At 33.0% G+C, this 72,089-nt stretch overlaps 6 protein-coding genes and 1 pseudogene across 14 annotated transcripts; 3 read left to right on the forward strand and 4 right to left on the reverse strand.

The window, feature by feature from the left end:
- Positions 1-6,179: 6,179 nt before the first annotated feature.
- Positions 6,180-6,608, reverse strand: LOC145580881 (uncharacterized). The gene has a single exon (XM_081637965.1). The coding sequence runs from the start codon at positions 6,606-6,608 to the stop codon at positions 6,180-6,182; it is 429 nt and encodes a 142-aa protein (XP_081494091.1).
- Positions 6,609-10,817: 4,209 nt separating this feature from the next.
- LOC145582998 (protein CYTOSOLIC ABA RECEPTOR KINASE 5-like) lies at positions 10,818-15,889 on the reverse strand. Of its 3 annotated transcripts, none has more exons than XM_081640091.1 (8): positions 15,703-15,889; positions 14,599-14,773; positions 12,572-12,828; positions 12,346-12,472; positions 11,956-12,229; positions 11,553-11,685; positions 11,340-11,423; positions 10,818-11,250 (listed from the first exon to the last, which is right to left on the reverse strand). In XM_081640091.1, the coding sequence occupies exons 2-8, from the start codon at positions 14,687-14,689 to the stop codon at positions 11,116-11,118; spliced, it is 1,101 nt and encodes a 366-aa protein (XP_081496217.1). In that variant the 5' UTR covers positions 14,690-14,773; positions 15,703-15,889; the 3' UTR covers positions 10,818-11,115. The 3 variants fall into 3 exon arrangements, with proteins under 3 accessions (XP_081496217.1, XP_081496216.1, XP_081496215.1); XM_081640090.1 differs by having other exon boundaries at positions 15,698-15,888; XM_081640089.1 differs by lacking the exon at positions 15,703-15,889 and adding an exon at positions 15,213-15,406.
- A 10,955-nt stretch (positions 15,890-26,844) lies between these two features.
- On the forward strand, positions 26,845-35,249 carry LOC145582999 (uncharacterized). 7 transcript variants are annotated; one of them, XM_081640094.1, is made up of 10 exons: positions 26,845-27,487; positions 27,675-27,826; positions 27,949-28,074; positions 28,669-28,722; positions 29,979-30,166; positions 30,270-30,314; positions 31,611-31,788; positions 31,876-31,995; positions 34,244-34,432; positions 34,513-35,249. In XM_081640094.1, the coding sequence occupies exons 9-10, from the start codon at positions 34,319-34,321 to the stop codon at positions 35,104-35,106; spliced, it is 708 nt and encodes a 235-aa protein (XP_081496220.1). In that variant the 5' UTR covers positions 26,845-27,487; positions 27,675-27,826; positions 27,949-28,074; positions 28,669-28,722; positions 29,979-30,166; positions 30,270-30,314; positions 31,611-31,788; positions 31,876-31,995; positions 34,244-34,318; the 3' UTR covers positions 35,107-35,249. The 7 variants fall into 7 exon arrangements, with proteins under 7 accessions (XP_081496220.1, XP_081496222.1, XP_081496219.1 ...); XM_081640096.1 differs by lacking the exons at positions 31,611-31,788; positions 31,876-31,995 and having other exon boundaries at positions 28,666-28,722; positions 29,929-30,166; XM_081640093.1 differs by lacking the exons at positions 31,611-31,788; positions 31,876-31,995 and having other exon boundaries at positions 28,666-28,722.
- Positions 35,250-47,007: 11,758 nt separating this feature from the next.
- Positions 47,008-53,463, forward strand: LOC145581985 (L-gulonolactone oxidase 2-like; annotated as a pseudogene).
- Positions 53,464-54,262: 799 nt separating this feature from the next.
- On the forward strand, positions 54,263-58,526 carry LOC145580882 (L-gulonolactone oxidase 5-like). The gene is made up of 5 exons (XM_081637966.1): positions 54,263-54,539; positions 56,344-56,766; positions 57,000-57,255; positions 57,427-57,528; positions 57,790-58,526. Exons 1-5 carry the CDS (start codon positions 54,279-54,281, stop codon positions 58,524-58,526), a joined length of 1,779 nt encoding a protein of 592 aa, XP_081494092.1. The 5' UTR covers positions 54,263-54,278.
- Positions 58,527-59,387: 861 nt separating this feature from the next.
- Positions 59,388-62,634, reverse strand: LOC145581986 (uncharacterized). Its single transcript, XM_081639022.1, has 2 exons — positions 60,285-62,634; positions 59,388-60,038 (listed from the first exon to the last, which is right to left on the reverse strand). Exons 1-2 carry the CDS (start codon positions 62,331-62,333, stop codon positions 59,613-59,615), a joined length of 2,475 nt encoding a protein of 824 aa, XP_081495148.1. The 5' UTR covers positions 62,334-62,634; the 3' UTR covers positions 59,388-59,612.
- Positions 62,635-66,368: 3,734 nt separating this feature from the next.
- On the reverse strand, positions 66,369-71,575 carry LOC145581987 (guanylate kinase 3, chloroplastic-like). The gene is made up of 2 exons (XM_081639023.1): positions 70,484-71,575; positions 66,369-66,661 (listed from the first exon to the last, which is right to left on the reverse strand). Exon 1 carries the CDS (start codon positions 71,428-71,430, stop codon positions 70,519-70,521), a length of 912 nt encoding a protein of 303 aa, XP_081495149.1. The 5' UTR covers positions 71,431-71,575; the 3' UTR covers positions 66,369-66,661; positions 70,484-70,518.
- Between the last annotated feature and the right edge of the window lie 514 nt (positions 71,576-72,089).

Here is a 72,089-nt window from a genome sequence, read left to right on the forward strand (position 1 = left end):
TTGTTATAAATTGAATTTGTTCGTTATAGTATGAATTTTATTCAAAAATTATATTTCGCATATTTCTATCTATGATATACTCGGTCCGAGAGATTGATCGATACCCCATAATTATTTCATATAATTAGGAGGTTTTTTTTTTAATAAAAAAAATAAAAATAATTAGGAGTATGCGCTCTGGTTTATATTTATTTATTTATTCAATTATTATTAAAAAAAAAAAAAAAAAAAAAAAAAAAAAAAAAAAAAAAAAAAAAAAACTTAAGTGTTTCATTTTACATGTTCAAAAATATTTCTATTTACATGCAACTATTTTTTGGAAAAATTGCCATCATTAATCCCAACTTTGTCTCGCCCACCAATATTAATCCCAATTTTCGTTTATTCACTATTACTCCCAACTTTGTACCCCATTAATTTCTATTGCACCCAACCGGTCATCTAACTTGGTGTAGCAGGTTACCTAGACATGTGTTCACACGTGATAGGTCCAAACAAAATTTAATAAAAAAATTAAAAAATAATAAAAAATAAAAAAACCCTACCAAACCCAGCCCCCACCCCTATCTCGGAAAACACCACACCCCCACCCCCATCCCGCCGGAAAACCGGCCCCATCCCCAAAAAACCCTCCCCCGCTGCCGAAAAACGGCAGGCAGCCCTCCCCCTCCCTCGAAACCTACCCCTTCCCTTCCCCCACCCTCGAAAACCCCTCCCCCGCCCTCGAAACCCATCCCTTTCCCTTTCCCTTCCCCCACCCCCGAAAACCCCTCCCCCGCTGCCGGAAAACGACGCCCACCCCTTCCCCACCCTCGAAACCCACCATTTTCCCTTCCCCCACCCTCGATTTCACCCCCTTCCCCGACAATTAGCCACGAAAACCGGCTGTGTGGGTGGTTTTGAGGGTCGGGGATGGGTGGTGGAGGACGGTCGATGGTTTTTGGTGGAAGTCGAAGGTTGGCTGACTGTTTGCCGGTGGAATTGAGTGTTGGAGTTAGGGTTCCGGCAAGATTGAGGGTGGTGGTGGTGGTGGAAGTGGCTGTGGGTTTTTTTTTAATTATTTGTTTTTTTTTTAATTTTAACCTATCATGATGTGACACGTGTGCAAGTAATCACAAGTCAGCAAAATTTACCTCTTCAGCCGATTCTAAGTCATTTGGGTGCAATAGAAATTAATCCCATACAAAGTTGGGAGTGATGATGAATAAATGATAGTAGGGATTATTATTGGCGAACGAGGCAAAGTTGGGATTAAAGGTGGTAATTTTTCCCTATTTTTTTACCGCGGAAATTACTCGGTTAAATTTTTGGAGGTCATTTTAGCCTTTAAGGACAAAAAAAAAAAAAAAATGATGATCAAAAGTCAAAAGATGTACATTCTCAAATGAGAATATTTTTTTAGAAACAATTTAAAGGGCCTTTAAAAAAGATAGAAAAGAGGAAGTCAATACGAGTTAAAAGTCCAATTTTTACCCTAATAAGACTCTCCTTGACTCCTTGTACAGCTAGGAGAGTCTTATATATTATATATTAAGTTCTTTTGATCAAAACTATTAATTTTCACTTTCCAGAAAATAAAAGAACAGCTGATCAAGATCGAAACCTTCAAGAAAAAAAAAAGAAAGAATGACAATAAACAACAGTAATGGTAATCATCATTATTATCGTAATGATTTCAGCTACTCTAATCAAACATACAACGAAAGCTACGGCAGTGGCGATGTTTCGAATCATCCGTTTTCGAGAAGTGATTCGGAGTTTTTAAACCAGAATTTGGTTAATCCTGTTGTTTCTCCTGCTGCGAATAATACTGCATTTACTTCTGATCAGGTACTTTTTTTTTTAATGGTGATATTTTTTTTTTCTTGTTTTTTTGGAGTTATTGTAATGGCGATTATTGTGAAAAGAAAAACCCATGAAATATAACGTAATCGTGATTAAAAAAAAAAAAAAAAAAAAAAAAAAAAAAAAGAAAAGATAAAAGAAAAGTCTAGGAGAAAATCTCGTTAGGAATATGTTTCATGTTTAATTGTGTTTTTAAAACTTTTTTTTTCCCTCTATTTTTTTTTTTATGAACTTTATCAAAAAACAAAGATTGAATCGTCATGATGATTGCCATAGTTCATGCTAAACTTGTTATGAATACGTTTCTTGTTTAATTACTCGTATGTTTCTAATCTGTAATCGAAAATTACTCTATAAGTCTTTAAACAATAATCACAATTATTATATTTTTAAAGATAAAAGTGGATTTTTTTTTTTACAGTTAAATTAGGTTATAGTTAATTAGGTTTTACAGTTAAATTTTGATACTTCATCTGTTCCTAAATAACTGACAAATTTGACTTTTTTACACTATTCATATACTGTATTAAATTAAATCCTGTCAAAAGATATATATATATATATATATATATATCATAAATATTTAATAACATCCGGTTTACACTAAATTAGTGTAAATCGGGCTGAAACACCCACCGCCAAACCACCAATCCTGTCGCCACTCCCTTAGCTTCTCCTAAGAATCCGGCGTCCCCCTCCGATTTCGACCTTGCTGACCACCCCAATCCCCCGATTCCAGCGCCGCTAACCTCCCCCCATCCCCCGATTTGTCGAGTTTGAAGTCTAGGATTACAACAACTCCGAATACCTCAACCCCAATTGCATATATACCTTATTGTGGGTATCTATCATTTCACCTCATCTACTTTGATGGTGGCAAACATGGCGGCGGAGGAGGTGGCGATGACTATGGCGACAGAGGTGACGATGACGACAGCGTTGAAGGGAAAAATATGAGGACTTGCAGTTGGTAACGAAGAGGGAGAAGGAGGTTGAGGGTTTGATGGAGGAGAGAGAATTTGAAGGTTTGTTAATGGTGAAAATGTTTAGTTTTGAGGAGAGATAAAGATACGGGATGAAAGTAGAGCCATTGGGTTAACTTTTGCATTTTGTGTTTATTTTATTTATTTTGATACTATGTTTTTATGAGAAATAAAAGGGTCACTTTCGTGAAAAAAAAAAGTCACTTTTGTGAAAAAAAAAGGTCACTTTTGTGAAAAAAAGGGTCACTTTTGTAAGAAAAAAAGGATCACTTTTGTGAAAATATGGGTCCCTTTTGTAATAAAAAAGGTCACTTTTCGCAAAAATGTTCGATGTACAATAAAATTATTGTAAAGTGGGGGCATGCAAAAGTATATATATATATATATATATATATATATATATATATATATATATATATATATATATATATATATATATATATATATATATATATATATATATATATAATTAAACCTCTTAAGTAACCCTAGATCGAGTAACCTTTCGAGTAAACCTTGACCGGGTACGTAAGCCCTTCAAGTAACCCTAATTGGGTAACCCCTCGATCCACGGACCGAACCCCTCATGTAACTCCGGCCCTAACTAGATGAACCTCTCAAGTAACCCTGACCGAGTGATTTGAATAACCTTTGTCACACGGGTATGGCCAGCCACATACAAAAATTTATAATTATTTTATCATAATGCTATCGACTTTTTATATTTTAAATTATTATTGATTAGTATACACGGTTTTTTTTCCTTGATTTGTAGCAAATAACTTCCCGATAAAAACACACCAATTTAGGGACGAAGAGAGTATATTTTATTAAGTATTCATGGTCAAAATTTTGACTCTTTGACTTAAAATTCCTAATAAGGTTATCTTTTAGATTAGAAAAGATAAAATACAAGTAGTTAACATTAATCTGTTTAGAATCGATAGTCATAATTTAAGTATCTCCATTTCAATAGTTGCATATTCCTCTATTATATTTAATTACTAATATGTAATAATGATTATTATAATATTATTTGTTTATAGATTAATATCAATATAATTATTAAATTATTAATTAAATGTTTAGATTATTATTTTGACATATTACACCTTGTGAAATAAAACAGTTATGATTACCCATGCATGTAGCCATGCCCTATACTTCATAATATGCTTAATTGTAGTGCAAAGTATAAGAATCCTACCTATTTATAATTTTTTGTAAGACCCTCCCTATTTATTACAATATGTTATGCCTTTGTGTGGCTCATTCGGACTAGAAAACATTATACGCTTTTCTCCCTTGGTGTAGGAAACCGATCATCTGGCCTTTTGGAGGAGATTTAGGGGTACTAAAGAGCTTGATCTAACTCTTACTATTGATGATCGATTGTTGGATTTGGTGAATCCATCTCCACCCAATGTAACCTCTTCTAACTCGTTATTTAGCTTCAAAGCTATGTCTCTTCAAATTGGAACTTGGAAGGTAATTCTTATTATCAGCTTTTCTATTTCATTCTCTCAATTTCATCTTTTCTAATCTCGAACCTCATAGTTATACTTTCACTTATCAACTGTTAATACTATATATATTACATTGCATCAGTTTATCATTATTAATTGTTACTCCTCTCTTGTATTTCATGATAAAACTAAATGTGACACCTACTTTTTTTTCTTTTTTGGTACATATATTTCTCATAATACAGAAAATAATAATAGATGGTTCAGAGACTATAAAATGCAAAGGTTTCCCCAAAGGATCATATTTCGCTTGGGAATTGGAAGAATTAATTGACAATAAGCGGCTGAAAAAACGAATCAAGTTCAACTGGTCAGATATTATAGATATGAAGGTTCATATCCCGTTCAATGGCGAATTAGGATGTCTTGCTTTCGAGGTATGTTAATTATTGTGGAACAAATTGTAGATCCACGCTTAACTATATTTACGTTACTTATATGGATGTTTTTCATACTTATATGACCCTTTTTTTTTTAATAGCTGAAGAACAGACCCTTACTTTTCGTCGAAAATGATTCACCGTCACATGACTCACATCATCGTAAACATACAGTTTGGAAGAAGGCACCTTACGATTTCACAGACAACCAAGCTTCCTCCTTAGGGTATACAAAATATATGTTCATCTTTTGCATATAAATTTATGTTAACTTTACAAACAAATACATTAGTATAGTATACCATATATGATCGATCTTGTTTAATTATTTTCTTGCAGTCTGCACGTTTTAAAATTCAAACCAGGTACTTTGGAGAAGCATTATCACTATATAATGAAAGCTCATCCCGATCCGAACTACTACCGTCATTTGTTCTCGCTCCAAGATGTTAGCTCGAGACTTCGAGACATACATAACTACCTTCGTTGTGATGATACTCAAGTGCAAACTCCATGTGAAGGTGCAACATGTACATATCTTAACTCATCTTTTTTTGTAAACAAAAAAAAATACGTGTTTCGTGCATGCTTTTTGACGTTTCCTAATTATTAATCATCTCTTTTTTTTTTTTTTGGTCAATTTACAGATAATGATACAAATAATGAGTATAATCAAAATGATGAGATGCGGTACCTTAATGTCGTCCCAAATGTTTCAAGGGGGATTGACTACGATAGTACTAAACAACTGCCTTCGAGCTCTATGAATGAGGCTTTGTATAGTGGTGTTCAACGTTCATGGGGAACCAATGACCATCAAAATGATGAGATGCGCCACCTTATCCGCGTCCTAGATTTTTCAAGGGGGATTGACTACGATAATACTCAACAACTGCCTTCGAGCTCTATCAATGAGGCTTCGTATAGTGGTGTTCAACGTTCATGGGGAACCAATGACCATCAAAATGATGAGATGCGCCACCTTATTGCCGGTCCAGATGTTTCAAGGATGATTGACTACAATAGTGTTCAACAACTGCCTTCGGGTTCTATGAATGAGGCTTCGTCTAGTGGTGTTCAACGTTCATGGGGAACCAATGACTTTTTTCCAATGGCTCGTTAGGAGATATCTTGAGGAGATATTGTTAGAAGTCGCATAACGAAACGAAGATAATCCACACTCTTTTTAGCTCAAGCTGTTTGAAATTAGTTGTCATGGAGAGCTTGAGTCAGTTATTCCATTGTACTCTGTACAGCATAATTTTCCTCCAGAGGATTAGAACTTAGAACAGTTGGAACTTAGAAGTGCCAAATTGAACTGTATCTAGTGTGCAGTCGTGCAGTTGCAAAATTGTCGCAAAACAGAGAATTCTTACATCTAATTAGCAATATCTGTCCTAATTTTACTGAAATCATACACTATATGAATCCGAAAAATCTTACATCTAGTCATCACCATAAGCTCGAAAGCTATAACGCTCCTGGTAAAAGTCATTGAACCACAGATCAGCCTCGAACCACTTGGGATAGCGCACAAGGTCACCAGCCTTAAAACTCATATATTTTTTGCTCCCTTCCGGAACAACTCTAACCTCTCCCTCTTCGATATAGACAAGCTGGTCCACATGCCAGTCCCAGGGCAATTTGCATTTTCCGGTCTTCCATACTGACCATCTTGATACACCAAGCTCATCTAATCTCTTGGGAGATACTTTTCTTTCTACCCTTATCTGATAAAGTTCTTCCAAAGACTTCTCTACTCTCATTGCCTTTACACAACAAACTCTGCCAAGATTATGATCACGCCTTTTAACTTTTGTGCTGGTTCGGATAGTTGAGCTGTGAAATGTTGGTGAAAACAGAACACTGGCCATCACTGAACACGGCTCCTAGCTTGTTTCTGCCAATTTTCCTGCAGCAAAATTTTGGAAGACCAAACTTAGAAATTAAGAGCCCTACAGCATTACTGTAAATACTACGAGCTAGCACCTAAATGGCTAACAGTCGAAATAGGGCTGCTGAAGAAACAGGGGCCTATTGTTTAGAGGGTACAATAGATGACAAGAAAATCAATAATCTTCATAACTTTTAACTGTTGTATTTAGTTTGAAAATTCTTGGTCTCATTTCTCTAATATTTTCTGTACAGAATTAACCCAAAAGACTTCACTGATTCCACACACCCCACAGATTTCCGATTCCCCCAGATTTCTCTACATCCTCTCACCTCTTCCATTACCACCAATCCACCAGCTAAATCTTGTAAAGACCAAACAAGTATAAGAGCCCCAACACATTATGCAGCAATTAAAACAGATTTTCTGTAGAACCAGAGCTGAAAAAACGGCTACAAGATAATGTTGAAAGCACAAAACATAAGTATTAACCGGTGTGGATTACAATCAACATTCCAAACCGAATGTGAAAAATACACAATATAATCCACAGATTATTGGCAAACAATAGCAGCATACAGCTCGACAAAATGGTATGCATCAATTACATCCAAAATCAAGCCTTTTCATTACTAGAGAGTTCAGCTTGAAATTCTGATATACTACTCTGAACACTGAAACAGATACAGTATAAGGGTACTTAACTAACTTTTTCCATATTACAATTCCTCCACCTTATATTATCGGGAATACTACTTAACTAACTTTTTTCATATTATCGGGACTACTTAACTATCATCTACAAGTATTACTTCACTATCATCACACCCCACAGGAATTTCGATACCCCCAGATTTCTCTACACCCTCACCTCTTCCATTACCACCAATCCACCAGCTAAATCTTGTAAAGATTAAACAAGTATAAGAGCCCCAACACATTATAAGGGTACGAGATTATGGTAAACACGCAAAACATAAGTATTTGACTACTTAGGATTTATTAGCATTTACATGTGGACAAAAGCAGTGTGAGATATGATCAACATTCCATGCCGAACATGGAAAATTCACAATTTAACCCATACATTGTTATTGGCAAACAACAACAAGCATCTCGACGAAATGGTCTACACCAATTACATTCAGAACCAAGCATTTTCATCACTAGAGAGCTGAGCTCAACTTGAAATTCAAATACACTGCTCCAAACACTGAAAGATAAACAAACAGTATAAGGAGATTAATCCCTCCCCTTTACATAATCGGATTACTACTTAACTAACTATTTTCATTATCCATCACACCCAAGGAATTGGATTCACCCGAAGCATTGGATCAACAATCACTGTTTATAATATAAATCAATGCATAATACTGGGAATTTCCCTAATCTTAAATCAACCATCTAGCAAAATTCCTTCCAAGAAATTGATGCATTAAATTACAATTTTACCCTCTTTCTCTTTCTCCTTATCTGTAAAACTGTAGACCTCATAACCACCACTAACAACACTGCCAAAGCTAAATTACCACCATATTTCTCAAGAACACCCAGAATTATACTAGATTAAACAAATAACATACCAGAGTGAACATACTAGATTAAAATTTCAGAGTGAAATTTAACTAAAATAACATAGAGTTGAAATTGAAATAAGCATGAAAATTAAAAAAAAAAAAAAGTAAGTAAAATAAAGGAGTGTAGAATAGAAACATACCAGAGCCTTAAATGGCGAGTGAGAGCTGAAAGGGGGTTATCAGTTTACTGGAGATTGGTGTAATTGATTTACCAAAGTTGTTCAATTTGCCTTTTTTTTTATTACATCTTGTTTATTTGGGTGGGCTGGATTACCCCTATAAATGCTACTGTATTATGGCCCATTTTCAGGCCAGGTTTGAGGATTTTCTTTTTCTTTTTTTTCTTTTTTTATAAACACTTTCACAAAAAATTTCATTTGTAATTTTTTTTTTTTTACAGGAAGTAATAATATCATTAAATAATAGTCATACGGCATCTACAATAATAAAGATCTGTAAACCATAGATTTAGAGAAAATATCATAACTTTTACAATCAAAATCATAACTAATTTGCATATTTGGCATATCTCATACTCCACCACTTCAAACTTGACGCAAGCAATGATTTTCGATGTCTTTGCATCTTTCCAACTTGAGACCTCCGCTATCTGCGCTGATGTTTTGGGGCCTGTTCACATTTACTTAATTTCAGTTCAGTTCAGTTAAGCTTCAATCAGTTCAGTTCAGCTCCAATCAGTTCAGTTCAGTTCAGCTCCAATCAGTTCAGTTCAGCTCCTAATTTCCATCTCTCATAAAATATTCAGTTCAGTTCAGCTCCAATCAGTTCAGTTCAGTTCAACTCCAATCAGTTCAGTTCAGCTCATTTCAGTAAATGTGAATAGGCCCTTGATCGACCAGTTGATGACAAATCCCAGACCCATAGGAATCCAAATCACCTTCCCAATTATTATAAGAACCCTAAAAATAAAATTCCCATCAATGGATGAGAATCAAAATCCAAAAAAAAAATATATATATATATATATATATATATATATATATATATATATATTTGGAAAAAACCCAGAAAATTGGGACAGACTTTCACAGATGGAGAGGACAAAACAAACAAACCAAAACGTAAAACAAAATAAAAAAAAAAAAAAAATTGAATTAAAGAAAAAGGGTGGGAAAGGAAATTAGACTATTTTCGGCCTAAACGGCCAAGAAAACGAAAACCCTGAATAAGAGAGGAGTGAGAAAAGAAAAAAAGAAAAAAGGAGCGGCTCTAAATTTCATTTGTATTTAAATTAATGTTTTGTATACTTCCTTTGGTTTTTCTTTATAAAAAATCCAACGTTCAAAATTTATCCATGTCAATGCACATTTTATAACTTTAATATACTTTTGCATTTACAAATCATTAAAGAAGATCAAATATGTGTATAAAAATTTTCAAACGTTGTGATTAAAAAAACGAAGGAAATACTTTTTTTTACCTGTTTAGTGGAAGACTATTCAATGGTTATATTAAAATTGTAGCCACTATATTCTTTTTAATCTAGACCCTTTATTTTTAGAGGAGATCTATCCGTTCAATTATTTAACCATAATTATTTTTTTTAATTCCCAAAAAAAAAAAAAAAAAAAAAAACTGCTTTTACCAATTAATTAAAAAAATCAATAAACTTCATCAATTTATTTAATGATGGCATAACCGTATAACTGTTCCTCCATTGATAGAAGATTGAGAATTAATTTCCACACATAAACTCATATAATATAAACATTAAGAATTCAAATTATATGATGAAACAACATTATTAGATTGAATAACATAAACATTAGATTACAGAAAATGGAAGACAAGGTATATAGAAGAGATGAGCAATGGTGAAACTTTGTCAGATATATTATTTTAATTTCTACTATGTACGGATACCTATGAAAACAATGAATTCATGGTAAGCAATGGAGTAATTTAATAATGTAATCTAGAAAGCAAGGGGATAATGCAGTTTTAATTTTTAGTTTAAAGGTTTATTTTTTTATTTTTTTTCAAGTCAACTAACTGCCTCAACTCAACACGGAGGACAAATGTACGACCATGATTTAAAAGTTGTAGTGGCCACAAAATTATTGTAGCCATTGCAAAATTATCCCCTATGTATAAAATTCTTAAGTAATTCATACGGAGTATATGCTTAAAATTGTACATCAAGGAATCCTACCAAGTCCATATCAAGACAAATCTAAAACTTTTTCAAAAAATTTATTCCATCAAATTCACGTGGTCAATTTTATACATTAAAAATGCATACCTTCAAACAATGCAAATTCTTAGCAATTTGTCTAACAAAATGTTAGAACATTTTAAACCATGCTCCGTAGCTTGCTTATCTTTTACTAAGGCAAAAAGTAATAATTGGTCCAATCAAAGTTGACTAGATTTAACACAGTTAGGAAGCTAGCAGAAGTTGCGGAAATTTGAAGTAGATGACTTTTGCATAACATAGCTAGCAGAAGTTGCGGAAATTTGAAGTAGATGACTTTTGCATAACATATTCTACGCTGTTCCTTAATAATCAAGTAGTCTCAACAACCATTCAAGACTTGACTGAAATAAATACGAGTAATGAGTATACGCCGGGGATTAGGGAAAAATGATACAACAAGAAAGTATACGTCTATTGACGTTTTTGAATTTTGAATTTGATCACATTATCTATTCTTCTCATACAGTCAAGTAATCCGTAAAAGCACAAAAAAGACTCGCAACGGATTTTCGAGACATCAAACTCTTTTTTTAAAATCCAAACAAACTCAGGAACGAATAAAAAAAATCGGGATATATATGCTGATGAACAAAAGCCTGCCAATAGTCCAGAAACAGGAGAAACCAAACAGTCGAAGAATTTTTCTAACACAATCAACGCAATGAATTTGACAGTAATTTTTTTCTTTATTAAGTTGCTTCCGGAGCTGAAACTGGTGCAGGTGCTGGTGGCTTTAGTAACGGCTGGAGTGCTTTGACAACGATGCTCATGTTTGGCCTAAATTCACCTTCATATTGAACACATAGAGCTGCCACAGCAGCCAACTGCAAATGTAGGAAATTCCTCCAATCATGTCAGCAATTAGCAGGTTGAAGAACTGAAAAGGAAATAAGAAGAAAGGTAAGAAACAAACCTTAGCAACTCCTTTTGCAGGGTAATCCTTCAATCTGGGGTCAACACACTGCTTAACTTTATCTTCACTAAGCCTTGGAGTTGCCTGAGCAAAAACAAACATATACTTTAGCTATTAATGGGACAACAAGACACTAAGCATGCCGAGGACAAAACAAGCATCATTTCTCAAATGCTCTTGCACAGGTTCAGTAAAAAGGAATAAAGAGTTTACCCAAGTAACAAGACTTTGCTGACCACGAGGCATGGTATGATCAACTGGTTTACGGCCAGTTAAAAGCTCCAAAAGAACCACACCAAAACTGTACACATCACTCTTTTGCGTCAACTGTCCAGTCATTGCATACCTGAGCAATTATCAACAAAGCAAAGCAAACGGTCAATATCACAAGAAAAATGAAGAAGAATATACATTAGTCAACTTCACAATTTACTACAGTTTCACCACCTATATAGCCTAAAGGGTGCTTTCACAATTGAAATTCAGGATATAAGTAAGTTGTGATCCAGCTATCATAAAGTACTCAGAGAACTAATGTGTTCATACTACACTTTTCCTGCCCCTTCCCCCAATGGTTAGACACCTGACTAAGATTTTTAAGGGGACAAAAAATTACTCTGGTGCATGATATCCGAAGGTGCCCAAAACCCTGGTGGAATGAAGACGGGCAGCCATATCAGGAGCCTGATTTGAAAGATTAAAATCTGCAATCTTGGCTTTGAAATCTTCAAACAAGAGGACATTACTAGATCTAATATCCCTGTGAATAATAGCAGGTTGAATCTTCTCATGAAGGTATTCCAATCCCCTTGCAGCATCAACAGCAATTTTTACTCGCTGCATCCAGTCGAGCACTGGACCAGGTTGCGCACCTTGCACACCTTTCCTGCCTGCAATAAGATGATTCCTATATTACTTTCAAAATCCATTTCACACTATCTTTCAAATTATTTAACAGTCCAATAAGAAAAATTTCAAAACTGTGAATCCAGGTAACTATCCATACCATGCAAAATATCATGCAAGGATCCCATGGTAGCAAACTCGTAAGTTAACACCCGCATGTTTCCCTCTACACAGTAGCCTTGCAACTCAACAATATTTTCATGTTTCAACCTTGATACTCTAGAAACCTACAAGAACCAAAAAACATAACCTGCAGATTAGACCGAAAGCCTAATAGGTATTAAAAGTAAAACTAAATACTAGTAGTTTCCAGCAGTAAATCACACCTGTGTCAAAAACTCAACATTGGACTCTGGTTCTTGGGAAACATCAAGCTTTTTCACAGCCACTGCCTTCCCATTCTCCAAAGTAGCATAATACACTCTTCCATAGGAACCTTCGCCAATTAATGCTTTGGAACCAAAGTTATCAGTTTTTTCCTTTAGCTCATCCAAAGACAAGATAGGCACTTCAATTGGTGGTGGTGCTGACTTCTGCACATCTTCCTTTACAGGTGCTGTTGGCTTTTGGTTCCTTACAGCTCCTATTTTTCACAACAAATGCAGCAAAGTAAGTTTGGGTTCATCAATTCTTTACAAAATTTTTATAAGTAATATTCCAACTCAGATCCATCAAAGTATCAAACACTAAAAAATTCATGATAGCACATTTTATAAGATGAGGTATACTATCTTTAGCCAAGCAACATAATTTACAACACATTTTCCATATCATTGACCATGAACAGATCTGAGGCTTATTCAACCAAGGAGTGTTCTATTAAGTCATTGACCAGAAATTATTACTTCAAATTGATGACATCAAAAGTCCATGTAAAGCATGCACCTAGACAACAAGCAAATAACACTAAAGCCAAGTCTTTTAAAAAATACAAAGAAAGAAGTAAGAAAAGTCTTCTTGAAATCATTAAAATGAATGCAGCTAATGAAATTTGGCCCATTCATATTTTTTAATCACTAATTCAACTTGGCTATATTGGACATAATAGAATCAGCAAAATAATGTTTGAATAAGTCAGTAACACCTCCAAGGTTCCAACAATATATAAATATCAGTTGTACATCTGACAGCAAGAGTCCACCAATGACCAAACAAGGCCACCTCATAAGATGTTAGCTCTGACAGTGTTCAGCAACTAGACTATTAATTCCCTTATATCAGATATTGTCCTGAGGTTCAGCCATCTTACTTTCATGTTCAAATGATTAGTTAAGTAGCTGAGGGGACCACTGATGAGTTGGCAAATTAGTCTTCTGCTTGACCCACCGTGTATAACTGTCCATTTAATACCATTGAATGTTTCTATCCAAGCCATTAAATTACAAGTTAACATCAAGGCAACTAGTTACAACCCTCTCACTTTGATAGTGCTGTTTCACACTCACAGTTCAATATTCAAATGCAATTGCATGCCATCAGAAATTATATTCACTATTACACTGCATATGATAATGCATACTGATCCGGACAGGCCATTATTAAAGAAAATTACTAAAGTTCAATTTTAAGAAGAGGCGCAGAAAATAAATTGTTATTTGCAATATTCGAAGAAAACCAATTCTTCCCTCTGGCTAATCAAGTTTTTCAAAAGGTAGTACATGGCAATATGGCATCAATTTAAAGTTGATTACAAATGCATGCATGAAAAATATATCCTCAAACATGAATACAGGTTTTGAAGTAAGCCATATCTAGTTTACCCAACAAAAATGCATCATCAAAATTCACGATATCCAGCACTAATCATAAATGAGATGGAATCAATACTTTATTTCTCTAACATGATCCGCAAAGCTTAAGAATTCTCAAAAGTGCATCCAAGGCCAAATCACTTCAATTATCTAGCTTCCAATTATGGCGACAATTGCTATAAGGTTTGCTTTTCGCAGAAATGAAAAGTGATAGCAGGCATTTAGTCCAGGTAGATAGCAGCTTTGCCTCAAACTAAGAAATTGAGGACTGACAGCAGAAACTCAAAGTTTATGTAATACTAATCCTACTATTTTAAACATTAAATAGCTTAACCAAAGCTCGAACATCACAATCAAACTATGTAATTACTACATTCACACATAGCGTTACATTATCAAGCATCAAGAACATAATAAGCTAATCACAATTCACAAAGTATTTTACATGCTGAAAATCCTCATGTTTCATACAATAGCTCATTAATTTCAACACATGATCATTCCCTCCTCAACACCCCCACTGCCCTACGCCCCCCAAAAACCGCATAAATCGTTATAACATTCAAAATAACATCACGCAAAACAGATGAAATACGACATACTTTCTGCATTGTTCCTTGGGCTTTTAAGGGGTTCATCATTTGATGGGTAAGACTCTTCGACATGGCAAGTACAACAAAGCCACCGCCGCATTCTCGATGTTGGCCTTCTCAAACTTAAATCGTCTCGAGAATGTCCTTGCAATCGTACAAAGTGGCCAGGGGGCGGTGCATGTGCCTATCAACCATTACAAAAATTTCATCATTTCATGTTATTGTGAATCAAATCACATGGAACCACCAAAATGTGTCAATTAAAAACAAACTTTTACTATAAAATAAGATACACTTATATTATTCAGAACAATATTGAATATAAATTCACACAAAAACATGCAAAATTCCAAAAACCCATTCATTATTCAGTCAAATTGATTCCATATATAGAAATTGCAATCAATTGAAAATCAAGCAATTGAATTATAAACAAATGGATAAACAACATACAAATGAATCAATAACAAATAATCATTATATCAATTAGTTGATCAAAGATTTTATGCCAATAATTAATTAATCTTATAAAAATGCAGCCCCCTGATAAAATTAAAAGAAGCCAAAAAAAAAATATTGAAAAATTAAATAAATTAAATTGAAGGGGATCAACTGATCCTCACCACTAAACCACGTCGGTGAAAGTTTCCGTCCATGAATAAAATTTCCAAAGTTCAAATTGAATTAGGGGAAATAATTCCAAATTTTCAAAAAAAACAAATTAAGAAAATTGAAAATAATTTATAAGAAATTTCACCTTTTAATTAGGTCGAAAGCAAACAATAGAACCCGCAAAATTAATCACAGGAAATGGGAAAATTCCGAAACAGAAAAAAAAACCCAATTAAAGATTTTGCTTCAAAAACCTAAAAAAAAAAAGGAGAAATTTCAAATTCAATTACAATTCAACAACAAAAAAGAGTCAAATTAAAGAAGAACCCCTATATACCCAGAAACCAAAAGGCACAAAATAATAAAGGGGTTGTTAAAAAACCAACAACAACAACCAAAAAATAAAAATAAAAATTAGATCGAAAATTTGCGAAATGGGAAAGTGACATCGAAAATGAGTTGTTTGATCGAACTTTTAGGGAGAAAAGGGCATTACCTTACCTGGGCTTTGGCCAAGGAGAGAGAAAATGGTAAACAATTTGAATTTTAATTTGGAAAATTAATTTTGATTTTTCTGGTTCGCTGTATTTTTGGGTGAGGTGGGAGAAAGAGGAAGAAGAAACAAGAAATAAAGACAGATGTACAAATACAAATTAGAGGATTATATTTGAAGCAAAATATAAATTATTACGAAAAAAAATATACTCCGTATGATTTTTATGAAATTAAATAAAATAAAAATTGGGCGGACCAAAAAGGAAAAAATAAGAATAGGCCGGTGGGTTGGAACCGTGTGAGAGTAGTTTGAGGAATCTTTTTGGTGTGTTTGATTGATTAATTGTATTGTATTGTATTGTATTTTGTTTCTGTATACTTTGTACTAGCCGTTATATTGAAGGAATGTAAGAAGATGAAAATATCTATAGTTAAGAGGTATGGAAGCAAAGATTACACTCATGGTGGAGTATGGTTTAATCTTTGAGATCTATACTTTCTATTAATTTGCGTCTTGATTTGGTTTTGAGGTTTCATGATTTTTTAGTGACTTATTTTGGAGAATCGGATTCAAAATTGGTTGTGAATCGAGGGAGGGGATTAATGGAGTTGGCACTATGTGCTGGGTATTCTACTCAAAGTTTGTGGTTTTTGAAGGTGAATAGGGTATACTTGCCGAGACTTTGGGAAGGGAGATGAGTGTGCAGAAGAGGTAATGGTTTACTGGGCAAGTTTCGGTTTGGTGTTATTTGTGGGTTTTCGATGTGTAGATTCAGAATCATATCTCTTAAAGAGATCACAAAGAATACTTGGGGGGTTGTGACGTTAATTGATTTTTAGTTAGTTTAACCGAAATCTTTAATTATCTATGTCAAAAGGGTTACTTGATTTGGCTTTGAGGTTTCATGATTTTTTATTGGTTGGTATGGGAGGAATGGGTTTGAAGATTGGTTGTATATTATGAGGGAGGGAAGCGTTAATGGATCTAGTTTTTAGTGTTGGATGTTTTACTCGGTGTTTTGCTTTTTGGAAGTGTTATAGGCCTATGGGGTGAACATTTTTGGTGTGACATTTGGGAAGAAGATGAGCGTTGGGAAGAGGTTATGGTTCGGTCAACAAATTTGTGTTGGGTGTAATGTATAAACCTCGAAATGTAAATTTAGAATCATTTGTTCCAAAAGATTGGTTAATATTTAAAAACTATGCGTTGAGAGTCTTGAGACGATCCTAACAAATACCCACATAACTATGTTTAATCGTATGTATACAACACAAATATTAGTCAAAGTGGTGCATATAAATAGTGGTCAAAGACCACATTTGACTTTTAAATAAAAACAGTTGGAGTATGATGCAAGCTAGACTATATTGACGTCTGTCATGATAAATGTGGTACGGAATATATGTGTAGCACAAACATGAATAAGCCTACCTAAATGTCCAATTCTCCAATATCTTTTAATAACCCAAGTATTCCTTTTTTGCCTCAAAGAAAAAAAAATTAAAAAAAAAAAGTATTTGTTTTTGGAAGTTGTAAATTAATTGCAACATTGCTTTCTTATATTTGCTCTCATCATATAAATCATTACAAAGTTTGGCCAGCCACAATATGAGGCTCATTCTGCCAGTCCGTATAACGGATCGGAGTTTTAATATAACAGACTCCGTTATATTAAAAAAAAAAAAATTCAAATTTATTTTTGTTTTCCTTTTCTCATTAAACTTTTAACCGCCATTTCATCTTCCTGTATCTTCCACTCTTTGCACACTATCTGCAAACTGCCTTTCATCTTTGAATTTCTCTTTCTTTTTTGAATTTCTCTCTCTTAATTTGTTTTTCTTGCAATTCTTCTTTCAAATTCTGCAATGACGCACCTTAAAATCGTTTATGGCAAGGGTAGCAAAAGCGAATCATCTAAAAATGGCGACAATTCGGGTTAATTCTATTTTGCCAGTTTTTTTTACTTTTTTCGTTGATTTTTGAGTTTTTTTTTGTATTTCTAGGGTTGTGATTTTCATTTGTAATTTGTTGTTATTTTTTTTAATGCAAATTTTACTTATTTTGAATTTTGATTTCGAAACCCTAGGTTTTGTTTTTTTTTTTTTCAATTTTATATGTTTCTAGGTTTTGATTTCGAAACCCTAGGTTTTGTTTTTTTTTTCAATTTCATATGTTTCTAGGTTTTTGTTTTGAATTTTAGGTTTTCTAGTTTGATTTTTAAAACTTTAGTTGTCTTTGTTGATCATTTTCTTTTGTTTGTTGATTTAGTTCACTTTATTTGTGTTGTAGTTTAGATTTTGGATTAGTTGTACTAAATATAGAGGTTACTAGATTTTATTTGTTTTGTTGTGTTCCTTCTAATTGTCTGACATAATTCATAAATGTTGGAACAAGTTCTACTTTCAATTTATTAATGGGTTATTTTATAAGGGCTATTAGTTCCTCATAACATATTTTAGGGGTTACTAGTTGTGTGCATTTGTTGTTATTATTATAATGTCTACAACCTTAATTGTATATATTATTAGTTGATTTCAGGGTTACTAGGTCTGTTAGAGGTTACTTGGTTAGGGGTTACTAGGTTAGATAGGGGTTACTAGGTCATAGGGGTTACCAGGTCAGACAGGGCTCACAGGTGTTATTAGGTTGGTTAGGGGTTACTGGGTCATAGGGGCAACATTATTTAGGGGTTACTAGTTGTGTGCATATGTTGTTATTACTTATTATAATGTTTATAACCTTAATTGTATATATTATTAGTTGATTTCAGGGTTACTGGGTCTGTTAGGGGTTACATGGTTAGGGGTTACTAGGTTGGATAGGGGTTACTAGGTCATAGGGGTTACTAGGTTGGATAGGGGTTACTAGGTCATAGGGGTTACCAGGTCAGACAGGGCTCACAGGTGTTATTAGGTTGGTTAGGGGTTACTAGGTCATAGGGGTTACCAGGTCAGACAGGGCTCACAGGGGTTACTTTATTTTATTTGTTTTGCTATGTTCCTTCTAATTGTTTGACATAATTCATAAATGTTGGAACAAGTTCTGCTTTCAATATATTAATAGGTTATTTTATAAGGGTTACTAGTTCCTCATAACATTTTTTAGAGGTTACTAGTTCCTCATAACATTATTGAGGGATTCCGAATATCAATCAATACTTCGCACTTTCAAAGTTCAATCACGAATACACCTTGCAAATAACATAACCATAAGGTTATCACAATATAAACTCAAATCTAATGTGCATGGACTATAAAACTCTTTTAAAATAATACTTTAATAGAAAATCATAACTTTGAAACAGGTAGTTGTATTTTAGAAAACTAACCATGAAGAAGATAAAGGAATAGAATTAAAGAGAATTAAATTTCATTGGAAAGAATAGGCAGAACTTGCAGAGGCCATAATTCCTTCAATATAACTCCGAATTGGGTGATTCTTGAGCCTAACCTCAAGGATTTTTTTAAGAGAAACAATCTTTTGTGAAACATCAATACCCCCAAAAACTGACCAGAAGTGCCCGAAAACTTGCTTCAAAGGTATATGGGCGGATTTGTGTAAAAAGAGGAGAAGAAAGTATGAAAAGGTTTAAGGAAAAGAAGAAGAATAAGAGAGAAGAAAAGAATTGAGTTTTGGTGTGAAGAATATGAGAGGTATGAGGGGGTATTTATAGGCTCACGAATGAAAGAATTATGGTAGGAGAATGTAGGAAGAATTATGGTAAAAAGTATTAAGGAAATTACTTGGAGAAGAGAGTTAAAGAATTATGAAAAGTTAAATATTAAGGTGATTAAGAATAATAGAATTAAGGAAAATGTGTTGTCATGAAAAATAATATGGCAAAAGAGATTACTTGGAGAATAATCAAGGATGAAATAAGGTAGGGAAATAAGATGATCAAATCTTTGTGAGATGGAAAATAAAATTAAGGAAAATAAGAGATTTTAAGGAGATAATTAAAAATACAATTTACCAAAATAAATCACCCAGAAATCCATCTTGGTGGCCGAAAATTTGAGCTTTCCTAAGCTCATATTTTCAGACCTCCCTTTAGATATTTAAGGAATTAATTTACTAGTTTTAAGGAAATAATTGTGTAAATAATATATATTATATAAAATAATTAATTAAGAAAATATCAATTATTCACTAAGAAAATCAGATTTTCTACAATTAGAAAATCCGAAAATCATAGCTTATTATTTAGGAAATTCGGACCTCCTAATTAAATAATTAAAATATAATTTTCGCTTAGTTAAAATATCCGAAATATATATAAATAATCTAGGTTTTAAAATAAAATAAATGGATAATAAATCTTATCCAAAATCCAAAAATAATAATTAAGTTTTAAAAAAATTTTGGCGCCAAATTTAAATATCATTTTGGCTCCAAAATTCAAATAGTAAAATAAATTACTGAAATACCCTTTTAAGAGAATACTAATTAATTACTTAATTAGAAAATACGTTTTAAAATTACGGGGTATTACAGGGATTATTTAAGGGGTTACATAGTAGGTTACATTTTATTTAAGGGTTACTAATTAAGGGGGGTTACTTCTCATGCTTCCAGGGATTGTGGTTATTTTATTTTTTATAAAAAAATTTGGTTAGAAAGGTTGGGTTACTTATTTATTTTTTGTTTTTTATTTGGTTATTTATTTTGTTGTATCTTTTTTTTTTGTAGGGGTGATGAGATGACTGTCCGATGTAGACCTACGGGTATGTTGGATTTAATGAAAGTGTTAACTAAAGATCATTTGAAAGTTGTTTATGCTATTGGATTTCAAAGCTTGCGTCACATAAAGTTGAATGAATTTCCAAGGGGGATGCTTCGATGGTTGTGCAAGTGTTTTGATCCTTCTAGTAGAATGTTTGTATTGCTAAGTGGGCATCAATTTCAGTTAACTGCAGCTGATGTACATGATGTTTTTGGAATCCCAATGGGCAAATTAGCTGTTCTAGAGACTGTTGTATATTCAGAGTTGAAGAAGTTTTGGAATATGAAATATGGTGGGGTAAGTCAGAAAGTTACTGTGAAGCAGTTGTCTGAAATGTTGACATCTGATCCACAAATGAAATTAGGAAATGATGATTTTAAAAAATGTTTTGTGATGTATTCAATGATTACATTGCTAACGCCAACTTCTAATAGATTGGCTGGTATGAAGCTTGTTGAAGATTTAGAAAATGTGGACATGATTAGCCAATATAACTGGTGTCAATATGTTCTTGATTATTTGGCTGAAAAAATGAAGAAATATAATGCAAAGCAGAAGTATGTTGTTGGGTGTATTTTGTTGCTGCAAATGTGCTATTTCCATAGGCTGCAATTAAGAGGCAATGCTGACGCTTGTCCCACTTCTCTGCCATTGATTAAACACTGGAGTATTGAAGACTTTAGAAATAGATTGCTTGTTGAAAATGGTAATCATGGTGATGGTATATTCGATAACACAACATATCCAAATACTGAAGTTGGTTCTGTTTCAGAGCTGGAGCCTTTTGTTGATGAGGATCAAGAGGTAGAAGAGGAGAATGGAAAGGAGGAACAGAAGGTTGAGAAGGATCAAGGGGTAAGAGAGGAGGATGGAAAGGAGAAACAGAAGCTTGAGAAAGATCAACAGAAGAAGGGTGAAAAGAAAGAAGAGAACAAGTTATTTTAGAAAAAAAAAGAGAGAGATGAACAAAGGAGTTGCAGTTGAAAAGAAAAAAATTGTTGATGTAAGAAAGAAAAAAGGTGCGAAAGAAGCTTCTAATGTGGAAGGGAAGAATAAAGGAGAGAAAGTATCTCAAAAGAAAAAAAGAGAAGGAAAAATTGCTGATGTTTTAGAACAGAATAAAGAATCAACAGTGCGTGAAGTGGCAGCATTGCCTAAAGTGGCAATGAATCAAGTTGGTTCTAGAAGGTTTGTTACTTTTGAACTTCCTAAAGAAATTCAATCAAATGAAGAAATCAATCAAGTTGCCAAGAATGTAAGTACAATTCTGTTTTGTTGTTCATTGATTTATTTTTCTTGTTTATTTTTGGTTTTTTGTTGTTGAGGTTACTTGTTTTTTTTCTTGGGGTTATTTGTTAATTTTTTCCTGGGGTTACTTGTTTTTTTCTTGGGGTTACTTTTTTTTGTTTTTCACTGGGGTTACTTGCTTCTTTATTAGGGGTTACTTCAATTTATTTTTGTTAGGGTTACCCATTTTTTTCCTAGGGTTACTTGTTTTTTTTTGGGTTACTATTGTTTGTATTCACTAGGGTTACTTGTTTCTTATTAGGGATTACTTGCTTCTTTATTAGGGGTTACTTCAATTTATTTTTTTTGGGGTTACTTATTTTTTTCCTGGGGTTACTTGTTTTTTTCTTGGGGTTGCTATTGTTTGAGTTCACTGGGGTTACTTGTTTCTTACATAGTGGTTACTTCAATTTCTGTATATATTTTATTGGGGTTACATTGTTTGTATTTCTTCCTTTTCTTTTTGTTTGGGTTACTTTTTTTTTTTTTCTGGGGTTACTTGCTTTTGTATTAGGGGTTAGTGTAATCTTTATATATACTCTGTTGGGGTTACTTATTTGTTTGTTGGGTGGGTAGGGTTACTTATTTGTTTGGTGGGTGGGGGTACATAAAGGGTTACTAGAAGAATTAGTAAGGGGTTACTTAAGGGCTTATTAGATGGATTTTTAAAGGGGTTACTGGAAATGTTACTTGGTGCTTCTAGGGGGTAGTTTAATATGTTTATATATGTTAGGGATTATTTTGGGGTTATTTAATTTCTTATTTTTGTTTATTTATATAGAGGTTACTTAATTTCTTGTTTTGGTGTTTCTAAGGGTTACTTTAATATGTTTATATATGTTAGGGGGTATTTTGGGGTTACTTAATTCCTTATTTTTGTTTATTTATATGGGGGTTACTTAATTTATATTGAGTATTTATTTCTTCTTGTTTTTATATTGTTTTATATAGGATGTTGAGGAAAACTACATGTTGCTAAAGAGAGACATGAGATTAATCTGTTATCAATTTGAGCAACGTATTGATTCCATTAAGGTGCAGTCAATAGCTGTAGCAGAAGATTCTAAGCTTCCGATCCTGAAAAAGATAGATCACCAGAGCTTTCTCAGTTGGATCCACTATTCAATGACCAGTCGTTTTGGGCACAGATTAATATGATTGTTAATCAAACTGTTGCAATTAAGAAATTTAAAGAGGAGTTGCCTTCATTTCAGCTTTTTTCAAATAAAACTCCTAAGGTTTCAATTCACACTCCACCAAATGTAAATAAAGATTTTTTTGCTCAAGTGTCTGAGCAAATTCCACCACAAATTGATTCTCCTATTTTAGAAGATTTGGCATGTGGTTTTGTCAATGATGCACTGAGGTTGACAAATGTAGAACAACCTTCTAAAGGAGATGGATCTTCTGGAGTAGTTGTTGAGGGAGATCAACCTTCTGAAGCTGTGGTTGAGGGAGATCGACCTTCTGGAGCTGAAATTCAGGGAGCTCATATTTCTGAAGCTAGGGTTGAAGGAGATCATCCTTTAGAAGCTGGGATTGAGGGTGAAGTTGGAATTGAGGATATTCTGTTTGACAATGCTCGAGATTTTGAAATGGAAGAGGCGCCTGCTGTTGAAAAGCATTTGCCTTATACTGTTGAAAAAGGTTTTCCTTCATTTGACCTTTTTTCATATTCAAATACTAATCTTTCAACTCCAATTTTAACACCTTTAAATCAAAATAATAATCTTTTTGCTCAAGTTTCAGATCAAATTGCACCACAAATTGATTCACAAAATTTTGAAGATTTTTCGTGTGCTGTTATCAATGATGTGGTGAAGGGTATAAATGAAGAGCATTGTTCTAAAGATATGGTTGATGAAGAAACTAGAATTCAGAATGTTCAGACCAATGTTTCTGAAGTTGGAATTGAAAACATTCAGAATGTGAATGTTGATGATTTAATAATGGAAGAGGTTAGTACAAGGATAGAAGAACGGGACACGGTTGTCAGAGGCATGCATTGCTACTGAAAGTTTTAACAATTCACAAATTCCGCTTTCTCAAATTGAGACTGAAAATTATCAAATTAAAGTGGTTCCTGAAATTGTGAACATTGTAGATTCAAAAAGTAAAATAAAGATTCTCATATGGTATCGATTTCTGAGATTGTGAAATCTGTTCATTCTGAGATGGAAGTACAAGTAGTTGAGAATATTGTTGATTCTCAGATGGTAGAAGCTGTGATGGCAGAAGCTACGATGGGTGATTCCTTGTCTCGGCAGCAAATTGAAAACATAAAAGACAGTCAAACAGAGAATGCAGACGGTAGTCAAGTACATGAAGTTTTTAATATAGATGATACTCAAATGGGAGTAGTTCCTGCATTGGCTATTATTCCTGTTGCTGCATCTGCTTCTGCTGTTGATGTTGTTATTGATGCATCTGCCCCTGTCTCTGTTCAGCGTGCTGCTACATGCATTGGTTGTTGTTCCTGTTGCTGCATCTGCTTCTGCTGTTGATGTTACTATTGATGCATTTGCCCCTGTCTCTATTCAGCGTGCTGCTACAGCAAGTAAATCAAAGGAAAAAGTCTCAAAATCTCAAGCGTCTAAAAAAAAGAAATCAACATCAGGTAGTTTTAAAAAAACCAAGGAAGGAAATAATGTACTGTAGTGTGCTTGGTCATACTGAAGAAAAGGCTCTTGAAGTTTTGACAGAAAAGATGAAAGAATTTCCCGATAGTGAGGATGCTCTTCAAAATTTTGATAATAGTGCTTAAAATTCTAATAGTAGTGGGTCTAGCTCAAGTACAACTGGTCTTTTAAGCTGAAGTATTGACTGTGGTGAACCTGGTGGTTATATATTACAGTTGACATCAGAATCTTTAAGGGTTAGGGACTACAAGAAGAAAAAATATATGGAATGAAGGAGTTGAGGCTTAAAGTTGCTGATTATGGCTTTAGAATTATTCTAGAGTCAACGCAACGTAAGTATTCCACTTATGTATTATTTACTTTTTAAAGTTTACTTGGTTCTCTATTTTATATATATTTTATTCCCCATCCCATGGTCATATTTGTGCTTATTTGAGCTCTATAGAGCTATTTTTATTACTAATATACGTATCCTAGTGTTTTTGTAGAGTTGGTATTATTTTGTAGGAATCTGCAGATTTATGACAATTCCCGAGCTTATTGAGCCACTCGAAGACATTGAAGTCGGACCGTATTTTATGACTGTATATTTAAAGCCCAAGACTAAGTTAACGAAATTTTGGTTTGATGATTGAGGGCTCGAATCATTTTGGAGTACTAATTGCGAGTCAAGTACTTGGATATCAAGAAGAAGCGAATTGGGTCAACTTATATTAAACACAAGTTACAAATTCAAGATGGAAAGAAGCCCAACCCCTAAATAAGCCAACTGTTGGGAGCGTGTGAAATGGCGGGCCCGATCGGGCATTCTTCGAGATTGTATATAGCCGGTTATTTTAGTTTTGGGCTTGGATATAATAAAAAGCCCACTAATATGGAGATTGGCAGTAGTACGTGGCTTTTTAGTAGTGGGTTAGAAGTTGACCTTGATTATAACTCCTCTTTATTATATAGAGGGAGGCTAAATTGGCAGTAGGTGGTTTTTGGGAGTTTTAGTCTTAGTTTAGTTTCGTTTATCATTAGTTTTAGATTAGTTTTAAATTATTGTCAGATACCTTGTTTCCTTTTACTTCTTCTCTAATTGCCTTTTTCTAGCTTTTATTATTATTGTTTTCTTATTAGCTTTATTATTATTGCTTTTAACCATGTCTTGTTTAATTGCTTTGATTAGTGTAGATTTAATTATGCGTGAGTAGTTTTCTTTCTAGGGTATATGGGGATCCATAAATAATATGAAGGGGTAATTTATTGTTGTTGATTATCAATGCTAGATTAATTTCCTATTGATTGATTTAATGCTCTGCAACTAGATTAACGCTGGCCTTTTATGTATGAGTTTAGCAATATTAATTCGAGATTCGAGAGATGAGAATTGATATTTAGACTTAGTTTCAATAGGCAGGTTAATTTATAAATGGTTAAGTCGAGATTCGAGATATGAGATTTAATACCGGTAGATTAATTCTGTGATTGTAATGCGTAGCGAAAGCCCTTTGTGATCTGATTAATCGATGCAAGGATGATTGATTATTATATTTTACCCTGGAATATTATTTATTGGTGAACCTATGCCCTAGGTCTTTTATTCCTTGATTTTCCTCTTACTTTTATTCCTTTCCACTTTTACTCCTAGTAGTTTAGTTCTCCTTTATAATAACAAATTGGTTACTTGATAATCTAGATTATATAGATTAATTAGGAATAAATTGACTTGTTTCCCTGTGGTTCGACCCTTCTTCCCTATCTACATAGTTAGTGGATTTAGGTATTAATTTTTATTAGGTGATTACGACTTTAGCCTGTCAGTTCCTCTGTCTATAGGTTACTTTCTTTCTCTCTTTATGTTGAATTTGCTTCACTTATTATATGTAGTTGTGGTTATATATGGGGTACTTGTGTTTTTAGATTAAATTACAATTTTGACAAGGGTTACTAATTTTAATATATTAAGGTTACTTGGTCAAGAATTAGATTAGTCATTTTTAATATATTGGGGTCACTAGATTTAATACATTGGTGTTACTAATTTTAATATAATGGATTTTGATAGAGGTTACTTATTTAATATATTGGGGTTATTTGTCATTTTTACTGGGGTTATTTAGTGAACAATACTAGGGTTACTGGAGTTACTTTTTATTGGGTTTATATAGTCATTTTTAGTTTCTTGGGTTACTGAGTGGGGTTACTGGGTTACTTTTTTATCCACTAGTAGAAAAACTTTCATTTGCGTCGCCTTATTTGCGTCACTCGTAGAAACAAGCGAAGCAAATGATATATTTTAGCTTCATTATAAGTTATTTGCGTCGCTCATTGGCCATGAAGTGACACAAAAGCCTGATATGCTTCAGCTTTATGTTATTTGCGTCGCGTTTATTTATTAGAACGACACAAATAACACTCTTATTTGCGTCACTCCTTTAGGGACAAGTGACGCAAATGAGTTTGTGAGTTATTTGCGTTACTTATTTAATTAATGAGCGATGCAAATAAGTATAGGTTAGTAATTAATTCTAAATTTTCTACCCATCTCGCCATTTGCTGCTGCCTCCAAATTCGATATACCCACAAAAAAATACTCTTGCTACCCCATTTGTTGCTGCCTTCAACAACTAAATTCAACATAGCAATTCGACTAAACCAAAACCCCAGAAAAATAGAAAGATCGAAGCCAAAAATCTCCCATTTTCGAGCACAAAATCGAACCAAAACCCCCAGCAAAATCAAACACTAAAAACCCCATAAAAATCGAGCAAAAACCCCCCAATTTGAGCAGAAGTTCGGTGTATAAACCCCCAGCAAATTCGAACCCTACAAACCCCAAAAAAATCGAACATTTTCCGGCCAAAACCCCCCCAATTCGAGCAGAAATTCCAACCTCAACCCCCAGCAAATTCGAACCCTGCAAAACCCAGAAAAATCGAACATTTTCCAGCCAAAAGCCCCCCAATTCGAGCAGAAATTCCAACCTCAACCCCTAGCAATTTCGAACCCTGAAAACCCTAGAAAAATTGAACATTTTTCGAGCCAAAAACCCCCCAATTCGAGCAGAAATTGGAACCTAAAACCCCAACAAATTTGAACCCTTGTTTTCTTTATGATTTTTGTTGATTTAATGGTTGAATTTTGCCACAATCCCAGGTTTTTTTTGCCCTGATTTTTAGGGTTTTGTGTTATTTTTAATTGGGTGCTCTTCAATTGTTGTTTTCAATGCATTTATTGATTCAATCTTTGAATTTTGCCTCTAATTTAGGGATATGTTCGGCTTTCTAGGGTTATTATGATGTTTTATTATTTCTAATTGTTTGTGTTTTGGAATTGTTATTAGAAAAGCGAAGCTTTACAGATTTGATAAAGAAGGAAATTAATGGAAAGAAAGGGGTACTGGTATAGTGAAGTTTCTAAAGCATAAGGTTTCTGGGAAATTTCGATTGGTTATGCGGCAATCTAAAACTCTTAAGATCTGTGCTAATCATCTGAGTATGTGACTTTATTTCTATCATTTGTTAATTGTTCTGGGTTTTGTTTTTTTTGTATAATTATTGTGTGAAATTGCTTGAATTAATGAGTTTTTTCTATGAATGATCAATTTGTATTTGTAGTTATTGCGGGTATGATGGTTCAAGAGCATGCCGGGAATGAAAAATCTTGTATGTGGGTTGCTAGTGATTATGCTGATGGAGAGTTGAAGGAGGAGATGTTCTGTATCCGATTCGCATCGATTGAGAGTGAGTAAATTTGCTTTGAATTAAATGTTTATTATCTATGTTGCTGGTCCAATATCCTTGTGTTTTTGCAATTTGCCAATTAAACAAATTTTAGGGTTATCTTTGAGTTTGTTGTCCAATTTTTTGATTAATTTGGTTTCCATTGCGAATTGCTAATTGATTTTAATCTCGATATTAATCTCGAATTTTGCTTGAAGAACCCCAAACAATGAATTTGTTGCCCTTTTGCTGAATTTGATCTTAAAATTTGCTTAATTCTTCAAGTCTATTTGTGAATTTCATTTAACCCATACAATTTGCTGAATTTCATTCAACCCATACAATTTGTTGAATTTCCTCATCCTTAAAGAAGGTTTTTCTCATTAATCTTTTAGTTTTGCTAATTTCCCCTTTTAATTTTGCTTAATTTTTATCTACTTTGCTATAATCCATACGATTTAACGAATGTTTTGGGTTTTGTCAATTTCTCATTACTATATGTTTACTTATTTCGTCAATTTCGATTCTGTTTTTCCTTATTAATCTGGTTTTTTCTTTCTATTTAATCAATAATTGAAGCTATAATTCCATTATGTGTTGTCTATATATAAGCAGCACTTGAAGAACTCCCTGTCAAAAAGAAGAGGCCGAGAAAAAGACATTGATTAGGTATGTTTATTGCCTGTTTAATAATTTATGTTGTTTAATATATGAGTCAATGATTAATGTATTTGGCTGTCTATAATGAGTGCTTAATAACATATCCCTTGCTTCTATATATTTCAGATTTTTTTTTAATCTTTTAGTTTTATGCTTTTGATATTCGCTACTTTAAATTACCTTGATGTTATATGGGTAATATCGTTTGATTTTATAATGTTACAATCTTTTTGGTTAGATGTTTAAAGACTTTTGTAGTGCTTCGCATTGAATTGTAAGCAGCTATATACATGTACAAAATCTGTTCATAATAAACTTGTATCCAAGTTCTAAGGCTTAATTGTTGGGGTGGGGGATTTTAGGGGACTGAAAAACTGAATATTATTGATAAATTTAGGCCTTTAAATAGGCTACAACTATGTTAGCAAAACTTAGAAAACAAAGCTAAGAAATTGTATAAAACTTCAAGGAGAACAACCCTTGCAAGCAGAACATGCTTATCAAACTTTCTAGCTGTACCACTTGACAAAAACTGACTTTATTAACTGACTTTTAGATATATCCTTGTATATGAAGTCCTTGGAATTTATGGCTTATCTTTTGTTATCTAGTATAATATTGTAGAACTTTTAAAATCTGAATCTTACAGGGATCTAAGCAATATAATTTACTTCTAAGCAACACAATCTTACTTAGGTAAAACATATTTAATGTATGTAGTTTGTTTTGATGTATGTAGTTTCCTCTGTCTGAAATTTTGTGCTCTACTTAGGTAAAACATATTAAGTTGTAGCAATATAGCATATTTTTGTTCTGCTTTGCTCTTGGTTCTTCCTTGTCCTGGTATAAAAAAACTAATTATCATTGATACCACCATCGATTATTAAGGTGCAAAGTTAGCTAGATGAATGAGTAGCTATTAGATGTCATTTTTTTTTGTAGTATGTAGAATTACATGCTTTATTAACTGCTTTTGTGCAAGGTCACAACTCACATATTTATGTTCTCGCTGCTCTATTGCTGTTAGCTATAATGAATTGATTTCTTAGTCATCATGGTTCCATTGAAAATGTTTAATGTACAATAGTAAGGCAATGCTTGTAAAATTAATTACATTGGTTTGTCAATTGCTTTCCAATCAAGTTTCTGATTGAAACACCCTCTCTGTGCTTGAAATTTTGATGATGTTCACATATTTATTTATATTTTCATTAGGTTTTTGGTATGTATACTTGTATAGAGAACTCAGGTATATGTATTATTAGATTGCCAGTATATGCTCCATGTAGATACCCTTGAGAAAGTGAGAAACATTCCAATGCTGCGTTTGTAGCTGATTGTATGCCTGGTTTTCTATCACAAGAAAGAGAATCTACGTGAGTGTGGCTACTACGTCATGCGTTATATGTACGAAATACTTGAACATCATCATAGCAGTGAGGATCTTATTAAGGTATGAGTTGTCAAATATTTCATTTTTGTTTGATAAACACAATTTGATGTTAGCTACAATCTTAAATTAAAACTTTCCTCTTGTATATTTGTTATGTTGATAGGATTTTTCAAGAACTACACCGTATACTGAGGAGGAGATAAATGAGGTTCGAGATATTTGGGCAGAGTATTTTATATGTATTGTTGAACTTTAGATTTACACTTAGCAAATGTTGGACTCTTGTTTTGATTATAGGCTTGACATGAATGAATTTGGTTAATTGGTGTTGGGATGATGAGTATAATGTCAATGATATTGAGATGTAAACTTATTGGACAGGTTGTTAATAATGCCGTCATTCCCAATTTTATGGGTAGGCCAAAATACAAAGGAAACTCTGCCGAAATTTACATTTGCATTCATTAATATTGCATTTGAATTTCAATTATTGGCGTTAGCATATTACGTTATACCACTACCAAGGGAAACAGGTACTGCAAACATATACAAGCAATTATTATAATTAAAAAAAAAATTCACATCATTTGCGTCACTCATTAAACAAACAAGTGACGCAAATAACTCGCTTTTGTATTGTCTAGTAAGCCATTTGCGTCACTCCTATATAAACAAGTGACGCAAATTAAAAACAAGAAGTTGCTCAGAACAACTATTTGCGTCACTCCTATATAAACAAGTGACGCAAATGAAAGTCATTTGCGTCACTTGTTTATATAGGAGTGACGCAAATAACTCTTATTTGCGTCGCGCCTAGAAGCGACGCAAATGATTTAAAAGTCATTTGCGTCGCGAGCAGTTGCGTCGCTCATAGAAGCGATGCAAATACACTATAAATGAGCGACACAAATGAGCCTTTTTCTACTAGTGATTGGGGTTATATAGTCATTTTAGTTACCTGTGTTACTGAGATATTTTTTTTGGGTTTACTTTGTTATTTTTATTGGGGTTACTTTTTTATTTTTACTGGGGTTAGTTATTTATTATATATGGGTTTAGGTTACTTGGGGTAGTTAGTTTGAATAATACTGGGGTTACTTGGGTTACTTTTTATTAGGGTTGGGTTATTGGGGTTATCGTTTTTAGTTACCTTGGGTTACTGAATTATTTTTACTGGGGTTACTTTCTTATTTTTATTGGGGTCACTTTTTTATTTTTACTAGGGTTACTTTGTTATTTTTATTGGGGTTTCTTCTTTTTTTACTGGTATTACTTAGTCATTTTTACTTACAGGGGTTACTTAGTTATTATATCTGGGTTTGGGTTACTTGGGTTAGTTAATAGTCATTTAATTGGGGTTTTTTTTTTTATTAGGGTTACTTAGTTATTGTATCTAGGCTTGCGTTTACTTTGTTTTGCTTATTTTAAAACATGATTTCTAATTCTATGAAAGTGATTTTGTGCTAGGGTTATTAATGATTTTTTTCTTTGTATATCATAACAGGGGGGATATATTCAGTTATTCTAATTTATATCAATTGTCTCGTGAAGATTTTTAAACATTGATCCCAAGACAGTTAATATCAAGTCATGTGATGCACTATTTTTATATTCTTTTGAATTTAGAGGAGATTTTGGCAGGTTTTACTTATAATAGAGTTTTCTTTGGAGATGAACATATGGTAAGTATGAAGTATTTTTTATTTCTAATAGTTTAACAGAAATTATAGTATCTCATTCACTTATTTTTGTTTTTTTGTTGTATGTAGTGGCTTGTTCTGTAGTGTGTTGTTGCTGGTGATGGTTGTGTTTATGAGAGATATGTATTTGGTTCATGAGATGAATGGTTTATAAATGTCAGATGTACTAATTTTTTGACTGCTATACTGGTATAATACTGATCTCTTGTCAAAATTTTTTGTATTTAAAGCGAATGAATTTAGTATAACAAATTTGTATAAAAGTTTTATCTTTTATTCCTGTATTGAATTTATATAAATTTTTTTGTCTTTTATTCCTGTTTTGCAGATTTTTATGCCTATTTGGTATGACAACCACTACATGTTGCTGTGGTGAACTTTTTTGACAAAAAGATTGATTATCTTGACAACATAAAGTATACAATCTATGATGATGTTTTAAAGAAAAATACAACACAATTTGATGGATTGCATACTGTGTCTAACAGTATTACATATCGTTTGGGAAGGCTTTTAAAACTATTTGGTTACATTATATGGTTTATGATTTAGTTATGGGGTTATTAGGGAGTTACTTAGGGGATTACTTTGTGACATATGTGGGAGTTACTTAAAGGGTTACTCTGGGGGGGTTATTAGGGAGTTACTTAAGGGTTTGCTAAGGGAATTACTTTGTCACATATGTAGGTGTTACTTAGGGGGTTACTTTAAGGGGATACTTGTTACAATTTGATATTGGAGGGGGGGGGGGGGGGGGGAGGGGGTTACTTGGTCATATTTTTATTGTTAGCAAACAGGTTACTTAAAAGGTTACTCTGGGGGTTACAAAGGGTTTACTTAAGGGTTTGCTAAGGGGGTTACTTTGTCACATGTGTAAGTGTTACTTAGGGGGTTACTTTAAGAAGATACTTGTTACAATTTGATATGGGGGGGGGGGGGTTACTTGGTCATATTTTTATTGTTAGCAGATAGGTTATTTAAGGAGTTACTTTTCCTGATATTTTCTTTCTTTTTTTGTTTCCTGTTGGTGTCTAGGAGGGTTATAGGGGGGTTACTTAGGGGATTACTTTGTCACATATGTGAGACTTACTTAAAGGGTTACTCTGGGGGTTACCAGAGGGTTTACTTAAGGGTTTGCTAAGGGGGTTACTTTAACGGGATACTTGTTACAATTTGATAGGATGGGGGGGGAAGGGGTTACTTGGTCATATTTTTATTGTTAGCAGACAGGTTACTTAAAGGGTTACTCTGGGGGGTTATACCAGAGGGTTTACTTAAGGATTTGCTAAGGGGGTTACTTTGTCACATGTGTAAGTGTTACTTAGGGGGTTACTTTAAGAGGATACTTGATACAATTTGATAGGGGGGTTACTTGGTTATATTTTTATTGTTAGCAGACAGGTTATTTAAGGGGTTACTTTTCTTGATATTTTCTTTCTTTTTTTGTTTCTTGTTGGTGTCTAGGAGGGTTACTTAAGGGATTACTTTGTCACATATGTGAGACTTACTTAAAGGGTTACTCTGGGGGGTTACCTGAGGGTTTACTTAAGGGTTTGCTAAGGGGGTTACTTTAATGGGATACTTGTTACAATTTGATAGGAGGGCGGGGGGGGGGGGGGGGGGGAGGGGGTTACTTGGTCATATTTTTATTGTTAGTAGACAGATTACTTAAAGGGTTACTCTAGGTGGTTACCAGAAGGTTTACTTAAGGGTTTGCTAAGAGGGTTACTTTGTCACATGTGTAAGTGTTACTTAGGGGATTACTTTAAGGGGATACTTGTTACAATTTGATATTGGGGGGGGGGGTTACTTGGTCAATTTTTTATTGTTAGCAGATAGGTTATTTAAGGGTTACTTTTCCTGATATTTTCTTTCTTCTTTTCTTTCCTGTTGGTGTCTAGGAGGGTTATTAGGGGGGTTACTTAGGGGATTACTTTGTCACATATGTGAGACTTACTTAAAGGGTTACTTTGGGGGGTTACCAAAAGGTTTACTTAAGAGTTTGCTAAGGCAGTTAATTTGTGACATGTGTAAGTTTTACTTAGGGGGTTACTTTAGGGGCATACTTGTTACAATTTTGATATGGAGGGATTACTTGGTCATATTCTTATTATTAGCATACAGGTTACTTGAGGTCTTGCTAGAGGGGTTACTAGAGAGTTTATTTGTGGTTTTGCTTTGGTTACTTTGTCATATGTGTAATGATTACTTAGTGGGTTACTTTGAGGGGTTACTAGTTACAAGTTTGATATAGGGGGGTTACTTGGTCAAATATATAGGATTTACTTAAGGGGTTACTTTTGCTGTTGTTTTCTTTTGATGTGTTTGGATTTCATAGTTATATTCTTTGGGGTTATTTAAGGGGTTACTTTTTCTTTCGTTTTTTGTTTCCTGTTGGTGTTTTTTTTTATAATTATGTCTACTTTGTTTTATTTAGAGATATCTCATGTCAAGATACATGGCAATTAAAGGCCGTGAAGATGGAGTAGATGTGATGGATTTCCCAATTTGAATGATTAAAGTTGATGGACAAAAAGTTGGTGAAAATGTAGATTGTGGAGTGTTCTGTCTTTATCATTGTGCTTCATATTTTGGCAGACCTTTTAGAAGTTATCGTTTAAATCAGGTATTTTTCAAATGCTTTTATCTTCTAAGATTGCTCTTTTTTTGTTGTTGACTTAAATTTTTTTTTATATGTTTTTGCAGTTGATTGAACGTCGTTGTTATCGAGCTGAAATTTGTGCTTCATTAGGTTTGTCTGATTTGAATAAGATAAGAGAAAATGTGTTGTCTTCTGTTGAAGATTTTTGCACAAACAACGAAGCAATTATGGCTGAAGTTTTAACGAATGAGAAGCTCATTAGAGAGGTTGAAGCTGAAGCTCGTAAGGCAGAGCTACGTGCTGATCTTGAAAGGAGAAGAAAAGCTAAAGCTACTAAAGAAGAAGCTGCTTTGGTGGCCGCTACAATAGCAGCAGAAGTGGCTGTTGTAAAAAGAAAATCAACAAGAAATGCATCTGATGCTTCTATAACAGCTGTTCAAGAAGAAGAAGCTGCTTTGGTGGCTGCTACAATAGCAGCAGAAGAGACAACTTTAAGAAGAAAATCAACACGTAATGTATCAGCAGCAGCAGCAGTACCATCAGCAGCAACCCCATCACTAGCAGCATCAACACTAGTACCAGCAATAGTCTCCAAATCCAAAGCACCAGCAGTTAAGAGTAAAGCACTATTAGCATCAGCAGTAGTACCAACACCAACATCCAAATCCAAAGCACCAACATCTAAAAAGAAGAATTAAAAAACCATTATTCAAAGGAAAGTAAGAACTATATTTTTTCTAGGATTTTAGATTTGGTTGAATTTCACTTGAACTTAATTCATATATTTTGTTTGAATTTCACTCGAACTTAATTCATATAGTTTGTTAAGATTTGATTTTTATATCTCTTTGTTGGATGTTTAGTCAAACTTGATTTTGATATATAGTTTGTCAATATTTGAAATCATTTCTACTAGTTTAAAATTTTGTTCAGTTTTTTTATTCTTTTTTTATTTTTATTTTTATTTTTATTTTTTTTTTTTTTTATTTTTTTATTTTTTTTTTGTGTCCTATGGAAGTTTAAGGGTTAGGGGTTGCTTATTAGTTCTTTGTGTTTAAGTTTTAATTAGTTTGAGTATTACAAAAAGGTTGCGGTTACTTGGGGTTACTTGATGAGAAACTACTTTAATGGGGTTACTTTAAAGGAGGGTTACTTATTAAATTGATTGTTGTGTTTATTATTTTAGGGATTACTGTGGATACTAGAGGTGTTATTAGAGAGGTTTCTTAAGGAGTTGCTTTAATGAGGTTATTAGATTGATTATTAGAAGGGTTACTTCAGCTTCTTTTTGTTGGATTTACTTGTTTTTTTTTACTCTGGGCAGGTTGTTTTTTTTTTTTTTTAACCCTGGGGATACTTGGTTATTTTATGTGTTATCATAGGGGTTACTTAACTTAATGAGTTACTTTAATGAAGTTTAATAGAGGGGTTATTAAAGGGGTTATTTCAGTTTATTTTTGTTGGGGTTACTTCTTTTTTTTTTTTTTTTTTACATTAGGGTTACTTCTTTACTTGGTTTTTTTCCCTGGGGTTACTTTATTTGTTTTTTTTCCCTGGGGTTACTTTAGTTGTTTTTTTCCCTGGGATTACTATTGTTTTTTTACATGCTTCCATTTGTTTATATATGTTAGGGGTTACTTAGGGTTACATGCTTCCTTTAGGGTTACTTGTTTACTTGTTTTTTTTTCCCCGAGGTCACTTTATTTGTTTTTTTTTCCCTGGGGTTACTATTGTTTTTTTACATGCTTCAATTTATTTATATATGTTAGGGGTTACTTTACTTGTTTTTTTTTATCCCTGGGGTTACCTGCTTGTTTATTAAAGGTTACATGGAAACAATATGTATAATCCCTGGGTTACCTGCTTGTTTTTTAAAGGGGTTACTTTACTTGTTTTTTTTCCTTGGGGTTACTATTTTTTTTTTACATGCTTCCATTCGTTTATATATGTTAGGGGTTACTTTACTTGTTTTTTTTCCCTGTGGTTACCTGCTTGTATATTAAAGGTTACATGGAAACAATATGTATAATCCCTGGGGTTACCTGCTTGTTTATTAAAGGTTATTTGGAAACAATATGTATAAATTAAATTATAAATGTCACAGTAAATAATAAATAAATAAATATTATTTTTACATTATTCTGAAAATAAACTATTTTAAAGACATAACTGTAATATTGAAACTAAAAGAGCTTTGGATTCACAACAGGTGTGATTGTTCCAAATTCTCTTGTGTCACCTTTGGCTTGCATTGCTTTTGGTTGTTTTCCTTTTTCAAAGTGTCCCTTGATTCTTTTTCTTCTTCCTTTTGTGTTTGCTCGATCTGGATCGTTCACTATTGGTATTTCTTCTTCATTTTGCCGTTCTTCTGTGGTTTCATTAGATTGATCACCTTCTTCTTGTGCTTGTTGCATTTCTAGCTGTCTTTTTATTTGATCTGCTTCTATGTCAATTTTCCTTAGTTGTAACTCTATAAAGCTCCGTGTCTCTTTGTGATGCTGATATTTCAGTACAAGATTGTACGTCTATCTTGCCATTGTGTGACACCAATTTTCTGCTTCATGATCATCTTTTTTTTCCATACATGAGCTTTAGCTATCTTTGTCCATCTTAATGAGATATAATGTTCAGGAATTTTTGTAACTGAATGCTGATGTAAGATTCGTAAACAATGATAGCAAAGCCATCCTACTTCTTCAAAAATTTTGCATGAGCATGCAATCCTGTTTTGTGAGCCGACAAATGTGACCTTTTGTCTAGATGATATGTCATTTTCAATTTGCACCTCATAAAAGTAATGATCTCCCATTTGACCATGTAGAAATGTTATGCACCCCATTAAATAGCTGAACTCTGACTCAAAATATCTGAAAAATTGTCTGTGTGTATATTTCTGATTAGGGGTGTCCATTATTCGGATTAAAACCGAAATCCAATCTAATCCAAACCGAATTATCAATTCGGATCGGATCCGAAATTTAAATCGGATCGGATCGGATTGAAATTTTTGAAAATTCGGATTTTCGGATTGGATCGGATTGACCCTAATTGGATCCAATCCAAACCGAAAACTTTTGAAGTTTAGCTCAAATACTTACTACTACATGAAATATATTAGGGAGACTTTGTATTAATTAATTAATGACTTGATGTTGAACTATTTATTTTAATAATGATTTTGAAGACTTGTAATTATATTAAAGCTTTATTTTTATATTCATATTAGATGCTAAAAAATATTGTATTATAATTCGGATTTTTAGATCGGATCCAAATAACTGAATTTTAATTCGAATTGGATCGGATTGGATTGGGAGAGAAATTCGGATCGGATCGGATTAGAAAATTGAAAACCGAATTATATTTTGAATTAGATCGGATTTGGGCTAAATCCAAACCGAAAACCAAATGAACACCCCTATTTCTGATGCATGTTTTAACAGTCCATACATAGGTAGATGTGATGTTGGTTCAGAGTTTGAACACTTGAAATCTGCATCGGCTTCATTTTTTCTCCATCTCTTCACAGTTTGCTTGAATATTCTGAAAAAAAAAGTTTGTTAAACTTATGTTCTTGTTTGCTTTGAACCCAACTGCATTATTTGTACTCTCACTTCTCTGTGATGATAAAATACCAGTAGAAAAAAAGTCTTTACTTAGGGCTATGCACCATTTCTCCCTAAGGTTATATAACCTTTTGAACTAGGTATTTTTTTTCAAGTTTGTAAGTTGTAATCATGTTTTCGCAGCAAGCTTGAAATTCTTCTGCTGTCACACAACCACTTAGGCATTTATTAAATGCATCTTTGAAAGATGTATTTCTTTTTAATGCTCCAAATCTTGAAACAACATTTTTTATTATATGCCAAATACACAACCTATGTCTTGAGTGAGAAAATACCTGTAATTTTACAATGGAATCAAAGTAATAAAGATCATCATAGGGATTACATAAGTAGTTTAGAGTTTATGCATTTTTATAGGGGTTACTTATTTTAATCAATGGGGTTACTTAAGATATTTAAGCTATTTTTGTTGGTTTATAGGGGTTCTAGGGTTACTTAATCATTTTACATGGGTTAGGGGTTACTTAGGGGGATAGTGACATGGGTTACTTAAGGGGTTAGGGTTACTAGAGGGGTTACTGAGTGGGTTACTTAATTAGGGGGATAGTGACATGGGTTACTTAGGGGTTACTTAAAGGGTTAGGGTTACTAAAGGGGTCACTGAGTGGGTTACTGAGGGTGTTACTAGACAGGTTACTTTAATAAGGTTATTGGAGGGGTTACTTTAATGGTGTTATATTGGGTTACCTTGTCAACAATAAGAGGATTACTTAATAAGATTACTTAAGTTATTTTTACTGGGGTTACTTAATTAATTTTATAAGGGTTCAGGGGTTACTTTATCATTTTACATGGGTTAAGTGATTACTTAAGGGGCTAGGGTTACTAAAGGGGTTACTGAGTGGGTTACTTACTTAGGGGGATAGTGACATGGGTTACTTAGGGGTTACTTAAGAGGTTAGGGTTACTAAAGGGGTCACTGAGTGGGTTGCTTTAATAGGGTTACTAGAGGGGTTACTTTAATGGTGTTATATTGGGTTACTTGGTCAACAATAAAAGGATTACTTAATAAGCTTACTTAAGTTATTTAGTTATTATTACTGGGGTTACATAATTAATTTTATAGGGGTTTAGGGGTTACTTTATCATTTTACATGGGTTTTTATAGGGGTTCAAGGGTTATTTTATCATTTTACATGGGTTAAGTGGTTACTAATTTTAATATATTTTGTTACTTAATTAACAATAAAGGGGTTACTCACTGGGGTTACTTAAGTTACTTAGTTATTTTTACTGGGTATACTTAATTAAATATACAGGGTTTTAGGGGTTACTTAATCATTTTTACATGTTTTAAAGAGTTACTTAGGGTGATAGGGACAGGTCTTACTTAGGGGGTTACTAAATAAGTAGTAGTGGAGGATATACCTTTTCAATTGCCTTAGACATTGTCATGTCTTGATGTGTGAATATTGTGGCAGGCTCACTTCCTCCCATAGACTTTTTAAAAGTTGACAAAACCCAGTTAAATGTGTTAATCTTCTCATCAGCTATAAATGCACATCCAAACATTACCGTTTGCCAATGATTATTGACTCCTACAATAGGGGTACAAGTGAGATTATATTTGTTAATTCTGTATGTTGTGTCAAAAATGGTTACATCACCATAGATGTGGAAGTCCTCCTTCATTTCTGAGTTTCTCCAGAAGATTCCTGTTAACTTGTTGGTGTTGTCATCACCTTCAAGTTTGAATCTGAAGAAAAAGTCTTCTACTTCTGCTTGTCTTTGATATAGACTGTTTATAACAGTTTGTGCATCCCCTCCTTCAATTTCTTTCATTTTTCTTCTTGAAATGTAGTTTAAATGGTCTCTTAAAGTATGCCCTAGCAATTCTTCACCTCCAGCTTCTTTAGTTATCAGATTGTAAGTTTCAGTTGGCTTTAATCCACTCTCTGCCATAAGATCAATTACTTTTGCTTTGTCTTCAGTGATCTTTTTTTCTGACCTATGTAGATGTTGCTATGCTTTTCTAGTTAACTCATGGTTGTGATTAATGACATGTTCCTCAATTTCAAATTTCCCTTCCTTGTTCTTTTTTGCTCTTATTAATGCTTTGCATCTTGTTCCGGTTATAGGGACTTGTTTTATTTTCTTCCTATTTTCATTTGCTGGAGGAGAAGTTTTTTAACTTTGGGTTTGCATCTAAAGCCTTCTTTAGAACAAACACAATCTTTTCCCTTTATTTGTTTGTTCTCTCCTTGTGTCCATCTGGTGGTTGATTGTCTTACTCCAAATCCCATAATAAATGTATGCTTTTTATATATCTCATAGATTTCATCCAAAGTTTCTGCAGTAAATCCTTTTAGGCTTTCTGTAAAATCAAAATCTTCTTTTTGCTGAGTTTTACTCTGTTATGTTTGCATGTTATCATTTGTGCTTTCTTCTGTTAATGTGCTTAAAGTGTTCTTTGTTGTGTTGTCACTTGTTTCTGATGTATTGTCATTTGTTTCTGCTATCAATGTACAAGAAAAAAATACATTAAAAATTAGTAAAGTTACAGTATCATGCAGAATATTTAATTAGTATAGTTATATAGAGGTTAAAAAAGTGGTTATTGTCATTTGTTTCTGCTATCATGTACAAGAAAAAAGTGCATTAAAAATTAGTATAATGCAGAATATTTAATTAGTATAGTTATATAGAGGTTAAAAAAGTGGTTATTAAAGGGGTTACTATAGGGTTACTAGAGGGGTTACTTTAACGGGGTTACTAGAGGAGTTAGTAGTGGAGTTTCTAGTGGGGTTACTTTAATGGGGTTACTAGACAGGTTACTAGAGGGGTTACTAGTGGGGTTACTTTAATGGCTAGTGGTATTACTTTAATGGGGTTACTAGACATGTTACTAGAGTGGTTACTAGTAGGGTTACTAGTGGAGTTACTTTAATGGGGTTAATAGAGAGGTTACTAGAAGGATTATAGAGGGGTTACTTTAATGGGGTTACTTTAACAGGGTTACTAGAGAAATTACTAGAGGGATTACTAATAGGGTTACTAGTGCGATTACATTAATAGGGTTACTAGATGGGTTATTATTGGGGTTACTAGTGAGATTACTTTAATGAGATCACTAGAGAGATTACTACTGGGGTTACTTTAATGGGGGTTACTAGAGGGGTTAGTGGGGTTACTAGAGGAATTACTTTAATGGCTAGTGGGGTTACTTTAATGGGGTTACTAGAGAGGTTATTAAAAGGGTTACTAGTGGGGTTACTTTAATGGGGTTACTACAGAGGTTACTAGAGGTGTTACTAGTGGGGTTATTTAAGGGGTTACTAGAGGAGTTACTAAGGGGGTTACTAGAGGAGTTACTAAGGGGTTACTATATTGGTTACTAGAGGGATTACTTTTTAATAGTATTACTAGAGGGGTACTTGAGGGGGTTACTAGAGGAGATTACTTAAGGGAATGCCGAAAGGGTTACTGAGGGGGTTACATAAGGGATTACTAAAGTTTATTTAGGAGGTTACTTCTCATATTTTCAAGGATTGAGTAAGGAGTTTCTAGGTTTTTCATACCTGAGATGAAAATTAAAATTTTACTTACCTTGGTGTTCAATGTTTTCTAATATATGTTGCTTGATTTCTCTAATTTTGTTTTCGATCTCCAAATTCATGAATGAACCTTCGATCTCTTCAATTTCCATTGATTCTTGTGAATCTGGAAAATTGTGTTCTTCGTCTACCATGGAATTCTGTAAAAGTGATGAAAAATTGAGGTGAAAAATTGAAGTCTGAAAAGGTGGTGAAAATTTTAGGTGAGAAAGTTAGAAATAAATTCTGGAATAATGTGAAAAGGAATGGCGGCGTGTTTTTAGGTTTTGAGAAGCATGAGTCAGACGCTTTTTGCTGACTTTTTCCAAACTTTTCCAAATTCGCGCGTTTTGGAAAGTTTTGGTGAAACCCGTTATTTTTTATGAATCCCGTTATGCCGTATGGTGTGGCCGGGAGCACCAAAAATGCGCTGATAAATCTTTTTTTTTTCTTCCAAGGATTTCCTGAGGATCTAAAACCTAAATCTTTTTTTGGGGCCAAATACCTCGGATCTCTACTACAATTTGTAGTTCCTGCTGCTATCCACTCATACCATTTTCCCAAGGAAATGGGATTAGGGCATACCTTCTTGTAGCTAATGTTTATCTCTCATCCCTTAAAATATCAGCATATTTCATCCACGTTGTCAAAGGAGAATGAGAATTTCATCTGATTTTATGCAATGGACCTTAAATAATTAAGTGAAAATGGCCACACTAAAATGAGACCAACCAGATATGGGCCTTATACAAGATTAAATGAAGATGAGCCTATGAGATGTATATGTAACATCATGGATATATTGTGTATGGGCCCAAGAAATATACTACTATTATTTATTGAAAGTGGACTCATGAAATAAGCCCCAGCTGAACTCCAGAAAACTAACAATAAGCATGCTGAATATAATGGGATTAAAGCGTGGAAATGAATGTAACTATGTGATTACAAGTTTACAACATGAAAGTATATGGAAATATAATGGGCTTGAAAAACAAGAGACACACAAAAATGAGATTAAACATTCTTATAATATACACCCATTCAAAAAAAATAAATAAATAAAAAATAAAAAATAAAATAATCTACACCCATTCGTTTCATAATAATTGACACACATTGACTTATATTATAATTTAGGCTTTTTTGGTTGCACTTCAATAATGAAGAAAATACAAAACCATTAGAAACGTATTTATGGGTAGTTATTAAAGTTAAAAGTTGACCAATAGTCAATTTATGGGAAATACAATTTCGTTTATGTGAACCAAACATGATTTTAGTATTTCTTAGGAATTGTAACTTCAAAAGCATTGTAAGCATTGTAACTTGTTTTGAGTATTTAATTCCCATATGCAATCAAATAAGATCTTAGTATCATAAAATATGTTTTTAGATAGATATTAATATGAAATTTAAAAATATTATGTTTAATAAATTTTATTTATATTATTTCAACTATATATACTAAGGAATGGTCAAACTCATACGTTGACATGTATGTCAAATTTGATTGTGTCAAATATTATGGAATAAAGGGAGTGTTAAGGTATTTCTAAAAAAGTTTATGTGTTACGTGACACCCTCATTTTAGGGAAAAGCTTCAAAATGCATGTGAAGCTTTCAATTTTAAAAATAAAATAAAATAAACTTTGTTTTTTTTTTTCTTTTTTTTTTTTTTTTTGAATAGATAAAAGAAAACTTTGTTGATGTAAAGGAATTGAACACATAACCAATCAAATGAAAATTGAGAACTTAACCACCATTCCAATGTAACATCAATCAATGTTTTATGTTATAAAATGGTAAAATGAAAGATAATAAATTCTTACAAATGTACTCTTTTTGTCTCAAGATAATTGCCAAATTTGACTTTTTTCACTATTAATATATGAAGTTTGACTATAATTTTTTACTAATATAATAAAAGCATATTTCATGTTGTTAGATAGGTATTGCATAAAGTTTCATATAATATAATTTTTTTATTAATTTATGTTATTATTTAGTTATATAAAAATAAGGTCAAAATAATGCATCGGTATTTTAGCAAAGTTTGACTTTGTCATTTATTCAGAACAAATGGAATAAATTTTTAAAAGAGTTTAACAAGTACCTTGTTAGCTAATATCTCCAACATTTTTAATTGTAATAACAAGCAAGTAGCATAGACATTCAATTACTTCCATTCATGGTCATATAAATTATATCCGTAATTTTTAAAAAGTTTGAGATAACTCTTAAAAATAGTGTTTGAATAATTATATTATTTATACTATTTATACTTATTTGCCCTCATTAATGATAATTGCCCCCTTTTTGTTTAGAAGAAGATATAGGGCTGTATATAAGAAGCTAAAAGTGAAAAAAAAATAGACAATAAATAAACATTTATTACACTGATTTACTCATGAATTGTGGATAAATTTTCATATATGCAGCTCTAAGGGTTGCATATAGCATTACCCTTTTTATTTTAATATTAAAGAAAAATGTGTGGACATTTATACCCTAAATTAATTGGCAATTATTATACTCTAAAATTATTTATTTACTTATTTGCCCTCATCAAGTTAATTGTCTCTTTTTTGTGCGGATATTTATACTCCTAAAAATATTTGTTTATATATTTTTTTTCTCATTAATGTTATCAACAACTTTAATGGTGACTTAATTAAGACCAAACCCGGCCCATAGAGCTCTCTGGACATGACTAGCTATAGTGGAGTCCCCCTAGGCGCATAGGCCCTATTTGTTTGGCTTGCAAATACATAGTAGGCAATATGGGATTTGGTGGTACATTTTTTTCTCTCTTTATCGTACAGTGGTACATTTTGTAATCCTTTAACAATTATACACACTTACTAACTGTAATCGGAAGCATACACCTTTAAAGGATGCAAACTAGGAAAGTAATAAAATTGTACCCTTTAACTAATAAAATTATAAGTTAGTAAATCGGGGGTATAATTGTACCACTTACTTAAAGGATTACTTAATCGGAAGCATACACCTAAATCGGAGGTATTACCGCCACACTCAACAACCTGTCAAGTGTTAAGGCTTACAAAATCCCAACTGTACAACTCATAAACTAGGTGAGCTATTTATACAACTTTACAAACTCGTTATAGCATACTAATCGAAACACTTGAGCTCCTTTAGCTACGATCACTTGATCAACTTGCTTAGAAAATCTTGATTGCTCTCCATTAAGGAAAATTGCAAAATAGATCGTCGCATGGCCAACATAAGAAAAAAAATGGCCGCAAACACAAGTAGCACAACAAAACAATACACACATCAGCAAAAAACTGAGTAATTACCACATATCAGAATACAGAGAATAATAGAATAACTAACACTACTAGCTAAATTAAACAATGTAATTCAAAACTACATTACACATTGTACTCTGGAACAACCTTTGTCAAACCCAACCTCGAATAATAATACAATCCTTCACTCAATTAACTCATAACCAATAAGTGTGTCATTCTCTTTGTTCTATACCTAGCCTTGGACATGAGTAATTCTAATAAATAAACCAGCAAGTATAAAAATTTGAATAATCTCAATAACCAGAAAACACCTTAAACCAGACCACATACGGGTCAAATCCCACTATAGGGGAGCATAGAAAAATAAATAATAAAGATTGTACCTCATTCTTAACTCATGATCATTATCTCATTACCAACATGCCACAAACTAAGATCTATAACACCGAGCCTCAAACCAAAAACAAAATAATAATTCTCAACCTTTTGATCTCATACTTGATCAAAAAGTATTCACATGATAATAAATAATATCTCAATATTGGCACAGGTTCCCAATTCATATAACAATTCGAACTCGATTCAATCATAATATGTCTCAACTCTTATAGGGTAATAAAACTAATACCCAAATATAACTAACTCACAACCCGAAAATAATACTCTGCATTAACAACCCTAAAACCTCGATAAAACAATACTCCCTATGGAAATAACATTAAAAATCCTAGAAATAACTATACAATCAATTATATACACCAAAAATAATACGATATTTAAATCAAACAAATCATATCATATAATATCATAGTAATTAATCATATATACAAAGAGTACAAATAATAAATCATACTCCGTATCACACAAAATAATACAAACTGAAATATAATACACACATCTTCAAAATTTCGCATGATTACCTTCCAAAGGAAATTACTTCAACACTTCGAGTAGAATGGTACGCAGATTGTATAGTGAGTGATGAGCATAGTAATTAAGTCAATCAGTTGCACACCACTCAAAACTCACGAACAACATAATAAATTGTTGTTGGCTTGGCTTGGCTTGAATTGCAAAATTCATGTTGGAAGAAATAATTGATGAATAATTACTAATCCCTTCATTTGGTTTATACGCAAAAGCAAAACTAAGAGAGAAGCTAATATGATATTATACGGCTGCAGTTTGTGTATCAAAAACTTAATAGGGTTAGAATAGTTTATATACGCTTAAAATTATAGAGTCTTATTTAAACAAAATAGAGTTTTAAAATTTTCCGAACTCTAAAATAAAAAAATATGAGATTAGGAAAGTTATTTAATAAATAAAAATAATCTATTTTTTTATAAAAATATTTTATATAAAATCATAAAATATTCGGATATAAAAGCATAAGTTTTCTGAATAGTACATTTCATGTACGATTATGCATGTAGTGGGACTTTTTGACATTATATTTTCTACCCTCATGTTCTCATTAGTTACAGAAATGCCATCTTATATGCAATGTTAGTAAATAGGGCATATGCACAAAAAACTAACCGCTATAGTGCGCATTAACCACTCTACTTTAAATTTTTTTTTTTAAAGTTATGTTTCAAAGATCACGTCATGATGTCAATTTTCTCATCATGACAAAAAATTACGAAAATTAAAATGTATGGCGTTGCGCGAAACACACACTAGTGAATGTAGTGATTACTTTATTTTAATAGTTGCACAAGGAAAAAAAAAAAAAAAGGATACGTGATTATGTATCAAAGCAATCTTTGACAAAGTTAGTCCTCAACAACATATACAGTAGTACTTCGTAATTTAAATTAGTAAATTTGTGATTGCAATCTTTTAAATTATAATCAAAATCACAACTCAAATTGCAGAAGAACTAATTTCTATATACGTGTCCCATTTTTTCTAATTTAAATAGTGAAAAACCAAATTAAATATATTATGAAGTTCCAAAAAAAAATATAAAATTCATTTGTGGATGTGGCTCGTTCAATAAACCATAGTTGCTAGAACTCCTGAATATGTAATTGTCACCGCCTTTTAGTTTGTTACGTTACACAATCAATAACTAAATTATATTATATATATACATGTTGCAAACCTTCATTATCTTTCTCAAGCTCAATAATAACATTATCTTCCATTATTTGCTCAGAAATTCTACGTGCATTGATCTTTTTCTTGATTGGTTGAAGATGTCAAATAATTTTAGTGTATATAGCACAAGACCATACGGTCTCTTAGGGCCGATTTGGCTAATTTTTTTGTACTATTTGATCCTTTGCAATAACAATGTTGTTTATTGTGATCCTCCAGACGAGCCTGTCAAATGCTCTTCCGGAAACTCCAATTGCACCATCTCTAATTCTTATGGCGCGTTCCCTGACCGGAGCACTTGCCATGCTTCCAATGTTGTGTACCCCGAAAATGAAGATCAACTCATCTCCTACGTTAGAGATGCAACTAAGATGAAGAGAAAAATCAAGGTACGTATTGGTTTTTCGCTCGCCTGCTTTGATATATCATATATGTCCCAATACATGACCTGTACACCCGGGTGTACCATGCACATGGTACACCCGGTCACAAAAAGAATATCAAGATATGTTGCAATGAACATGTATACATACTACATCAAGATATGTTGCAATGAACATACTCACATAAAAGAACATCAGTAGTAATAGGAAGAATGCGAGTTTCATTCCCTTAATTTTAGAAAAGATACTTAAAGAATAATCTTTACCCCACATTAATTGTCAAATTTTTTCAAAAGTTTAGTTTTCCAAATATTTTTCTATATCTAAAATTATTTTTTCCAAAATTAATTCAAGATTTCATTTTTAAAATTCAAATTCAAAATGTTATTTTCATTTTCAAAATATAAGTTACCAAGATATTTTATTTTAAATTATTTTCTCTTTTAAAAAACCTCTACAAAAATCATTCATATTCTTTCAACAAAAAAATATCTTTATATTTACTTATAATATTCGTTTTAAGGATAGTCATATGTATTTCTTGTGATGTTCTTTATATGATTAACAACGTTCTTTATTTGAATACATAATATACTTTATACTCCGTATTTGTTTATAATGTACAATTAATTATTAACACTATTTTTATTCTATATGTTCAGTATTATATAATACAATGATACGGAGTAATTATTATGGAGTATATCTTTTGATAAACTATATTTTAAATGTCCATCATGTTCTTTAATCGTAATTATAATGTACTTTTATTGTCATATAATGTTCATTGCTTATTGTGTAATGTCCTTTGAATTTTATCTTTGAACCATGCTAGTTAAATTTAAGTGATGTTCAATTTACATAATAACATCTTGTTCTTTATTAATATCATGGATATTTTTTGGATCTTAAAATCAAACATCAATAGGGAGCTCCCAAAAGAATATGGTCATCAATCTTCATGATCTTGATTTAAAAAAAAAAAAAAAAAAAAAAAAAAAAAAAAAAAAAAAAAACAATTATTAGATGATAATTAATATAAAAAAAAATACATGATTAATAAATAATATTTAAGATGAATATCATAATATTTAAAAATGAAGTTTATAACTAATTTTAATATGACATGTTTATAACAAAAATCTGCATCACTCAATACCTCGAAAAACATAAGGATCAAAATCAAAGAACATAATGATCAATCCTAAAAAACATACAAAATTAACAAAAAGAACAAGAAATCAAATAACATAAGAGTTAAAATAACAAAAATGAACATAAAAGAACATAATATTCAAGTAAAAAGAACATAATTCTTATTATTATTGAGATCCAAAGAACAATTTTAATTAGCAAAATTCAAATAACATGAATTGTAACGTAAAGAAGATATAGTTCATATTCAAAGAACATATTGTCATATTCAAAAAAACATATTTCATTCAAATCAAAAAAATAAATATTTTATATTTTTATGTCCATTAATGAATAAATAAATCAACAAACAATTAAAATTTCAATAAATTACAAAATGTTTCTTATAAAGTGAGTATATCAGTGTTCCGCAACAAAAAGGTGACTACCTCAAAATTACGTCAAAAAAAAACATGACTAATACAATCAAGAACATACTATATAAAAAAACACAACATTCATTTCAAAGCCAACAAAAAAAAGCAACGATCATAAGGGTCACATAAAAAGAACTTCATCATCAACCTTCAATCCAATGTAAATAAAAATCTACAACATAAATACTTAAATATAAGGAATTAATACATACAATAAACATAAACATAGTCTGATTCAATTCAAATCTTAAAATAACAATAAAGAAATTAAGTTAACATAATAAGCAAAATTCTGAAATGAAAATCATATAAAAAAAAATTAAATTACCTTTTAGGATACAATAATGTCCTCAAATTCACCACTATTGTGGATATCATCACTATCTTTAGCATCATTAACAAATCTAGTATATCATGGCGAAATTTAGAATAGTATGACATTATTTTGCTCTGTATTTCTTTTTCTATAAAATTCTCCATAAACTTCCCTCTAAATTCAAAATTGAAAAAAATAGTTAAATTTAATTTTGAAAGTTATGTAATACAGAGAATATCACGCATGAGTCCCATAAATTGTGGAAATGATTGATTTTTTTTTTCTTTTTTTGACATTTTTTTAAAAAATATTTGAAAAGCTGACATCATGCAACACATTGTTTAATTCAGGGTGTACCATACTCATGGTACACTCTTGTGTACTGTGTAATTTTCATATATGTCCTTGCCCTAGTAGGATTTACATACAAATTAAAACTACTACGTTGTGCGTGCTTATTCCTTTTAACCTTTTTTTTTCACTGAAGTTTAAATCATCATACTAAATACGACTGTTCCCTCTGTCTTTAGTAAAAGTCATATTACACATTTACTCATATACTATGTTTGGATACATCAAATATATAGTAAATTGGTATTCACAATGAATTATAACTCGAACCACTTTGTATATAGATGTTTTTTCCTTTCCCTCCCCTTAATTTTGTGGTCCACTTATTCTCCATTCTCTCCGTCCCTTGACCTCCCTAGCCACCACGCCAAATCGTATTGACCCAAATTATATAACTTGATTCAATGATCCGATTTGTCACCCTTTAAAGCGAAAGTATATGTGTTCATACGACATTTGGTTAAATAATAATCTATTATATATACTCCGTATTAGCTTAACTAGGAAAGTTTATTAATTTATAAGTTTATTAATTCAAATATATTATAGTGTACATAATATGTAAAGAGAGTTACGTGAGGATTTGTTCATATTATGTAAGAAAGCTAGATAAACATTTGTAAGTATATGTACACAATATGAACGAAAGTTGGATAATGATATTTATAAGTTTGACTAGAATAAGTCCACTGCGAAAGTGTAATTGGAAAGAAGGTAGCATAAGAAAGGAATCATTATTTAAAACACAGTTTCAGATGTGAGAAGGTTACTTATTCCGATATTCAAATTACTCGATCGGCATTTAAGATATTCTTGCATACGAAACTAATAATAGTCACGATATTCTAGCTTTTTAGGACTAGACATATCATATACGAGTTTTAATGTGATTTTCAACAGGTAGCAACCAGATATGGTCACAGCGCCACAAAGTTGGTGTGCCCTGATGGAGAAGATGGTCTAATAATAAGCACAAAAAACCTGACCAAGATTATAAACATCAATGTGACAGGAGAAACAATGACGGTAGAAAGTGGCATGTTGCTAATGCAACTGATAGACGAGGCAGCCAAGGTGAACCTAGCATTGCCTAATTCGCCTTATTGGTCAGGTTTAACCATTGGGGGAATGCTTGGAACGGGTGCTCACGGAAGCTCTCTATGGGGCCGTGGAAGCGCGGTTCATGACTATGTTGTTAGCCTTAAGATGGTTAGTCCCGGTGAAGAAGACGACAATTATGTTAAAGTTCGGACGCTCGGTGTTGGTGATGAAGACTTCGATGCAGCAAAAGTATCACTTGGTGTTCTAGGTGTTATATCACAGGTATGTACTTACGTTTAATTAGGGTTGTACACAATTTGGTCTGGACCGTAACCAAACCAGACCAAACCAACCGCATTATAGCGGTTTGGTTTGGTTTACGGTTTGTAAAAATACAGTTTGGTTTCAAATTTTTTTTTTTTTAAATACGGTTTATGGTTTGATTTGGTTTTTCAAAAATTATAAACCAAACCAAATCGTATTTTAATATTTATATAATTTTTAAATTAATAAAATAATTATTATATATTATAAAATAAATAAAAAAAAAAAAAAAAAACCAAAAAAACCAAAAAAACATGAAAAATCAAAAGAAAACTATAAGTGTTACTGTGTTAGCACTTGATTATTAGTTGATAGTTATTTTTATTATAACTTTGTAGTACAATTTAATCCCTTTGAGCTAATTAATTAAACTTTATCATAAATTTATTAAGTATTATTTGACAATTTTTAGGAAAAAATGTCGTCTCATCATAAACCGCAAACCAAACCGAGCGGCCAAACCGTATTATTATGGTTTGGTTTGGTTTGGTTTCAATACTAATATGGTTTGGGTTTGGGTTTGGTTCGAAAAACTAACCAGACCGTATTTTGTGGTTTGGTTTGGTGTGGACTCAAACCCCACCAAACCGGCTAGACCATATTCACCCCTAGTTTTAATCTTCTATTGGACTTGAAAGAGACTTAATTTGTAATATTTTAATATCAATAAAAAACCTTGGTCAAATTTTTTTTTACTAGATAACTAATTATTTTTTAATATTGTGTTGTGTAATTTATTTAACTAGTGTGTAGTGTTTACCATTACATTTTTTTTAAGGTTTTATATTTTTGATTTTTCTGTTAAATTTTATTTGTCTTCTTTATTTTTGTTTTTTTAAGAGAACCTCCTACTCGAATAATTCTTTAAACCGCCAAAAGCCTTCTCGAATGTGTTCTCCTATAGAATCTTTCAACCTAGATCCGACGACATATATTTCACTCACTCAGAAGTGGAACCCTATGACTAGTTAGATCCTCTTAATTAATTAGTACGGTGTATAACATAAAAAGTAATACGGAGTATGTAACAAAATGAGTGTACAATTGCAAATGCAGAACTACCTAATACTACGTATAAGTTATCTTACTTTTCAAATTTTTTGAAGGTTACCTTTAAGTTGGAACCACTTTTCAAGCGAAACATAACGTTCATGACAAGAGATGACCAAGACTTGGAGACTGAGGCCCCAAAATTTGGGGTCCAACATGAGTTTGCCGATATAGTGTGGCTACCTAATTAACCAACGTAAAGCAACATATCGAATTGACAATCGAGTCCCTACCTCAACACCTGGAAATGGAGTCTATGACGTCATGGGCTTCCGATCTGTACCAAAGTTTCTTTTAGAGTCTTCTAGAACAGCAGGTAGGTAATGTATATGATGAGGTCATTGAACAGATCATGAGTAAGGAATCATTATTTAAAGTTTCCTTAGGTTATGTTTGCTTCAACTTAGATATTCACTTATTATTTGCTCTTATTATTTTTGTAGAGATATTCTCATAGCATAGTGGTCGTTTGAAATATGATAACCATATTATTTCAATTATAATTAATATGATCAGTTCAGTTTTTTCACATAATAATCTGGGCGTAATCAGTCTTCTAACATCATATAATTTTTGTAAATTTTGATCCAACATAAGATAAATTTTTTTTGTTTGAGAAACTATAAAGTAAGAATATTTATGTTGATTTCATATGCATGTCTCTAGGTGTGTTATTCACTGGCTACCCAGTTATTGGATATCAAAATAAGATGCAAGCTTCCGCAAGTTGTCTTAATAAAAATAACATTGTTGATGGTTATTGTGGATGGGATCCAAGAATAAATGGTCACTTTTTTACTAGCAATGGCTTTACTTTGCCTTTAAACAAGGTAACAAGCTTCATTCAAGACCTAAAAAAATTGGTGAATATGGACCCTTCATCCTTTTGTGGCATTGAGTTTCACTTGGGTATCCTAATGAGGTATGTCAAGGTTTCCTCGGCTTATCTCGGAAAAGACGAGGATGGAGTAGACTTTGATATTGCCTATTATCGACCTAAAGAAGAGTTAGGGCCTCGGCTCAATGAGGACATCATGGAAGAAATCGAGCAATTAGCAGTTTTTAAGTATGGTGGCGTGCCACACTGGGGTAAAAACCGCAATGTAGCGTTTGAAGGTGTGATTAGTAAGTACAAAGATGGAGAAAAGTTTTTAAGGGTTAAGGAAAGTTATGATCCTTTGGGATTGTTTTCAAGTGAATGGACTGATCAAGTTTTAGGATTAAAAGACGGAATAATCATAAATAAAACAGGCTGTGCACTTGAAGGATTGTGTAGATGTAACACAGATGATGATTGTGGGAAGGGGTATACTTGTGAAAGTGGTAAAGTTTATGATGAGGCTAAAGTTTGCAAGAAGAAGAAAAGCAACCTTATTTTTGATAATTGCTTGATTGGATGATAATCAATAAGGCAAAAATGGACGTGAACTTTGTAATTATAATATCAAGGTGACTTTAATCCTAGTTGGATGCTGTTTTTTTTTTTTTTTTTTTTTTTTTTTTTTTTTTTTTTGCTCATGGTCTAAATTTAAAAATATGTTTGTAACGATTTGTAAAACTAAGTACTAGTCAATGTATATGTAAATTGGTGTTAATAGGTGGCGGTGTTAATCCACTAAGTTTATAGATATCTTTTATTAGAAAATAAACATTAGAAAGCCTTCTTTATGAGGAGAATTCTTAATGTAAAAATGTAATAAAATTATTACTAGCCCCAGTATATTGTAAATGATTGTTAATCGTGAATGGATGATGTATATATTATTTTATAATCCATGCCTGAAGCTTATGTTTATAATGATTTGCAATAATACTACTTGTCTCATTATCAATTATTTCATGTTTTGTTAAAAATGTCAACATTTCATACATGAAAAATAATTATTTCACAAAAATGTCAACATTTGACTTTAAGCGATGAGACTATGAGAATGTATTCCTTTTATAATCATATTAAATTTTAAATAATTATGGAGTAAGAATTTGGTTAATTGGTAGATTAATTAAGAAGAAAGTCTCTTAACATAATCGATCCATAGTTGGCTACTTGCAAGTTTAGATGATTTAGTTACTCTTGTTATTCATATCTCTACTCATTTTAATTAAATTAGTAATAATGTTACGAGTTTTTTTTATTAGAATTATATACTTGTATTACATGCATATAATAAACCACAAAGTCCAAACCTTCGTTAACTTGTTCAAGTGGAATATTATCTTTACATTCCATATTTCCATTTGATCGATCAGATCAAAAAACTACACACGTTGACCTTTTTCCTTGTGCTATGTATGGAAGATGGTTTAATAGTCTTTTAGGACCAATTTGGGTTACTCTTTTGATACTTTGCAAAAATGGTGTTAATTGTGATCCTCCAGAAGGACCCATCAAATGCTCTTACGGAAACTCCGATTGTATCATCACCAATTCTTATGGCTCGTTCCCTGACCGGAGTACTTGCCATGCTGCCAACGCCGTGTACCCGGAAAGTGAAGATCAACTCATCTCCTACGTTAGAGATGCAACCAAGATGGAGAGAAAAATCAAGGTATTGGTTGCTAACTTTAGCTAAAGTTTGTCCATGCTACATTATATATATTATACATATGAAGTCGGTCTACATTATAATCTTGAAAGATGACTATCCTAAATTCTTATGTACTTTTTCTTCAAAAAAAATTAAAAAATAAAAAAAATAAAAAATAAAAAAACAAAAATGAGGTCGATCTTCGATCTACAACGTTTATGCATTTCATTCCGATCATTTTGGTTCGTTGAAATTAGAAACTTTAAACCTTAAAAGAATATCATAATCGGACATGATTTATTGGCTCAGTTAATATATAATACATTTTTTTTTTTTTTTTCATATCCTTGCATATTAAGTATAAGTACGAACATTTCATATATGAAAAATACATACTAATACAAATTTAGTGAAATCCCGTTTGGTATATTTTTTTTACTAAAAGATTAGTGTACATCAATAAGGTTTAAATTTTGTCAAATAATAAAATTAGATCAATCAAACCAGACCATATTACAATGGAAAAAATTAATTAATACTCCCTCTATTTTTTTAAGCACTCCATTTTAATTAACCAACATATTTTCTAACTCGAAACTTTGACCAATTATATATACAGAGTATCTTTAATTAGAAATAAGTATAAATTACAAAGAGTTGACTTTCGAAAATTATACATTACATATTGTAACGATATATAATAATAAGTATCCATATGTTGAATTGATGACTATGTTTGATTTATGTATAAAGCATATTCAATTCATTGGTCAAAGTGGTATAATGCACGGTTTTATAATAATAAGATTTGTAAATCTTAAAATTAAAGTCAATTGAAATAAAGTTGGCTTAAATGGAATGAGTTATATAACTTTTTTATTTTTTAGAATTTGAATATACCCTACAAACTCTTTTGTTAGATAGATAATAATAATTTAATATATTTTTTTATAAATTATTGTAATTTTTTTATTTTTTAAGAAAAAAAAAATTGGCCGAAATTTTTTTATTGTAAATGCGACATGTGTATTTTAAGGATAATCCTGATGATTACTTTAGTATATAGTATACATGCAAAAGTCAATGTAGGACATGTTAAAAAACATGGAGGGCGTATACATGAGATAGTGGTGAGGATCAAGGGAGGAATGATAATAGATTAGTGTAGTTGTGTTTAACGAAGTATGTATTTAATATCTGAAAACTAAAAATCGAGATGACTCCAATAAAATCCCACATGATTATATTTTAAAGTATATATATTTATCCAAAAGTATTAAATCTCATTTGCATTTGAATCTCTCAAAATTACAAATAAGACATTCAAAACGAAATGGAAGGGAAAAAAAATTCAATTAATTATATTCGATTTAAAATTTAATTAATACTAGCTCACTAAAATCAATATAATCTTCTTCAAAGAAAGAGAAAAAAAAAATAAAAAAAATTAGTCTATAAAGATTAGTTTATAATCATTAAAAAAATTTTGAAAGAAAAAAAATTAATTAGATCAAGAGACTGGTCCTAAAATAAAATTTCATCATGTATAGTAAAAAAATAATCATCATGGGTTGTTAGAAGAAAAGGCTCTCAAAGTTGAAATTATTACAGAATTTAAAACCAATTATAAAAAATAATACGGAGTACTCCGTACTGTAGTCTATATACATAATGAGTAAGACCAATAAAAATTGTCAGTAAAAATCAAAATATTGCAACTTAAAAAAATTTGAAGATAATATTTTGTTAAAAAAAAAAAAAAAAAAAAAAAAAAAAAAAAAAAAAAAAAAAACTTGACGCATGAAAGATGACTTTTATTCAATAGGTAGCAACCAAATACGGTCACAGTGCCACAAAGTTGGTGTGCCCTGATGGAGAGGATGGTCTAGTAATAAGCACAGAAAATCTCAACAAGATTGTAAATGTCAACATGGTAGAAGAAACTATGGCGATAGAAAGCGGCATGACGCTAAAGCAGCTGATAGACGAGGCGGCCAAGGTGAACCTAGCATTGCCAAATTCACCTTATTGGGCAGGTGTAACTGTCGGGGGAATGCTCGGAACGGGTGCTCATGGAAGCTCCCTATGGGGTCGTGGAAGCGCGGTTCATGACTATGTTGTTAGCCTTAAGATTATTAGTCCTGGCAAACGTGATGACGGTTATGTTAAAGTTCGGACGCTTAATGTTGGTGATGAAGACCTTGATGCAGCAAAGGTTTCACTTGGTGTTCTTGGTGTCATCTCACAGGTATGCACAACTTGATTTTCTTTGAACTTGCTTTATCTATCTTTGTTTTTAATTTGTTAACACGTTTTGAGATATGACATTATTGACAAAAATCTACTTTAAATAAATTTTATGATTTATAAAAAACACAATCATGTTAAAATCCTCTTAATGTAGTAATAATTTGAAAACACAATACATATATAGTGAACCACAACTAAACAGTCAAATTTAACGTAGCTTATTTTGTGAAGGTAACCTTTAAGTTGGAACCACTTTTCAAGCGAAACCTCACGTACATCACAAGAGAAGACCATGACTTGGAGGTTGAAGCCCTAAAATTTGGGCTCCAACATGAGTTTGCCGATATAGCTTGGCTACCAGCCGAAGGTAAAGCAATATATCGAATTGACAATCGAGTTCCTACCACAACACCCGGTAATGGTGTTTATGACTACTTGGGCTTCCGATCTGTACCACAAGCTCTCATAGAGTCTTCTAGAAAAGCAGGTAAAGTATACGAGGCTTTTGATCAAATTATGAACTACATATATAATCATTAAAATATTATAGTAGTCCTATTTCAAATGACTACTATAAAATTTTCACAGATTTAAATCAAATTTTAAGGAATATTTATTCTTCTAACGAGTTAAATTATTGGTTCATTACGTCATTCAGAGGAGAATCTAGAATCACGTGGTTGCAGCAAGTTAAGATGCATATCAGCTAACGCTTCCGTGACACTATTTTCTGGGAGTGCATTTGGGCTCACAAATAACGGTAATAGTCTTATGACTCCTATTCCTTTATTTGGTTTTATATTCTTATCAAGTTGTTGCTTTGGTTATTCAATTATGAAGATGTCAATTACTTAGGGTGTTATTTATTTATTTATATGGAACTAATTAGCAATATATTTACTTATATAGTGATCATTTCCGTATGTAGGTGAATACATTCGTATATATACTTCCTCCGTTTTTATTTAGCTTGTCTAACTTACCTCATTGTCTCATGTTGATTTGGTATAAATGTCACTAGGTGTGTTATTCACTGGCTACCCGGTTATTGGATATCAAAATAAGATGCAAGCTTCCGGAAGTTGTCTTAATGATCAAAATAATATTGTTGATGGTTATTGTGGATGGGATCCAAGAATAAAAGGTCAATTCTCTTCTAGCAATGGATTTACTTTGCCTATGAACAAGGTAACAAGTTTCATTAAAGACCTTAAAAAATTGGTTAATATGGATCCTACATCCTTTTGTGGTTTTGATCTTTACTTGGGTATCCTAATGAGGTATGTCAAGGTCTCCTCGGCTTATCTAGGAAAAGACGAGGATGGTATAGACTTCGATATTACCTATTATCGACCTAGAGAAGCCTTAAGCCCTCAACTTAACGAGGACATAGTAAATGAGATTGAGCAAATAGCGATTTTTAAGTATGGTGGCGTGCCACATTGGGGTAAAAACTGCAATGTGGCATTTGAAGGGGTGATTAGTAAGTATAAGGATGGAGAAAAGTTTTTACGAGTTAAGGAAAGTTATGATCCTTTGGGATTGTTTTCAAGTGAATGGACTGATCAAGTTTTAGGATTAAAAGACGGAATAATCATAGATAAAACAGGTTGTGCACTTGAAGGATTGTGTAGATGTAACACAGATGATGATTGTGGGACGGGGTACACTTGTGGGAGCGGTCGAGTTTATGCTGAAGCTAAAGTTTGCAAGAAGAAGAGAAGCAACCTTGTTAGTGATGAATGCTTGATTGGGTAAAAATCAAAGGATACTTTTAAGGCAAAAGTGGATGTGAAGTTTATAATTATATCAAGGTGAATGTTCTTTCCCATTAGATATGTATTTTTTTTAATGCTCATGTTTAAATTTACTAATATGTTCGTAATGATTTGTTATACTTATTAAATTATATATAAACACGTAGTATACATAAATTGGGGTTAATATGTGATTGTTAATTGAACGGACGAATATTGTGTTACCTATGTGTTTGTATGATTTGTAATGATACTAATAGTTTTAACTGTTAATATATTTCATGATTTGTTAACATTTTGTTTGTCTAGCTAAAAAGCCCAAATTAGAAGGCATGTTGGTAGTGCTAGCTTGCTATCTAGATATTTATAACCAAGCTAAGCTTGGTTGTGAAAAAGGAAATCCTTCTAATCACGAGGTTGATGGTTTAATCTCCACTAAGGATTATTTGGGAAAGGAGATTCTTTTACCTTTTCCCCACTCTTCCAAATTGTCTTACCTGCTAACTCGGGCCTGACCAAGATTCCGACATGGTAGGATCACTCTTCTTACCTACCAAATAAAGATGTTTGCTAGATACTTATAAGACCCCAGTTTCATGGATTGTGACAATTTCTTAGGGGATTGATTGTTTGGGACTTTGTGATCTGTCTTTGGTACTGGAGCCATGCCAATTGTTGTGGCACAAGGAAGCCTTTGCCATGGCACTCTTTATAAATTACTCCCTTCGTTTCACAAAAATGGTTACAGCTTTCTTAAATACTTGTATCAAAAGATTTAGGTCCAAAGCTATATGCTCTGGCCTGGGGATCATGTAATAATTTGCCCATAAATTTGCACACTGAAATTTATATGGTGGGTGTATATAAAAATACTTTGTAAATGAATTACACATTTATACTCTATACAATTTCATTTATTAATCCTCAGTAAAAGGAAAAAAACGTATATGTATTTATCAACCTGTGTAGTTAGCATGACTAAACCCAAAAAATGCACATTTTTGAGCATCTAGAAGAAATAATAATGCAGAAATAGGTATTAAAAGTTGAAAAAAAAATAAAAAAAAATACTGTGAATCTCCTGTTTTCATTCACTTGACAGCAAGTTTTGTGCAGTTTCAATCAATGAGTGTATTGATGTGTTGAATCTGCTTAATCCTACTGTTCCTGAAAATATGTTGAAGCTCTCGAGCTCTGAGGTTGTATCTAGAACATTTTCCAGCTCTGTTTTGAGTCCTAGATTCTTGAAAACTCGAATGTTTGATTCCTTGTCTCGCATCATCCAGATTGCAAGTTCTATGGTAAACCTGCGTATCCTAGGAAATCTGGCAGGTGGATACGTGTGTTTCTTCAGAATCTGTACTAGTACATTTCCTATTTCAGTTTCTTTGATTCCTGCTTGCTCAAATATGATGCTTGATTCGGAGTATGTCATGAACTTGAATGCTCGTGCTGCTAATCCAACCATTACTTCGCATAGCTTGTCATCTTCGGACATGATGCCCTTAAGAACCTGCAAAGCACAATACAGAATACATCAGTCTTTGTTCTTGTCATCATATATATTATTTTCGCCTTATTAGTTTCATGAAAAAAAGTTCTGACAATTTTCAGAAAATTCAAACAAGGGCTACTCGCCTACTCATGCTCAATTTAGAGCTAAATTAAGTTCTGTTAAGCGTTTTCTGGTATAAAGAGCTCAAGTGATGGATTGAATGCATATTTAAAAAAAAATCTCTGACGAGTTGATAAAACTTACTGAGGGTACTGCTGCAGAAACTCCCCTTAACTCCTGGAAGCAATCATCCACACTATAGGTGCACAGATTTCTTAAAATCCTTGCTGCATTTAAACGAACTAAGGGGATTTCTAGTGCTTTCACGAGCTTCTCCAGTGCGCCTAATTTCAAGATACAGTTGCAGTTCTGCTTGCTCTCGAAAGCAAGCATGACTAGTGCTTCACCAGCTGCAGTTCTAACATGTACCTGACCTATTGGCATCCCACTTTTGAAGAAAATATTCAACAACTCCTTAATAATCCCACCTGTGGCTCCGATCCTCTCTGTTGCATCGTCTTCCATTGCTAGGCTTGTCAGTATTTCAATCCCGAGCTTTTGCAGATCAGGATATTTCTCCCCGTGCCTTAAAATGTCCCTGATGTTGCAGAATGTGAAGACTATCTCTGATATCTCTTTACGAAGCTGTTTCCCTGTGCTTCCTGTTGTGCTAGCTAGCATTTTTATTACTTGCAGGGACCTTTTCACTGTCTGAATTTGAGATGCCACGATATTATCATCCTTTAACAACCTCTCTTTAGCATGTGTGAAGTCTATGATTTTTGGTAGGAGGCCTCTTGTATTCCCTATTTTCCCACAGTTGTCATGATCTCGAGCAAGCTTTTTGAGAATGAGTAGTCCTAGATGATTGAATGTCCAGAAACCATAATGCTCATGATCAGGTATAATACTTTTCTCACAGACTTCGTCGATTTCTGCACTTGAGGTCTTGCTAACATAGAGAAGGGATGAAATTGATTCCAAAGCACCCGGAATCCCTGCAACTCGAAGGGAATTCTGTTTTTTCCCTGCTAGTTTTGACAGGATTTCTGCAGCTGATTTTCTGATCTCTTCTTCTTGTGGATCCTTCCAGTTTAACATCTCTACTAATCTTTCAACTGCTGTGAAAGTAATTCCTATTTTCTGCAGAGTGTCATCAGAAAACCGCGGATTCATTGCAAAGCTTCTAAGAACCCGGGCTCCCATAAACTGCTCTTCTGGTGAATTTGAAGCTAAAAGTTCCATAGAAAAAGAAACCATATCCATCTTCAACCCATCAAATACGCTTCCATCCACACATCTAGAATAGGCATCATAGAAGAATCTCGTGACTGAAATCATACCGGAAGGTCCAAACTCGCACTCTTCATTGACCTGCTCCAATACTTTACAGCACGTTACCTTTATTTCCCAGTAAATCTTTTCAAGCAGAAACAATGCAGCTTCAGCTAAGGCCAATCCGTAGAATATCAGCAGAGCATCTTTTCTGTTTTTCTTATCTGTATCATCCTTAGCCACCTCTCCAAAGTTACGCCAGATGATCTTCATCAACGAAAGAGCTACACATGCAATCGCGGCTACAATCTGCAGAAATTGAAGAACCTTGCTGATGTTCCTTGATAGAAAAAGCCAGGAAGCATAAGGTAATACAGGTACATCAGAACTAGCCCATCTTCGAGTTGGCTGACGTTGTTTATCCCATTTCCGCTGTCTATCTTCTCTGCAGTCATTTATCTGCCTACCATTAAGATTCCGCGGTCTGAAGACTGATTTAACTGTGCTCCAGACTTTATTCGATCCCAGTTTCAGAAGCCGGAAACTGTTGATCCCAGCACCTGTAAACGACCACGTGGATTGTCTCTGCCACTCAAGTTCATGGCTCCTGCTGTAAATCCTTGTTCCTTCAGTCAGCAGAATAATTGTTATAATCCAAAAATCCGATTTATTTAAAGTTATGGCAAACCCACCAAGAAGAACAACAGTTGCCCAGATAAAGCCTAGAGTCCCTAATCCAGTAGCTGCCTTCTCAAGAATAGCAAGACGAAGGGCGAAAAGTGTCAGCTTTTTCTCAGGGGCAGGAACTGATGGCCCTGCTGGTTGATTTTCTGTAGGGGTCTCAGCACTGCCTTCTCTACTGCGGCTCACACATTCAAACATTGTCGCGCTCTGACTATATGCATCACTAAGCCTCTTCAGCTCAGATATTGGCAAATGTACACTCTTATCTTCTCCTTTAGGACTAGTATGGTCCATTTTGCAATCAGGGTATTTTTTTTTTTTTTTTCTGAGCAAAAGGGGTAGTTCGAAATTACAAGGTAAAAAGCTTTTTTGTTTAATCTGCTTGGTTTTGTATTAAAATTTCAGACAAATAGTTGGTTATATATATTTATTTTGTATGTGAAAAAGGCGGTATGAGAAGAGTGTAGGATTATGTTGCTGCCTTTTTTGTTGAAATATTTTCTGCAAAATTGGTTTTCTGTTATATGTGCTGATGTTTGGTACCTTCTTAAACAATACACGTTTGTCTCATAACTTAGTTTATTTTGCTTGAAAGGGTTTTGTTTTTATGGTTTATGCTTGGAAGGATGTTAAGGCCTGATAAATTCTCTCTTCTTATAGAAGCAATAATCATCAATCTTAAAGTCTCCTTATCTGTCAATGTCACAAGTGAAAAGTTGTTTGACCATTTGTACTTCTCATAACTAGAATTTTCAGACTCATCAATTCGGTTTTTGTAGCGTTTTAAGTTGTTAGCCAACTTATTTCAATGTAGCATAACTTTCTATACCTTATTAATTGAACATTTGAACATGTGAAGTTATCTGAATTTATTTTGTCATAAAAAATCGAACGAAATTGAACAAAATGGGGCCTAAAATGAAATGTCAAGGAGTTATGACTTCTGGACTTCATCTTAAGCATGTTTGGTAAGGGTGTTTGTATGTTTTAAAGCGGATTCAATAAACCATTACCGTTATTGGATGTTTGATTAGAGGATCTAGGTAACAATCATATTTTTTGGGGGGTAATGGTTTCTAGTTTCCACAATTGTTACTTTTCTATTGTTTATGGTAACAATTATTATTACCCTTCTCGTATACATAAGTTTAAACGATTCATTTCAATAGTTATATCAAACTAAAAATATAAGAGTTCAATAATTTATTTCCTCCCTCGTATTTGTTTTCTTTTCATTCTGTTTACAATAATTGTACCTAACGCCTTAAGGAGAACAGAAGACTTGGAAAAGGATAGTCTTGGCATTATAGCTATCAAACGAACAGGTCAAACTGAAAGCTCCCTTTGATCATGCATGTCCATTTCAATTCCCCAAGGGTAGGCCTATTATACAGCCAATTTCTGTCCCATGTTAAATTTATAAAAAATCCTTGGCTCTGATATGTGAGTTGCAATCTTGCAAATGGAGTTCGATCTCATGTCCTGGGTGCTACATCCAGCTAAACTAGTTAACATATATGCACATCTAGCTAGTTTAGACGTGAAATTGTATGGTACGATTCCATTAATCATGAGATGTGGCTTGTACTTCCCTAATTAAGCAATCCAAGTGAATACCCTGTCACAAATGTCAATGAGTATCAATGGAATCGACGTCGTATCTAATGTCTTCGTCAATGCTACAAGTAAAATTAAATGCCTAAAAGCATCCCTTTAATTAGGAAGATTTTAGATTAAGGAAAAATATCTAATCAATTACAGCATCATCTTGATTAGTTTGCTTCTGGATGATCTTGTGTAACATTTACAAGTGTCGTGGGGTTGAATTTATCAAATGTGGTATGATGAAAATGAGCATTAATATCGTGATTATGTGATGATAAACCAAGGTTAGGGACAATGAAAAGTAAATATTTAATGTATTTTTTATTTTTGGTTAATAGTATAATGGGGTAAGTAAAAAGTTAAGAATTGTGATTGTCTACTTAAGCAGAGCATGTTATCATGTTATGTGACCAGGCCATTTGATAGAAAATTGTACAAATCTTTGGGTTACTCATGGTGCAAAACAATCTTCTGCACAAAGGGGTTAAAAGATGGATAAAAACATGTCAGGAAGACAGGAACACGATATGAAAAAATAAATTTGCTTTAAATATTTAATACGGTAAGATAACTAAATAAGTACTCCATATTGGTGTATTCCAGACGTGTTGGTTTCCTAATACAGTATTAGATATTGGGCACTAGTTTCTTATTAAGATGAAAAACAATGTTATTACTTTAGGCAATAAGAACTCTTATCCTCTCCAAATATATGGGTTTTTTCCCATATATTCCTGAATTTTTTGTTTATTCACCATATACCCATGAAGTTTATAAAATTCATCATATATCCTCGAGTTTTTACAAAAATACATCATATACCCTTGATGATTAATGATTATTAACTTTGTCAATTATTAGGGTTAATTATGATCCAAAACTACCTAAATACATTCCTCTACCTTTGAAATCACCCATATTTCTTTTTCCCACCCTCAAAACCATCCCAAATTTCTTTTTCTCATCCTCAAAACCGATTATACGGATATGATTTTTGAGATTTGGAGTGTGTCAGGGATTGGACAAAGGAGAGGAGTGGTTTCAGGGATGGAAGGAGAGATATAAGGTGGTGTCGATGCATAAATAATTAAATTTCACTCATCTTGTTGTCATTAGGGGTATATGGTAAATTTTTGTAACAAGTCAGGGGTATATAGTGAATTTGAAAATTTTCTTAAATATATGGTGAATAAATAAAAAACTCGGGGGGTATATGATGAAAAAACCGTATATTAAAATATAGTTGAAAATACTGATGTCAATTCCGTTTATGAGAAAAAACGTGAGCTTTAAGCTTCATCGTAACTTTCCTTCATTGGCTTATATTTTGAAAAAACGTGAGCTTTAATTTTCATCGTAACTTTCCTTCATTGGCTTATATTTTGAAAGTTCTACACAAAATTCCAATCTTACAAACAATTTATAACAAAAATAAATAAATAAACTAGCTGGATTATTTCCAAACCATAAAGTTGCAACTTGTAAACCAATCGAGGCTTAATTGAATGATGTACATAATAGTAGAAGGATTACTAGGAATTTTCTTGTGTAAAGCTAAAGATTTTTTGTTTCCCTTAAATTGCAGGGTCCCAACCCAAAATGGCCTTATTCCCTATAATTTTCTTTGAGTGTACGGGAAATTGTCTTTTTAATTATTTATAAATTGATTTATTTATTTATTTATAATGTCTCGTGTCAAAGAACTTTCAAAAGTATAGTCATGTCACAATTTCTTTGTAAGCAAATTATTGAAAGATGTATTTCTGGCCATAAACTCATTGATGATGAATTGAAAAGTAGTTAAGATAAGATATCTCTTCACGTAATTGTTGCTCTAAATTTGGTGGCTTTATAGTTCATACTTCGTCGATATATTATTAAATAAACTCCAAATTCGCATTAAAACAATATTTTCGGGTTTTTTATTGGGTATATTGTACTTTACAATAATTAATTAATATAATATCTTTATGTCCAAGTATTTCATTGTATACCCTAAATTGTTACATGTTGCATGCAAAAACTTAATATGATGTTAAAATTATTTGATTCTCTGTATAAACTACCTACAATATTTTTTAAATAAGGAAGCTTTGAGGTATTGCAGCCTTCCTTAAGGCAAATGGCTCCTTTCGAACAAGAATTTTAAGGAATGTTTCGGATGAGAATCGAACACGAGCCAGACCAGTAAAAGGACGAGATGTCTTCAATGGGACCCCATTCAATCCTCTTATCTTCTAGAGTCTAGACCATATTTGTACATGAGTGATGTTCGAAGGGGTCAACTGTTCTAAGCTATTGAATGTTGTTTTGTGGAGTAGCAAAATCATATGAAGTGATGCAAAATCATATGAAGTGATAAGTTTCTGGAAGTTGCAAGAAGGTCGGCAACTGAGCTATCAAGGGCATACTTCAGAAAGCACCAAGTTTCGTAGAAGCTGAAGCTCAAGGTCAAATTTAGACAGGGGAGAAGTAATGCAAGTTTGGACTAAGTTACCAATTTATGCGAGAAATAAGTCGCATGTAGAGAGAAAAGAATACTCATTCTGTTTAAATTTAAAGTCGCATATATCAAACTCGTTATACTTTTCTTTGATATAGGTATTGACATTTTACAACCAAAAGTTACATCCGATATTTCTTTGTTGAATCCTGTATTTTGTGAAAGAACATCTAGCAGGAACAGTTGTGGTATACCCCCAAGAGTAGAAGTTAAACCCCAAATTCTGTAACATAGACTATTGTATTACTCTACGCCAAAGCAAAAGGATACATACATCATACATGAATACAAGACAAAATTTTAAATGAAGATTTTTCAAGGATCACTTTAGAAATCTTACAAGGTTAGAGGGAGCAATAGAAGTGGAAGCCAAAAAGATGTGTATCACTTGAACATCATAGTATGCCAACAAAAAAATTTGAAGGATGAAGCGACGAGTGCATTCCTGTCTTTAAACTCTTGCTTCTCACGAAAACTTGAGTCAGCACTAGTCAATAAACACGTTCCTTCTCACCTGTAAAAACACAGCAGGGCCATGAACAGATGTAATAGCACATTAGCACCAGGTACTACGCATTCAAGCCAGTTGAATCAAAGATTCATGTATGTAATATTGGCCAATATTCAGGCAAATCAGTTCATGGACCTCAAACTTAAGACTAAGTTCGGAAAAATAAGCAAAGCTGGGCATCCCACTTATCCGCTGATCTGTTTATTGTAAGCATGACTTGAAGAATGCAGGCAAAGGCAAGTTAAAAGAAGAAATATAATTCAGCAAGTAAGCCTCATGCCATTTAACTAAGCAAGCAATTGCTGAACAAACACATAGAGAAGGGGATATGCAAGAACAAAAATTAGATAATTTAGTATGACACTCCCTTGTGCTTAATAGTTGTATCATACATACATCCATAAATGACCTGGAGTAAGAGGAAATGCCTCTAATTTGTCCATTTTCCTTTCAAAATAGTAACTTTTCAGATAAATGTCTAGCAGATCATTTATTAAAAGCTACCTCTCAAACAAGACCTAGCAAACAATCAAGTTATTAGCAGAAGAATATAAAATTACTATGGCTAATAAATTAATTTATTACTGTAAAAGTGATCATACAGCTATTCATCAGGGGAAATAGAAGTCAATCCGGAGGAGATTTAAAAAATGTAAGAACTCAGGTTTCAGGTTTACTCTTAGCAAGTCACAGCTGAAATCCCTGAACAGTCTAACACTCTAACCCATGCCATTATGACAACCGAGAAATATCACCAAGAAAACCCAAGACTAATCCTCAGAAATTAACCAAATCATGAGTCCATCAAGCTATTTTTACATCCTAAGATTCCCAACACAATCACACACCAAGTCTCATCACATTTTTAACATTTGTACTTTGTTAACATATTCATAATCATATATGCCATCATCAAAATGAAAAAAGTTTACACAAGTGGCTTCCGCTCAATCATACATAAGACAATTTGGAATGACTTTAGTAGCTTAGAATACCTTCCTTGGCAACTCACCAACCAATTACCCTTAGCTATATGAGGAAGAATATCTACAATCCCTTTAAGAGGTATATCCTGGGTAATTTTACATGACTATATGTAAAAAAAACTGCAAGTTTGAGAGCCTTGAGTAAAGAAAAGAACAGAAGAAAACAGAATGATCAAGTCCTGCTGCTCATATCAGCAGGTCTTGTGACACATCTAATTCTGGATTTCTGCTTCTGAAAAATCCAGCTCAGTCTTCTGAGAAACTAATGGCATACTCAGTCCCTCACCAACAACCATATTAAATACTAATGTGTCATAGTCATACTCTCACAGCTGATCATAAACTGTTAGCATAAGTAACTAATCAAGGGTTTACCAAAACAATAAGGCTTTAAGCATAAGATTTGGGTGTCTAATGGACTCCTCAAAAAGCTGCTGAAATTGGTTTAGACATCTAATTGAAAATAGAAAAACTTAGTATAGAATCATCCAATTCACTTAGCGAGTCCCATTGGTTAACTAAACATACCTTGAGGAATTCTCAATCAATTAAAAAAAATATATTAACACATAAATCACATGACAAATGAAACAGACAATTAAATTTCAGGTGATTTCAACAAAACATGACCCTCGTAATTTTCAATGTGACAAGTTTGTGAGCATAAGCCATTCACAGCTACTTCCTCAGTTACTTTAATATTGCAACATGGGGGAGTGCACAAGTTTTAAGGCAATGGAACAAAGGAAGAGAGAGAAAGGCAAATTATAAACTTGTCCATGTGATTGTAAGCATTTACTAGAGAAACAAGTATTAACAAGGGTGTATAGGGTATTTACAGGAAAGGAGATATTTGTTTTCCTAAAATGGGTATGTAGCAATATTTATGAGCTTTGAGGAGATTATAGTTTGAGAAATTATAGTTTGAGAAATTGTAGGCATGTCTGTTACACATCAATTGAAGTGAAGAAAGAAAGAAAATGTAGTAATAAATCAGCACTTTAAAATAATCATAGACAGTGAATCAATTAGGACAATTCTAACGCCCTCCTGCAATATTAAGAGTTCATTTGGTTCACAGAAGGGTAAAGGAAAGGAATCAACAACTGGGAGGGACTTTAACCAACAAAGTGAAACTGAACAAGACGTTCGAATAAAGTATTAAACAGAAGAATACAATCAGGTTATATCATGTTGTGTTTAATTCACATACATAAAGAATCACTTCAAACTAACTCATCCCGCTCCAATCAGCCCATTTCTCCCTCAGGGCCACCTAAACCCCTTTTTCTTCAACTTACACAGAATAAATACATCTCCCTTGACTGTAGTAAAATCCACCTTTCAAAAAGTTGAACCCTGATCATAAAGTAAACAGCCGGACTTTTCCATAAATCTAATTGAACCTCTCCCCTTTCATTTCCTAAAAGCATCCTCATTATTTTCTCCAACAAACATGTGAAGCTCACTTTTTTCAAGGCAGTTGTTCTCCTTAGTCCTAAAGCATGGTTTTGAAATCAAAATCATTGTTTGAAATCTACACTTTTCTCTCTGTCTCCAGAAGTTCACTCCAGCCAAATGTCATTCTCAAATTTCTCTAGTTCTAATTCAGTTGATCAGGATTCAAGAAAGTTCCACATCATGGATGATTTCTCTTTCAAATCTTTTTAAACTAAGAAATTTGCTTATTGCTTTATCCAAATTAGATGGATGATGCACTGTTTCTTTTAACTGCCATCTAAGCCACTCACTCTCAGCTTTTCAAGCATCCATTCCCATTACAAAGAGTCAATAATTAGACAAGAGTCTATAAGAACTTTAATAATACATAGGCAGTGTATTTCCAGGCCCTCAAAAAATAGAGTATGGGCTAGGGTCAACCACATTATAATTTTCAATCATTAATCACTCCAGAAAATACCAACAGTATTTATTTTGCATGTACAAATTTTATAAAACAGTACTCTCTGTATGTATTACCAAACTAGTAAATAGTTACACTTCACATCCATTATTAGGTGGTTAATTTGAATATTGACTACCACCAAAAAAAAAAACACCACAATTTCAACTCCATTATTAGGTGGTTGCTCCATCTGGGAAATTCCATCCACATCCAGGATGCCATTAATTCAAGCTGGGAAGTTACTATGACGATTTGACTACTAGCGTATTATTTCCTGTGATGTAAACAATATGGCCCACTTTGCCACAACTAACTCGGGGACAACAATGTGATCACTTAACCCATTGGGGCTACCCAAGCTATTTCCAAGCCCATGTTCATGCATAATTATAGTCTAGAACTATTCCTTAGCTGTTCTGATGCTCATGCTTTTAATTTGCTGGACCACATCCCCTACGGCAAACCACTTTCTAGGACATATCTAATTTGCTCAACCCCTTCCCCTATGGAAAACCACTTTCTGGGACGTATGAACTAGTAAATGGTATTCAATTGCGGTCTAGTTACATAACTGAGAAGTGAATTGAATTCCTGACTCTATTCCAAGTACCAAAATGTACCAGATTTCTGGTAACACTGACAGCAACTAGAAGCTTATTGATATATTAGACAGATAACATTAGATATAACAGAGCTTAAATACAAGAGTGCAAACTACAAAGAGCAAACAAATTATCTTACATCCTTCAACAACAAAGCAACAAAGAATAGATTAGGCGGCTCCACCTCTTGCTAAGATTTTTCGCATATCAAATAACAAGCCAAAAGCATCAAACTAAATTCTGAAGCACATCTTCACATATGAATTACAACATCAAACATGGTACAGATTGGGAAATCATAATTACATAAAATTAGTAAATTAAAAATTACCTCATCAATAAGAACAAAAATTAGCTCAACATAGGCTATATACTAACATTCCTTGGGCTAACTCTAGCTTTCTCAGCATCAATCACAGACTCAACCAACTTCACCGCGCTCTCAAGCTGTCCATCCGCGTTAACAACCACATAATCGAAATTACCGGCATGTTTAACCTCCTCCCGAGCAGTAGCAATCCTCACCAACAACATCTCCCTCGTCTCGGTCTTCCTCCCAATCAACCTATTCACCATTGCATACTCACTCTCTGCCACAACAAATATAAAAACAGCCGAATCCCCAAGAATCCTCCTCAATGTAGCTGCCCCTTGAATATCAACCCTCAACACAATGTCATACCCTTTACCCATAAACTCCCTAATCTGCTGTTTTGGTATACCCTTATAATCCCCATACACTAAAGCATGTTCTAACAATTCATCCCTTTCCACCATTGACAAAAACTCGTCTTTCGATACGAAGTAATAGTCTTTCCCATCAACCTCCCCAGGCCTCATTGGTCTACTAGTGGCAGTAACAACAAAATGTATGTTATCTCTTACTTCCCTCAATCTCTTGATCACTGCATCTTTCCCTACGCCGCTCGGCCCGCTAATGACTATGATAATGGGGTTCGGTTGGGGCGCCAATGGCGCCGAGCTGAACGACGAACCCAGCGATGTTTCGAGGGCTCGAAGCAGCTCGGACCGGTCAGATTTGTTGATGTCCGGTATTGGGACCGAAGCGGGTCGGCGGGCATCACCCATTTGGGAATTTGAGGAGTAGAATTTGTGGGTTTTGAAATCTAGGGTTTGAAGGGTCAATTTTGCAGGAATTTGGGAAGAAATTAGGGTGATTTTTCTAGGGTTTGAGTGGAAATTGCGCAATTTGCAGGAATTGCAAATTGGGTTGATCTCTAAACGAGATAAAGTGGCAGAAAATCTTCTAACGAGCATCGAATTTATAGAGGAAGCGGAAATTACTGGAAATTTGCAACAACTTGAAAGACTGACAAAGGGGAGAGAGAAGTGGAGCGAGAGTGTGGGAAGAGCTGCCAAGTTTTGAGACCAGTCAATTTGAGATGTGAGAAGAACAACTTACATATTGTAGATTTGTAGATTATCAATTTCATAAACGGCATGTCTCATTCCATCATTATTAAGGAATCAATTAACGAATCAATCAACCTCCTGTGAAAGGAATTAAATAAGATGAAGGAATGGAATTTATTTAGGGCTTGTTTGGCATTGTTTTTGGTTTTTAGTTTTCTGTTTTTTTAAAAATTAAAAACCTAAAACAGGATATAAGAAAAAAAATGTTTTCACTTTTTTGTTGTCAGTTTTCAAAATTATCATGTTTTTAATAAGTTTGAATAATTTTTGATTCATTTCATGACATGTATCATATGATTTTGAAAAACAAAAAACCAAAAAACAGGATACCACAATAATGCCAAACGAGCCATTAACTCTTTGTTTGGTTTAACCATTAAAATGAATCGCCGAAATCTAACTCTTTTATTTTTATTTAGAGCAAGTTTTGCCCCAATTCTTAAGACTTGGATGATATCATCATCTTAAATTTTAAGACTTTTCCTATTTTTCTTCTTAAATCT

This window comes from Chenopodium album, chromosome 15, assembly GCF_948465745.1.
Source record: "Chenopodium album chromosome 15, dcCheAlbu1.1, whole genome shotgun sequence".
Classification (NCBI taxonomy): Eukaryota; Viridiplantae; Streptophyta; class Magnoliopsida; order Caryophyllales; family Amaranthaceae; genus Chenopodium; species Chenopodium album.

Excerpts from the sequence above, each read along its gene's own strand:
- LOC145580881 (XM_081637965.1), bottom strand. The coding sequence starts at position 6,608 with ATGGCCAGTGTTCTGTTTTCACCAACATTTCACAGCTCAACTATCCGA.
- LOC145582998 (XM_081640089.1), bottom strand. The coding sequence starts at position 15,245 with ATGGACGGAAACTTTCACCGACGTGGTTTAGTG. Across the intron at positions 11,424-11,552 it reads AGCAAAGTCTTGTTACTTGG|GCAACTCCAAGGCTTAGTGA; the intron begins GTAAACTCTTTA and ends GTTTTTGCTCAG. Across the intron at positions 11,251-11,339 it reads CTGCAAAAGGAGTTGCTAAG|TTGGCTGCTGTGGCAGCTCT; the intron begins GTTTGTTTCTTA and ends CTACATTTGCAG.
- LOC145582999 (XM_081640096.1), top strand. The coding sequence starts at position 34,319 with ATGATTAAAGTTGATGGACAAAAAGTTGGTGAAAATGTAGATTGTGGA. Across the intron at positions 34,433-34,512 it reads GAAGTTATCGTTTAAATCAG|TTGATTGAACGTCGTTGTTA; the intron begins GTATTTTTCAAA and ends ATGTTTTTGCAG.
- LOC145580882 (XM_081637966.1), top strand. The coding sequence starts at position 54,279 with ATGTATGGAAGATGGTTTAATAGTCTTTTAGGACCAATTTGGGTTACT. Across the intron at positions 54,540-56,343 it reads AGATGGAGAGAAAAATCAAG|GTAGCAACCAAATACGGTCA; the intron begins GTATTGGTTGCT and ends TTTATTCAATAG. Across the intron at positions 56,767-56,999 it reads TTCTTGGTGTCATCTCACAG|GTAACCTTTAAGTTGGAACC; the intron begins GTATGCACAACT and ends TATTTTGTGAAG.
- LOC145581986 (XM_081639022.1), bottom strand. The coding sequence starts at position 62,333 with ATGGACCATACTAGTCCTAAAGGAGAAGATAAGAGTGTACATTTGCCA. Across the intron at positions 60,039-60,284 it reads TTTCTGCAGCAGTACCCTCA|GTTCTTAAGGGCATCATGTC; the intron begins GTAAGTTTTATC and ends TGTGCTTTGCAG.
- LOC145581987 (XM_081639023.1), bottom strand. The coding sequence starts at position 71,430 with ATGCTCGTTAGAAGATTTTCTGCCACTTTATCTCGTTTAGAGATCAAC.